General features: G+C 37.0%; 1 long non-coding RNA gene across 1 annotated transcript; it reads right to left on the bottom strand.

Annotated features, from left to right (window-relative positions):
- Positions 1–15,289: 15,289 nt before the first annotated feature.
- LOC116575414 lies at positions 15,290–62,010 on the bottom strand. The gene is made up of 5 exons (XR_004279762.1): positions 61,895–62,010; positions 36,195–36,435; positions 19,905–20,003; positions 18,775–18,812; positions 15,290–15,532 (listed from the first exon to the last, which is right to left on the bottom strand). It is a non-coding gene; the product is annotated as an uncharacterized LOC116575414 (long non-coding RNA).
- Between the last annotated feature and the right edge of the window lie 10,079 nt (positions 62,011–72,089).

Below are 72,089 nucleotides of genomic sequence, written 5' to 3'. Positions count from 1 at the left end.
CAGGCAGAGAGTGAGAGAGAGGAGGAAGCAGGCTCCCCGCGGAGCAGAGAGCCCGATGTGGGGCTCGATCCTACGACCCTGGGATCATGACCTGAGCCGAAGGCAGAGGCTTTAACCCACTGAGCCACCCAGGCGCCCCCCTTTTTTTTTTTTAAGATTTTATTTATTTATTTGACAGACAGAGATCACAAGTAGGCAGAGAGGCAGGCAGAGAGTGAGAGAGAGGAGGAAGCAGGCTCCCCGCGGAGCAGAGAGCCCAAAGAAATGGGTCCTTTCAAAGAGCACTGTTAAACCTAGCTATCCTGAAGATATCTTACTCAAATCTTTATATTTCACAAAAAAGCACTGAATAAAGACAAATACCCAGGGTACACCCATGGTTAAGTTCACTTTTAATAGTCCAGGTCTATATCAAAAATCAGTGTTTTAATCAGATATGGAAGTCTTTCTTTTAGCTAAAAAGACAAAATAGTCTTACAGAGACAAAACTAAATGATTTGGTTCTAGTCCAAAGACAAGTATAAATGTTTTAGTCTACTTAAACTTTTATTTAAACCCAAGAAAACAACTCATTAAATTTTGGAAAAACATACACATCTAAATAATGTAAATTAAAATTATCCTTGATCTGTAAGTTGACAGAGTTTAGAATCAAAATGATAAACACACCAATGAAAACAGGCAAAGGCCATGAAAAGAAAATTCACAGAAGATACAAAATTGCCCATAAGTCAGATGAGAAAATGTTCAAACTGCAGGTATTCAAATACAGAGAAATCAAAGACAGTATGGATAACTATTTGAATTACCAGATCCATATGGCTTTTTACTTTTTAACACTTAATTGGGCTAACCCAGCAAGGTGTGTTCAGATAACCAGAACTTAAACCACTGGTGCATATGCAGATTTGTAAAAACTTTTGGAAGGAAATTTGCAATTTTTATAAAAAATTTTAAGTTTTATATCTGTTTTGTAAAACAACTTTCACACTAAGTAATTTATCCTTGTAATAAAACTTTATCTTTTTACTAAAAGGATAAATTTAATTAAGCTTTAAGTTTTAATTGCAAGAATGCCTTAAAGTATGGAAAGTATTTTAAAGAGCTTAAAACTGGATTAAATATCTTATTATGTATCTAATATACAGATAATAAAATAGAGTAATAGAAGAATATGTAATATTACATAAAGATATTGTGATGTAAAATAAAAAATCAAGTTATCAGTCATCATCTCATTCAATTTTTAATATAATGAAAATCCCAGTCTACTACTTCTCTCTAACACACACACACACACACAAATACACACACCCCTGACAATACTTAATCTAAATATTAATAATGATAGCAGTATTAATAGTGAGTTTCATGATTTTACAATTCTACTTTTTCTCATTCATATTTTTAAAATTTTGTATATTATCCACATATATAAAAGAATAATATTTCAAAACATTAAAAAGATGCTTCCTGAAAAAGTTTTCTTGGTACAAATTACCCATCCCCACTATTCAAACTATATCAATAACTTTATATAGATTAACCTCAGAGGAGAGCAAAAGCACCCCAAAAAAAAAGCAAGGAGTTAACATTCTGAATACATTTTTTAAAGTTGATGGTAGAAACAATAAAGCAAAGCTTTCAAGATCTAGGCTTTGCTCAGAAAGAAAAAGAAAAAAAAATCCAGAAAAAAGTTTGTTTATTCCCAAAGACTAGAACCTAGAGGATTTTGTGGTTAGATTTTATTTATTTATTTATTTATTTAAATTTTTTATTTTTTATAAACATATATTTTTATCCCCCAGGGTACAGGTCTTAGATTTTAAATGGCCCCAATTCATCTTTCCTGCTCTGACTGAGTCTTTGCAGGTTCTCCCATCAAGAGGCCAGCCTTGTGCTAAGAAAATGTAGTAAAAGTGGAAATGTATGAATTCTAAGCCTATGCCTCAAGAGGCATGAGCAGTTGTCTCTGTCAAACTCCTGCTTCTTCCATGACAACAAGCCAGATCAGCCTCCACAAGGAGATTACACAGAGCAGAATAAAGTCATCACAGACAACTAGCTAGCCACTGATCCACCAGTTGGTCACATTTGCGTGAATAAGCTCAGCCAAAATCAGCTAAACCAAAGCTGCAAAAAAATTATCTAAGCCAAGCCCTGACTGACAGAACCCACAATAGACCCTTAATAAAACAATAAACGTGTTTTGTTTTGTTGTTACTGATGTTTGTGCTTGTTTGTTATGTAGATAATCAATAAGAATTTAGAGCATTAGATGTGTAACATAAATGAGAGAGTAAGAAAAAGCACAAGGCATGCTACCATATGAATTTTCACAGCACTGGCATGACTACATGGTACTAGAAAAGTCACAGAAGATATAATTAGAATTTAAATGAGGATAGATACCAAAGGATCGCCAAGACCAAAGAAACTAGGTGAAGAACTCCAGATAGATTTAAGACAGAAAGCAAGAACTGCAGATACTTGTATCTTGTTCTTTAGAAAGTGTCCAGCCAAACTAAAAACATCTTAAAGAAGCTTCTCATTCAACATGGTGCTTGAGTGATAGAGGTCTGCCACAGAGCAGATTCACAGTGTCCTACTAACCCAGGTTAGTGCAGTAGACCATCCAAAATTTTGTTACTGTCCACTGAGAATACTGATATGGCCAGGATCCTAAGCTAGAACCCAAAGCAGCCTATGGCAAGACCTCATAATCAAAGCTATGTCAGTTAGGTCTGAGAAGGTTATGCTGAGTAACAAACAATCTCAAAAAGCTCTGCAGCTGAAAACACTGATTTAATTCTTATGAATCTTGTACACTGTATTTGGGAGAAGGGGTGGAAATAGGGAACGAGCTCACTGTAAGTTATTCAGAGAACTAGAATGAATTTGTCTCCAAGGTATTATGACCTTGTGCATTTGTGAGTCAGTGATTTCTGAGTCAATAAAAGGAACATGGATGAACATGTGCCAACCATCAAATGTTTGCACTCAGAAGGGACACTCTCCATTTTTCCTTTTGTTTGTCTGAATTTGAGGCAGAAGGGGAAGAAATCTGGTGAAATATGGTCTAAAAGAAAAAAAACTAGAATATCTAAAAATAGATATATAATATACCAAGGAAATAATGGACAGACAGATCCAGGTTCCATAGGACCAGAAGCTTATAATATAAAGGCCGTCCTTAAAACAAAAAGCAGCATTTTTCCTTATGTTCCAAATATAAGTGAGACCATGTGATAAATGTGTTTCTCTGATTGATTTCACTTAGCATAATACCCTCCAGTTCTATCCATGTCTATGTAAATGGTAGCTATTCATCCTTTCTGATGGCTGAGTAATATTCCACTGTATACATGTACTACATCCTCTTTATTCATTTATCTGTGGAAGGACATCTTGGCTCCTTCCACAGTTTGGCTATTGTGGACCTTGCTGCTATGAACACTGGGATGCAGGTGTCCCTTCTTTTCACTCTATCTTTGGGGTAAATACCCAGTAGTTCAATTGCAGGGTCATAAGGTAGCTCTATTTTTAACGTTCTGAGGAATCTCCATACTTTTTTCCAGAGTGGTTGTACCAGCTTGCATTCCCACCAACAGTATAAGAGGGTTTTACTCATATGTGGAACAAAAAGAACAATGCAGAGGACAGTAAGGGAAGTGAGGGAAAACTGAATGTGAAGAAATCAGAGGGAGACAAACCATATGAAACTCTTAACTCCAGGAAAAAAAAAATGAGGGTTTTGGAAAGGGAGGAGGGTAGGGGTATGGGGTAACTGGGTGATGGTAATTAAGGATGGCATGTGATATGATCAGCACTGGGTGTTATACTGAACTAAAGAATCACTGAACATTATAATGAAAACTAATGATGTACCATACCTTGGTTAACTGAATTTAAGTAAAAAATAAAAATAAAACAAAAAGCAGACAAAATGTTTTAATTAGTTACTCACTTTCTGAACCTTTATAATGTTTTCCCCTTTCATTTTTGTCACATATGCTTATTTGATAACAATTTAGTATTTTTTTTAATTTAGTATTTTCTATAGAGAAAATAATTTAGTCTTCTCACATAACTAATTAAAAATTTGTTATAGCTTAGAATAATTTCATTCAGGTTGACCACTTGTTATTCATGTGAAAATACATTATTTTTTGGACTGTTGTTAAGTATAAGAAAACTTGTAACAAGTTATTCAATAATGTAATGCCACTTGGCATGAGGGGAAGTATAACAAAGAGGAAGTGGAATGAGATAACAGTTCTACTCAATTACAGATAAAGTATCCTAATTTTTCAGATTTTATTTTATTTTTCAAAAGATTTATTTATTTATTTATTTGACAGACGGAGATGACAAGTAGGCAGAGAACCAGGTGGGCCAGGGGGTGGGGAAGCACGCTCCCCACTGAGCAGAGAGCCTGATGTGGGGCTTAATCCCAGGACCCTGGAATCATGACCCAAGCCGAAGGCAGAGGCTTTAACCCACAGAGCCACCTAGGCGCCCCAATTTTTCAGATTTTAAAGACCATATGAGCATATTGCTGGGTGTTCTGTCTTGGAAGGAGGCAACTGTACAATTGAGGGGTCCTGTGGCAGAAAGAAATCCAAGATTACCACTCCCTTTTGCACACACTATAATCAATTCTCTCTTTTGTAAGACAGGTAGAACCTGCAAATATAATGGAATATCTCTCCCATGATTAGTTTGCAAATCAATTAACTTTGAGTTTATTCAAAGGGAAATTAACCAGGTGGGCCTGATCTAATCACTTCATTAAGTGGTGGACTGGGCCCCTCTAGAAGGCCTAGGGATTCAAAGCAGGAGAGGGTCTTTGTGGAGGAAAGCCCTTGGCAAGGATCTGAGATTGGCCTCCTGGACCTGACAGAGGTCCCTGTAGGCAGTAGCAAGGAAACAAGGTGATCAGTCATAGAACTGCAAGGAAATGAATTCTGCCAATAACCTGAAGAAACACGGAGAAGATCCCTCCCTAGCAGGCTCTACCAAGAATGCATCTCACTGACACCCTGATTTTAGTCTTGGGAAACTGTCAGAGAACCCAGCTAAAACATGGATTCCTGACCCAAGAAACTGGGAGATAATACATCTTTGTGTTAAGCCATTAAGTTTGCAGCTATTTGTTACACAACAATAAACTAATACAGGCCCCAAACCTTAAGGTTCATTACTGTCACAGTCAATACTTCTCTAACAGTGAGGAAATGTGGTCATGCAGGAACTCAGAAGTCAAAGAGAACCAGCTATTGGCAACCCAACGTGATGCCTGTCACAGAGGTTATGACATCAATCATGATCACCAGTAGCAGATCAGTGGAGGCAAATGTGCAACATTCAAGACCGTAAGGATCAGCCGCAACCTCAGACTCGAACAGACTCAATGCCCTTAACTACCTCAAGGAGAGGGTAAAACAGAAGAAGCGTTGAAAGGGTAGAGGTAATCCTGAATTGCCAAATTTTAATCCCCAGTTGATTACTCTTAACCGGAAGTGAGTAAAATTCTTCAATATCAAGTCTAAGGTCTCCATCATTAGTGAAATGAGAGCTGCCAACCTAAGTTAAATTCAAGTCTGAAATTTAAATGAAGTCATATTTTTATACATGCAAGCTGGTGCCTCAATTTTTAATCCATTGTTTTATCAGACAGTAATTTAGAAAAGTTGATAAAATGCTATGTTTATTACTTTACTGAAATATACCATTATAGACAGAAAATATTATATTAAATTTTTAGGTCATCAAAATAGGAAAAATAAAACTGTGATATAGAAACAAGGGCTTTCTTGGTTCAGAGTCCGCAGTACACTGAACTGTGAAGCAACAGAGGAGCAGAAGATATGAGATGAGAATCATACTTAGAACTTAGTCATGGGATTCCTCTGTGGGCCATTATCTCAAGTAGCCGCCTTTTTGTATAGCTCACAGCCTCTGGTTCTCTTTATAATGCTTGCATTCTGAATTTTTTTAAAAATTCATTTTCTATTATGTTATGTAAGTCACCATATGCATTCTGAGCTTTTAAAGAAGTGATTTCCAGGACACCTGGGTGGCTCGGTCTGTTAAGCGTCTGCCTTCAGCTTAGGTCATGATCCCAGGGTCCTGGGATCAAGTTCCGCATTGGGCTCCATGCTCAGTGGGGAGTCTTCTTCTCCCTCTCCCTCTGCCCCTCCCCTGGCTTGTGCTCTCTCAAATAAATAAAATCTAAAAAAAGGTGCTTTCTAACTTTTATCATAGCTTGGTACACAAAAAAAAAATCATTTGTATGGGACAATGAGGGAACACGGAAAAGTATGAGATTTAGCAAAACATTTCTTATAAGTTCTTTATGTTTTATAATTATCAATGAAATCACAGAGTAAGGGAGTATATTAAATATTAAATTTATACAATTCTAAAAAACTCTTTTCATAAATTTTCATAAGAAACTTGAATTTCTATCTACAAACATTTCCCAGGAACAACACAAAATGAAGATCTTTTCAAATGCTTGGTAGTCACCATCAATGCTAAACATCTGTATAAATAGGCGATAAAAATTCTAAATCATTTTTCACAACTCTTCAACTTTACTATGGTTAAGATTACATTTAAGATATTTAATATTCTTACCTTAAAATTTTGATCGATGCAATTATAGTATTTTCTGTTAGCATGTGAATACATTTTCAGTCAAGCTGAACCTTTCATATTAAATATTTCAAAACAATGATGAAGCCATAAGCACCACAAAGTGCATGCAATTTTAAAGCAGTTACTATTCAGCTTTCATGGACACTTGTAAAGGGTGCATAAGCCATAAAAGAAACATTAAATACTGAGAAGATGGAGAGTCCAGTGCCTGTCAGGAAGCCCTGTCTTCCTATTCTACCCTCCCACAGCTCCACAGGCCCCTGTCCCCTCCAGCATTGACACTCTTTGCACTGAGGCAGCTGACCAGACTATGATGTTCCTCCTGGACAGGCACTGCCCATTGGTGTGGAACAGTGAGGCTGGTGGTCTTGGGGCAGTTACTGATACAAGCTCCTTGGAAACACCAAAAGACGCTGCCCCAGGCAGACAGCCTACATGAGTCACAGGTAAGGCTATTGGTCTACCGCAGCCAGCCCCGGGGCTCTGGCAGTGAGGACTCCACAATCCCATAAATATGTGACTGAGAATCTCTAAAGTGATTCATTGTTATAATTTGTAAAAATAGTCACTATAAAAATATTCATAATACCATGAAAAGCCAATTATGCATCTTGTTCCTAGAAGCATCTGACAATTGAGGTAATTATTTAATTAGTATGTGCACAAGCCTTTCTCTACCTAAAATGTATGTCAGACTCAAAGGAAGGGAGAAATGTGAAATACGCCAAGAAGTTCACTTGGAATGCATACGTCATTGATACTCCTTCTAAAATCGAAAGCAGTACCTCCCCTGCCCCCCAGTTTGGTTCTACTTAAGTAGTCAGTATTTATAAAACTCTAAGCCAGGAAGAGTGAAGTGTGATAAAAGGAAAAGAGAAATATATGTTTCTACCCTTCAACTCTCAACCAATTAATGAAAGAAAACAATAGAGTACAGGATAGAAATGTGAGCAGCCTTGAGTCATGCTGCCATCACCTTTCACCTTTTCTCCATACCTACTGCCAGGAGTGAGTCAGAATCAAGACAGATTCCACCTACCTGGAAGGAACTGAGGACAATTTGAATGAGTTTTGCAAAACCATAGCTCTTGGGACACCTGCGCTCCACCTGAACACAAATTCAAGGCATGGTATTAAGATAAAGAAAAACTGGGGACAGCACAGTAACTTTTTTCCCAGCCTATAACATGTTGAGAATGAAGCAGGTATGTAGTGATACCTACAGAGATGAATCAATTTTTCTAACAGAAAAAAAAAAAACCCCTCGAAATCAGAGCATGAAAACATTAAATATACAACATAGGTGTCGCTAATATTGCTAATGCTTGCACTGGAAAGGAAAAAAAAGCCAATAAATATTGTGCAAGTGAAAGTAGTTTATGTGTATATCATAAGACTATATTCTATCTTCAATCCATGAATTGCCTACTTTATTCAAAATAGAAATGAGGGTCAGTTTAATAAATAAGTATCTAATGTAGCATATGAAATGATTGCTTTCATTTTAACAGGTGATTCTGATTAACTGCTTATTCTTCCTTTTCTTCTGCCTCCATCTACCCAGTTTTTGTTCTGTTCCATCAATTTTTTCTGTCTGTGTGTATGTGTGTGTATATACATACAGATAACTTCAAGATAAAATACAGCTCATGGAGCTGTCACAGTTTCCAGCTTCTTAAATTGATATATGCTTTTCAGACTTCCATAAGATGGCTGGCACTGTGAGGAAGATTCTGAAGGAATCTTAAAAGGAGTGGGCCCTGATTGGGCCATTAGATGTATGATCTCTTCAGCAGTACACTTCTGTTATCTTTTGATTTATTTTTCTACTAGACAGTGTCATATAGATTTATAAATCAGTGTTAATACCTCCCTTAGGAATCCTTGGTGTCATTATGAGCATTTGATAGGAAACACATTGTTTTAAAGACAGACTATTTCCACTCACTTTAAACCAACCATTCACAAGACTATAGTTGTTGCATTTCATATTAATATTTTTACAAACTTAAAAAGTGGCAACCAAATGAGTACTGAAGTTCCTTAGTACTCAAGTACTGGCAACCAAATGAGTACTGAAGCTTGAGTACTCAAGCGCCTACAGCTTGAGCACAATTTTCCCCAGCAAAGCAAGGGTCAAGACACAAGTACCAGTTTTGTAATTAAAATTATTTTTTTTTCATAATTTTTCACCTGGAAATTATTTGATCATGAATATTATTTTCTTTTGGTTGATTTCATTAGAGTGTATCCTCTTCAATGTTAAGCATGTTTTGAGAATATAAATAAATAAGGTCTTTTTCTTGAAGAATGAGAGCTTTATATTTAAAATCAGTGTTTCTCTTCAAGCTTCCTTTTATAATGTTACAAAGAACTATTCAGTGCTGTGGGCTACGGAAAAGCTGGTTTTCTTATCTACAGACAGAATGTATCTACTGGTCCCTGTGTTTTTGCCTTTGGATTTAAAAAAAGTAATAGACTTATATTCCACAAATAAGTGAAGCCGTATGATAATTGACTTTCTCTGCCTGACTTATTTGTGGAACATAAGGAATAGCTTGGAAGACATTAGAAGAAGGAAGGGAAAAATGAAGGGGGTTATCAGAGGGGGAGACAACCCATGAGAGACTATGGACTCTGGGAAACAAACTGAGAGTTTCAGAGGGGAGGTGGGTGGGGAGAATGGGTGAGCCCGGTGATGAGTATTGAGGAGGGCATGTGTTGCAGGGAGCACTGGGTGTTATACGCAAACAATGAATCATGGAACACTACATCAAAAACAAATGAAGTACTGTATGGTGACTAACATAATAAAAATAGTAACAACAGACTTAGTTTTCTTAGTAGCTCTAGATTTGCAGAAAACGAGAGAAAGTAAAAGAGTTCCCATATAACTGCTTACTCTCCTTCCACCCCTGAGTTTTCCCTGTTAACATCTTGCATTGGTATGGTCCATTTGTTACAACTGTTAGCCAATATGGATACGCTGTTATTAACTAAAGCTCATAGTTTACCATTCAGTCTTTGTGTTTTTTATTTTATGGGTTTTGACAAATTTGTAACTATATGCTTCCACCACTGTGGGATCATACAGTACAGTTTCACTGCCCTGGATTCCACTTATTCATCCATCACCACCCCGTCTACCCCTCACCCTATCCCTTGCCAAACCCTGGCAACCACTGATCTTTTTACTGTTTCCATACTTTTGACATTTCCAGAATATCATATGGTTTCAGATTGGCTTCTTTCAGTCAGTAATATACATTAAGGTGCTTCTATGTCTTTTCAAGGCTTGATAAATTTTTAGTTCTGAATAATATCCAATTTTTGAATGTATCACAGTTTATCCATTCATCTACTGAAGAAAACCAGGGTTGCTTCCAAATTTGGGCAATTATGAATGAAGTCGCTAAACATTCACGGGCAGGTTTTTGTGTGGGCATGATTTTCAACTCCTCTGAGTGAATACCAGAAGATCATAACTGCTGGATCACATGGTAAGAGTATATTTATTTTTGTAAGAAACAGCCAAACTATCTTCCAAAGTGATTGTACCGTACTATGCTCCCACCGGAAATGAATGAGAGTTGCTTTTGCTTCACATTCTGACCAGTATTTAGCATTATCAGTGTTCTGAATTTTGTCCATTCTAATAGGCTTGTAATGGTATCTTGTTTTAATCTGCAATTTCCTCATGACGTATGATCTTGAGTATCTTTTTATACCCTTATTTGTCACCTGTATATCTTCTTTGGTGAGACACCTAGTTAGAACTTTTGTTCTATTTTTTAATTGGGTTATTTTCTTATTGTTGAATCTCAAGAGTTCTTTGTATATTTTAGGTATCTGTCCTTTACTAAATATGTTTTGCAAATATTTACTCCTAGTCTGTGGATTCTCTTTTCATTCATTTTTGCAGAGCAGTCCTTTATTTGAATGAAGTTTAACTTCTTAATTTTTCTTTCATGGATCATATTTTTTGCGTTGAATCTAAAAAGTTATGACCAAACCGAAGGTCACCTATTTTTTTGCCTATGTTATCTTGGGGGAGTTTTACAGTTTTTCTCTTTATTTGGTATATTATCCATTTTGAGTTACTTTTTACAAAAGATGTGAAGTCTGTGCCTCCATTCATCTTTTTTTTTAATGCGCATGTCCAGTTGTCCCAGAATCATTTGTTTAAAAGGCTATCTTTTCTTTGTCTTTGCCCTCTTCTTAAAGATCATTTGATTGTATTTGTGTCAATGTCTGAGCTCTCTATTCTGTCCATTTATCTATTAGTCTATTTTTTTATGAATACCACACTGTCTGTATTATGTAGTTTTTTTAAAAAGATTTTTATTTACTTATTTGACAGAGAGAGAGATCACAAGTAGGCAGAGAGAGAGAGAGAGGAAGCAGGCTCCCCGCCAAGCAGAGAGCCCAACGCGGGGCTCAATCCCAGGACCCTGAGAGCATGACCTGAGTTGAAGGCAGAGGCTTAACCCACTGAGCCACCCAGGCACCCCTGGATTATGTACCTTTATAATAAGTCTTTAAGTCATGGAATATACATACCCAACTTAGCTTTTCTCCTTTAATACTACACTGGCTATTTTAATTCTTTTGCCTTTCTGCCAAAGTGTTAGAATCAGTTTATTGATATCCAAAAGTTACATGCTGAGATTTTGATTGGGATTACATTGAGTCTATAGATCAGGCAGAGAAGAACTGATTTTGAGACAATACTGAGTCTTCCTATCGGTGCCCATGGAATATATCTCCATTTATTTAAATACGAATTTATCAGTTTTATCAGTTTCTTCATATAGTTCTTTTGGATATTTTGATAAATTTATACCTAAATATTTCATTTTTTGCTATTAATGTAAATGGAATTCTGATATTAATTTCAAATTCCAATTTTCCATTACTGGTATATGGGAAAACAATTGCATTAGCTAAGGCTTCAGTACAATACTAAATAGGACAACTGAGAGTGCAAATCCTTGCCATGTTACTGATCTTAGCAAGAAAACACCTAGTTTCTTGCCCTTAGATTTTTAACTGTCCTGCTGAAATCCTGGAGCCATTTACCTTTATAAGGCCATGGTACATTAACATCTAAAACAATATTGCAACAAAAACAAAGTAAAAGCCTTGACAATTGGTGGGCTATGGTTTTTGGTTATTCAGTATTTCCTTACATGTGTTCTGTATGATTTTGATAACTCTTGATGGAAAAAAATAACTGTGACCAAGTAAATTTCAATGACATTAGGTAACAGAAAAGGAAAACGAATATGTTCTCTATCACCCACTTTGGGAAACATCAGCATCTGATGAGTTACACATGCTGCTGCTGATCTTTATCATAATAAAGAAAGATGTATTGATAGTCTATTGGGTGGCAAGTTCTGTAACCAATGCTGCCTCTTTGCCTCCTTCTCCCCCTGCCCCTACACACGACAGAGCCACCAGAAAGGATCTAGTTGTAACCGGGGGTAGGAGTAGTGCACGATGTCAATGCCAGCACCAGGTCACATGAAAGAATGTCTGCTACCAGAAGCAGCTGTGTCCCTGTATCTGCAAGGGTAACTGTGTATACCCTTGTGCAGCAAAAATTCTAATATATATATAATGACTGAAATCTCTACTATCCCAGATTTTTATGTTTCCTTTCATAAACAAAGTTATCAAGTGGGGGCATGGCTGCTGTTTTCTGAGGCTTTGGAGTGCTTTTGAAATATGACCTTCAACTATTCTCAGTTCACTTAGTAGTTAATCACCCACAGGAAAACAGTTTCCAACCTACACATTTTAAATGCAACAAACTGGCTTTACTGCCACATGACTGAGAATGACAGCTATTTTGATGGTGGATAGTGAGATGTTGTCTGAGTCAGTTCCCGCTGCTCTAACAAATGATCACAGACTGGGTGGCTTAAACAACAAACATTTATTTCTCATACTTCAGGGGACTGGAAATCCAAGATCAAGGTGCCAGCATATGCAGTGTCTACTGAGGGCTTTCCCCCTTGTTTGCAAATGGCTTTGTATCTGCAAAGTATCTTTGTATTGTTACATGGCAGAGAGCAGAGAGAGAGAGCAAGGGTACTCTCTTATAAGGGCACTAATCCCATCAAGAGGGCTCTACCTCCTGCAAGTGCCTCCATGGTGTGGTGCCTCTGAATCTCCCCAAAGCAAGTTGTCCTGGGTCTCAGTTACAGTGGAAAGCTTCTTGTGCCATAGCTCAAGCTGTCCCTTCTGTCCTCTGCTTGGACTTCTGGGGTCCAACCCTGATCTACAGTTCAGTCTTGGACTCATTTTAAATTTCCTTATAATACAATGCTTTATAATCCATTGAAATAGGTCAATTTAACTCTGAAAGTTACATTAGGTTTTGTACGTACCACCTGTTATAGTATAAATCAGAGGTCTGAACACCACCTGTGTTTTTTTTTTTTCTAAATAGCCAATGAGCTATGAACAGTTTATATTTTTAAATGACCACATTTTACATAGAAAAAAAAAAAGAGCCCACATAGACTGTGCTGGGCTTATCATCCCATGGGAAACTATCTTTCCCTATTTCAGACTCAGTGTGTATTTCCTTGTTCTGCTTCAGCATGTGTGTCCTGTGGCACCTAGCCCACACCACTACACTATCTGTCCCCGGCAGGGAGAAGATGGGGCCTTCTGTAGTTGTACCGAAGCTTGTATACAGGTCATATGGGGCTGGTGGGAGGGAACTGCTGGCCACAGGGGACCCATACCACTATTAAAGTTTATCTTGCTCTGTCTCTGTTTTCTGAAGAGTAAAGCATTGTTCCATCTAGGGCTTGACACTATTTTATTTTCTTTGGTTATTCCAATATCCAGATGCTTCAGACAGAATTGTTCGGACTTGTACTTCAGGATTGTTGCATTTCTGACCCTATATGACTGGTGTCCTTGTAAAAAGGAGACATTTGGTCACAGGTCTGTGTATGCACATCTAAGTAAACACACACACACACAGAATGCTATGTGAACAAAAGAGATCAGGGTGATAAGTCTACAAGCCAAGGAATGCCAAATGTTGCCAGCAAACCATTAGAAGCTACAAGAGAGACATTAAACACATTCTCTGTCATAGCCCTCAGAAGGGACCAATCTTGCTGACACTTTGATTCTTGGACTTCCCAGCCTCCAGAACTGTGAGGCAATAAATTTCTGTTGTTTAAATCCCCAAGTCTATCATGCTTTTATAGCAGCCTTAGCAAACTAATTCACTGTGTTCAATTAAAATGTCTTCCCCATCCCCCGCCCCAGACCAGAGAATACGTCTCTTTTAGAGAATATTTCTGCTTCCTTTTCTTTCTATATTCAAGCTTTATCCAAAAGTCTTTTTGGAGCTTGGAGCACATAATAGAAGGGAGCGTTAAGCACACATATTGTGTTTTTTTTATAAAACCAGTATGAGATCTGATGCAATGAAATTTCTTAGGAAAAGGATTTTGGTTCTGATTCTAATACTTCCTCAAGGTTGTCACTGGATTAGAATTTCAATCCATATATTTTCAGTGTTAGTGTTAGATGATGTTAGATTATAGAATAATTACCATTTTAATAACCTATTTTATTGGCTTTTTAAATCTTATTCCAGCAGCAAAATGAATGCTGGGTGGGGTCAAGTTAAGCATCTGTGTTATGTTGACTCCTCCCTACACTGTGGCTTCAGTATCATTGAGACCTGACGTTAATAGCCTTTCAGCTCTATCAAACTGGAAACTTCACCTTTTTAAAATGCAGTTGCCATGGCAACAACAGAGTTCTGGGATTTTTGTTTTCTGAAGGTATCAAAAGACTCAATGCCAATATAAGAGCACACAGCATGACATATTAGCATGTGCAATTCTGTGCTGTTTTTGAATTGAAGATGGGATGAAAAGAAAATGGCACCTAAATGTTTTCATAAACCTGCCAAAGAACTCTTGTTTAATCCTGTGTCGTAGTTGATTCACTTATTTATACCCACCCTGTGTTCTGAAAAAGTGATTTAGACGGCTTGAGTCCTTGAAATTGATAGCAGACAACTGGACACTCATATATATATATATATATATATGTATATATATATATATACATATATATATATATATACACATACATACATGTTTCTACTGCTTATAATCACATCCTCTGAAAAGGTGTCTTTGTTCTGAACCTGTTCTTAATGGATTCTGCTTTGTTAGGTCATAGCTATATTGCTTCTTTACTCTTATCTCAATGTCATATCCAATGATAAAACCCACTTTAAAAAAATCTCTTTGTAATCTTTTTAATTAAGTCTTTCATCTTTCTACTCCTCTCTGGTAAAAGAGAACAGAAACCTCCCCACTGTTTCACTTATTCCTCTCCCCACTGTTATATATTTAAGCACAAGGTTCTCTACATGGAGCTGGGCAAGGAGTGAAGTGGGGGGGTTGTCAAGATTTAGAAGTGAAATTCCAGGGAACTGAATTTTTATCTCAGCCTCAAACTGACCTTGAATTAGTTTTAAAAAAAAAAAGAGATAATACATTGTAATAAGAATAGCTACTTTGAATTGATATTCATAATGAAAAAAGCTTGCCCCAGATCTTCACTCAAAATAGGGTTTGTTTTTTTTATGATTGACCTAAAGGTGTGTTCCAAAAAATGTTAGCAGTACACAGTATGTTAGCATGTACACAATATGAATGACTCTTATTAGAGCCCTTCTGGAGGACAGATGGTAATAGAGGGACTCATAGTGTCTCTGAGCCAAACAAATTAGGGTTCAAGTCATAGCTCTGCCATTTGCTCTAGTGTTTCCACAGCAACTGCATTTTCATGTTGGATAGCATGATTAATTATGTCTGTTCTAAATAATAACAAAAACCATGGTGTTAGGAAGGGTCATGTGAAAAAAAAAAACACTAAATATAACTGAAGTAAGTTATTTAATCTCTCTGTTAACCTCTGGTCCCTACAGCTAAGAACCTTGCCTAGCACATAATAGGTACTCAATAAGTAGCCATTAGTGATGGATTCACTCAAAACCTTACCTTAGTTTTCTATCAAAAGGTGCTAATAAAGCTTTTCTAAGAATTCTTTAATACAAGACAGCCCAGAATACTGTTGATATACAATGAATGACACCATTTCTTTTCTAACTAGGTGATAGGTTACTTGAAGACAGCAACCTAATTATTTGTATTTATATATTCAGGCCCTAGCACAACATCTGGACATGACAGGCACTTAGCATTTGTTGAATGAGGACCTAAAGTAATCTATACCAGGTACAAGCACATAACCCAAGTTCGGCCCCAGTGTCTTTTCACAGCTTTTCATTATAACCAGAATAATGGGAAAGGACCCTGTCCTCACATTTTGATATAACATTCTAGTGATAAAAGCCTGGTCTTGCTTACAGCCATGGTTTCAGACTCAAATAGGCAACTAGGGCTTTAGAAGATGAAGCTATGAGACAGAGAGAAGTAATATGAGAAAATAATGTAATCACGGGGGGAAAATATAGAGGCCCTGCATCCAGTCATGCATGAGGCTGACTCTACCCTTGCCCTTTCTGTGGGTGGGTAATGTAAGTGTAGTAAGTCAGGTGAAAGTTAATAAATTACAACTTCATGTGCTTTGGGAGAAGATATTTAATTAGGAAAACTGGAAGGTACTTTATAAGAGGAGGTATGTGACCCCTTTCTCTCTTATTTTCCAGTGGAAATATATATAGAAGACATAGTGCTGGACACTGAAGATCTATTTTCCAGGAGAATAATGTTGACTTTTTTTCCCCCTAATATTTTATTTAATTATTTGAGAGACAGAGAGAGAAGCAAGCAGGGGAAAGAGTGGAGGGAGAAGGACAAGCAGACGCCACACTGAGCAAGAGTCCAGGATGGAGCTCAATCTCCCAACCCCAAGATTATGACCTGAGCTGAAATCAAGAGTCAGACATTTAACCAACTGAGCCACCCAGGCACCCCAGAAGAATGCTGAGTACTTGCAAGCATAGAAACAGTCTTGTATAGAGAATAAATATTAAAGGCTAAAGTGCTTAGCACTCGGAGCCCAAGGCCAGCTTTCCATAATCTGAGAAGGCCAGCTGCTAACACCTAGCAACTTTATAGGAAATGGGGATTTAGGCTATAGAAAAAAGAATCCAGCTCACCCACCACCCAGTGGAAAACTGAATTTGAGCACAGCCTCACCTGTTTACAGCCAGGCAACCTGAGCTTCCAGGATTGTAAACTGGACAACCCTGCTTATTTCTTCACAATAATCTAATAACCACCCCCACCCCATTTTCACATGAGTTAATGATGGCTGCATGTCACCTACACCTAAAGTTTTGACTAATATGGGCTTAAGTGATACCTACAACTGTGCTAGATAGTGAGCATAATGAAGTACAGTTTGCGACCGTGTTGCTCATTGGTACATCTCAAGTACTGAGACAAATGCTTGGTGTTTCCTCGGCATTAACATATAAATGTTGAATGCAGGATGGTAAAAGTTTACATAAAATCTCATTTCATCTTCACAGTAAGTTATAATCCTCATTTCTACTCAGAAAACTGAGGCTTAGAAAAGTTAAGACACATAGCATACGTAAGTGGTAGGGTTAGAGTAAAACCCGGGTCTGACGCTAAGATTTATACTCTCTTGATTACTGTTCATCTCCTCCCTGTGTGAAAAGTGATTTGTAAATCACTAAGAGGTATCAGAATCCAGTTTCCAAGAATTTAGGGTTGACTTATTTATGTTATGGTAACCTCTAGCTCTGTCGGATGCTATGAACAAAAAGGGTTACATTTTATGCCTCCTGGCATCTGCCTTCTGCAGAGAGAAGTATACAATTTCTGCAAAACCAAGAAACATTTTTTTCTCCTCGATGGACAAAAGCTTAAGAGGAGAGGAGAAGAGTACCAGTTGGGAAATGTTTGTTGTGACTTTCATATTTCCATGACTATTTTCCAAAAAACGAATCACAAAGAGCAAAGCAGAGGATGAGGGTGTGTTTCTAATTCCGCCGTATGGGTCCTTCCCTCTTGCCCATTCTTTCCTGGAACCAGGCAGGCTAAAGGGTACATATTCACACATGTGTCCCTTGTCTGAGAGGGATTTATTTCCTGAGGCAGATATGTAGGTACCAATAGATCCTATGTTTCTGTCAGTGAAAGACACCCTTCCTGCTTTAAGTCAAAGTGTGGGGAGCTCCTGAAGACCTCCCTCAGTCAGTCAGCAGATGGACACTTCAAGGCTGCAGCTGGTCAGCATTCTCAAGGCCACAGATATCTCTCTGGGGAACAGGCACAGCATCCAGTGGATGTTTTTAATTGCTATCAAAGCCACCTCGACAGATCAAGTGGAATTAAAGTGTACTGTTGCAATTTCAAATAAGAAAAGCTCAAAACACATGACTTGTTGGACCAGAGACAAGATTATGCTCCCTAGCAGTTAGAAGGATTAAAGATTTTCTCCTCTGCTTTCTTCATTCCTCCTCTGAAAGAGTGTGGAGGAAGCTCCTTTGTGGACAGCAACATCACTTTTCAGTGCTTTTCCATTCCCTTCTAGTTCAAGTATCTCTGGGAAAGAAGGAAGTCTCATGGCCTTTATGGTATTGCCAGGACAAGCAGGAAATAGTGGAGATGGGGGAGCAAGAAAGCCAGAAAAAATTCACACAAATATATCCTTAATTTAACATAAAAGCGAAGTTCTGATAGTTGCTTTAGGTAACATTCTTAATATATATATTAAAAAAGGTAAAATTATGTCATATATATTGACTTTCACCACTTATCATTATTTAAGATTTCAACATTCACTTTTAGATTTATCATATTTCAAGTCAAAATGATCATATTATCCCATACAAACACTGCTATACTCTATTGGATAATATACACTAAAAAATAATCATACAAGCAGACACTTTCAGTTCTAAAAACTTTCTGATACCACATTTCATGTTGAATTTGTGAAAGCATGTATTTCCAGTCAGCCAAGTAGAAGTATATTTAATATCAGGATAACAAATAATATAATAATAAATCAAGTTCTTTGCATTCTTAGTCTTTGAGTTTTGTTTCAAAAATTACTTACCTGAAGTTTCCTTAATGGTTTTCTTCATATTAGTAGTTCTGAACAAGAGAAGTTGAATTTCTCAAGAGCAATTAATTCTCCCCAAGGTCCCAGGCTATGAATCTGCAGGCAATGGTTTCTCCCTTATTTGAAGACTCAGACATAATTTTTCCATCCCATTTATTTATGACTTTTTAATTGATTAAGATTGTTAGAGCCTAACAAATAATTAAATATAGAATATATAGAATATAGAATATGCATATGACTGATAAGTAATTGGGGTGCAAAATATTTAGTATCAGATAACAAAATGCATTTGTAATAGACACTGAAATTGACGAAGGGAGGGATTTATTTCTTGAGGCAGATATGTAGGTAGACATATGCATGCTATACATTTTAGCCAACTACATGAATGACTTCAAATAAGTCATTTAACTTCTTTCAGCCTCAGTTTTCCCATATATAAAAAAGGACAGTCATACTTATTCATGGAGTGGTTGTACAGACTACAGAGTATAATTCAGTTGTGCTGTTCACTTGGGGGCAAAAGAAAAAATGAGGTCAGTGTGGAAGTTCATGCATTGAGTTATCTATACATTATACACAGAAGATGAGGAGAGAGTGCAAAAGTTCATGTTTAGTACTTAAACAGAGAAAAGCGCTAAAATCTAGAGTTTATAAAAGGGGTAACTAAAAAGTTACATGAAAATCATAAGACATGATAATTCCACTACTGGGTAGAAAGAAAACAAAAACACTAATTTCAAAAGATACATGTAACCCTATGTTTATTTTTTTAAGGTTTTATTTATTTATTTGAGAGAGAGAGAGAGCAAAAGCAGAGGGAGTGGCAGAGAAAGATGGAGAATCAGGCTCCCCAGTGAGCAGGGAGCCTGATGCGGGGCTCAATCCCAGGACCCTGAGATCATGACCTGAGCCAAAGGCAGATACTTAACCAACTGAGCCACCCACATGCCCTGCAACCCTACGTTTATTACAGCATTATTTACAGTAGCCAAGATATGGAAGCAACCTAAGTGCCCATTGAATGGCAGATGGATAAAGATGTGTGTACACAAACACCCAAAGACACAAGTGTACACACAGAGAAATATATGCAGCCATAAAGAAGGATGAAATCTTACCATTTTGTGACAACATCTTGGATGAAGAAGGTATTATATCAGTCAAATAATTCATATTGGGAAAGACAAATGCCATAGGTTTTCACTCACTTGAAGAATCTAAAAAACAATACAACACACAAACAAAAAGTAGAATCAGACCCATTAATACAGAGAACAAACTGATGGTTGCTAGAGGGAAGGGAAATAAGGGGTGTGAGAAAATGAGTGAAGTGGAGTGAAAGATGTAATAAACATCCAGTTATAAAATGGCTAAGGCACAGGAATAAAAGGTAGGGCCTGGGGAATATAGTCAATGATATTGTAATAGTGTTGTATGGCGACAGATGGTAGCTACACTATGGTGAGCATAACGTAATGCATAGAGATGTTGAATCACCATGCTGTACAGGAGAACCAATGTAACATTGTCTGTCAACTATACTTAAATAAAAGCAATTTTTTAAAAAGCATAATGAAATAAATACACGAATTCAAGAAAAACAAATGAAATTCATAAATTTAAGACATGGTTCTTCTTAGAAAAGAGCAAAACTAAAAACTTTAGAAAATAATATCAAGGGAGAAATGAAAGTACAAATAAACAAAACCAGAATACCTAACTATCACATTCTCTGATTTTTTTTAAAGTTTAGCAAACTTCAAGTTTTTTTTTTAAATTCTAAGACCAATGAATACATTTTAAGGTCTAGAAGTGTAATTTTATTGAAATTACAAGCATTTCTGGTATTAGAATAGAATTATGGATAAGATATACTCTGATAAATTCTCAAACATTCTTTTTTATATGGATTTTTAAAATTTATTTGACAGAGATGGGGGGGGGAGCGGCAGGGAGAGAGAGAAACAAGCTCCTGCTAAGCAGAGTCTGATGGGCTCGAACCCAGGATTCTGGGATCATGACCTTAGCCAAAGGCGGACACTTAACTGACTAACTCACCCAGGCACCCTGATTCTCAAACATTCTAAATCCCAAGAGTTTTATCAGTAAATTATTTCAAATTGTAAGGAACATGCTACATAAATGCTTGGAGAAAAGAGTTAAATATATTCTGCACCAAAAGTTTTAAAAAAGCAAAAAACGGTCAACTTTATATATGTTATTGATACAAATTCCTAAATATAATATTAATGAATATAATTTAATAGCAGTTTTGAAAGAATAATGCACCATTTGGAATAGTTTAATTTATCTCAAGAAGGGGAAGTTGGCTCAATAGTGGGAAATCTTTTCCTATGATATACCTTTACTACAAGGAAATTAATCATAAAAATCTCTCTAAAAGGTATTAAATTCCCAAATTACTTATCTTCTATTGAACTTTCTCATAACTATCCATAAAATCATATTGTATCAATCTGACATAGAGTGTCTGTTTCACATCAAGAGCCAATATATTTACTGATGAAACATCACTTCCTTTAAAGTACAGAATGATCCAAGGGCACCTACAATTACCATTATTCACTAGTGTTTTAGTCATTCTGGAAATACTAGAAGACAGGAAACACACACACACAAAAACACATACATGAAAGGAATAGATGAGATATTATTTGCAAAAGATTAAAGAAAAAGGATAGGATGGAATATCTAAGAATTCAAAGGAATTAACTAAAAATCCAGTAGGTTTATAGAAGAGGTCAGTTAAGTGGCCGTATTAAATATTAACTTTAGAAAAACATGACATCCTTATATAATAGCAACAACTAGGTAGGAAGAATAATGTTAGAAGAAATCCTGGCAAATCACAGTGGGCTGAGTGGTAATAGCCCTTGTTAGAGCTATTGTGCTGATGTGTGATCTTTACTTAAACAGATGAACAGTCTCTCACACTTGCCATATAACAGTTGATCTGATACTTGTGTTCTTGTCAGTTCCCATCATTACAGAAATTTAACAGTTCATATTCACCTGGAAAAGTCCGCAGTACACATTCTATATATTGTTCCAAGTCTATATTAACACGTGCTTTCTATTACAATACAGTCTGAAGAGACCCTCATTGTCTAGATATTCCATGAAACACCATGCTGATCCTCTACACTGATGGTGCTGTACTAATTATATCAGGTGATCAAGAAGTAGAAAATACCCTGGATATAAAGCTGAAACACATATGTGCAGGGAGTGGGATATAAACTCTACAAAGTTTCCAGAGCCTACCACAGCAACAAAATTTTTAGGAGTTGAGAGTTCAAGGACATCCAGAATATCCTTTCTAAGATAAAATATATTGTATCTGGCATGTTGTCCCATCTACCACCAAGAAGAATAGTATCTAGAAGGACTCCCTGAATTCCTGAGATAGTTCAACCTGCCTTAGAAATATTGCCCTGTCTTAATTACCAGGAGACTCTGAAGGATGTCAAGTTTGAATGGGGTCCAGAGGAGGCAAGGACTCTATAGCATACTCAGGATTGGTACAGATTTCCCTGATTCTTGGGCAATATGACTAGCAGATCCAACACTACTGAAAGTATCCATAGTAAATAACAACAATTCATGGCATGTCTGCCAAGCCTCAAAAAAGAGTCAAAGTTAAGGGGCACCTTGGTGGCTCAGTGGGTTAAGCCTCTGCCTTCAGCCCAGGTTATGATTTCAGGGTCCTGGGATCGAGCCCCACATTGGGTTCTCTGCTCAGCAGGGAGCCTGCTTCTGCCTCTCTCTCTCTCTGCCTGCCTCTCTGCCTACTTGTGATCTCTGTGTGTGTGTGTCAAATAAATAAATAAAATCTTAAAAAAAAAAAGAGTCAAAGTTAAGACTCTAGGTTTCTGGAGCAAGAATACGAAAGAACAGAAAACTACTTGTCATTTGAAAAGTAGATCCAATAGTGTAGCTAAACCCAAACAGAGACTAATGGTCCATGGGCATCAAGTGATTATGCAACCAGAGCTTCCTATTAATAACTATGTATTGTTAAGTCCCCCAAGGCTCAATGCCAGGTGAGCAAAGTAGCAACTTATCATGATAATGGTACATTTTGGATAAAGCCCAAGATGCTCTCAATGGCTCAAATAACCTCTACAAATTTGTGGCCTAGACCCCTTACCATCTATCTCTTGCAGTCAGTACTTCTCTATCAGCTTCATGTGTATGTGTGTGTGCACGTGTGTATATATATACATATCCATACATATATATGTATGCATGTGTGCATATGTGTGTGTGTGTGTATGTATGTGTGTGTGTGTGTGTGTGTGTGTATATATATATCTCCAATCACTTCTCGGCCTTTTGGCTAAGATCAAGTGTATATATCTATCCATCCTTTGGGATTTTTTTCTATAGTCAGCTGATGAGGCAGTGCAATTTTGGACACAGTTCACATTTGGATTAAATATCTGTATAGGTATAAGCTGAAAACAGAATGGGGCACACAACAGGCCCACTCAAAGTCTGTCCATGGTGAGAGGCAACTTCCCCAGGAGGCAGAGTTTTGAGCAGTATACTTCATCTCTTTTGTATGGAGAAAGAAGGGTCGCCTCTGAAGTAGGAATGGATGCTTTAGTTCTGGGGTCTACAAAGCAAAGCCTTTGGGCCAAATCCAGCCTGATGTCTGTTTTATAAATAAAGTTATATTGGAATACAACCACACTCATTTACTTACATATTGCCTATAACTGCTTTCGGGCTACTGTGGTAGAAGTTGAGTAGTTGCAGGAGGAACTACTATGGCCTGTAAAAACTCATTATCTGGTTATTTATAGAACAAGTCTTCTCACCCCTGATACTGTTCATTGGGAAGGGATCAAAAGAACAATATGGAAGGTCAGAGACATGACTATCTGGGGAAAATGTGTGTGAATGTAGACATGAGAGTGGGTGTAAAATATGCAGAACTTCCATATCAATGCCTGCCAGTCAACAGCCACTAGTGAAGAGAAAATAAGCAACCAAATAGAAAAGATGTCTCATTCAATGGAAGTCAGCTAACCTCTGTTTTCAGATATATCATATCTTGAGATGGAAGTCATACAAAGGCCAAAAGCATGGAAAGAGAATGAGAGAGAGAGAGAAATCTTAGATATGGGTTTATGTTAGCATTGCTACCCCAGGGTTTACAGAGGACCTGATATGCCCAATTGATCAACAGGAGGTGCCTAAATAATGAGTGCATCATACTAGGGACCTCTCTTCTACCTAAAGAGGTGCAAACATGAGTACTTATCAGAGGACTCACTGATTCTACCAAACTGATAATTCATATAGTCATCCTGACAGAACATTATAACAGACTCTTGGGGGTTCAACTATGGTTTCAGTTTGGGAACAGCATCCTTAAGTTATAGTCACTGCCCTCCAAGAAGTAGTATATATCTTAAACCAATGATCTTTACATAGTACTGTATGATTAATAACTAAAATACACAAGTTTCTCCACTCACCATCACTCTCAAGGACTCATGTAGGAAATTTCTACTTTCTATTCCTGCAACTTTAGCCTTCATGGGGACAGAGATCCTGAAACACTGGAAATGGAAGGGAGGTGGGAATGGTAGCCAATGCTTCCATCATGGACACATTGAGCTAAAATAAAGCTATGACTAACATTTGGTCATTCTGAACTTTTCATGCCTAAAAACAAACAGTCAAATAAAGGAGCTCTTATAACTGGCTCTGATTTTCACAAAGAACAGAATTCTGCTAAATTATAGGAGCAAGGGCTGTATCTGGAGCTCTAAGGCATATTGGGTTCCTCTTGGTATTCCCATTTCTACAACATATAAGGAATACTACGAATTAATAAGAAAACATAACAAAAAATGTGCAAAAAGTTTGAACAGACTATTAACAAAAGAGGATATCCACTTGGCCAACATAAATCATGAAAAATCATGATTTCCTCTGTTAGTCATCAAAGAAGTGCAAATTACACCACAATGTGATGCCAATATACACCCACCAGAGTGACTAAAAGGAAACAAAACAAAATAAATCAAAACAGAAAAAAAATGTTGACAGGATGTCAAAACCAAAACTCTCATATGCTGCTGGTGGGGGTGTAAATTGGTATACTACTGGGGAAAAATGTTTGGCAGTATCTAAATGTGTGCATGTATGTATTCACTAAAAGATGTGTACTGGAGTGTTCATAAAAGCATTGTATGAAATAGCCCAAATCCCCATTAACAAAAGAATAAATAATTATTGCATATTTACACAGCTGACTGTAGCAGTAAGAATGAAAAACTACAATTACTTGCAAAAATATAAAACCAAACAAACAATGCTGAAAGAAAGATGTCAAGCACAAGAATACATACAATATGATTCCATGTACATAAAATATAAGAATAGGTAAAAACAATCTAGGATGTTGAAGTCACAATAATGTTTCTCCTTGCAGGGGAAGAGGGTTGTAGATATTACAAATAAACAGAACTTCTGGGGTTCTGTGAATATCCTGTTTTTGTTTTTTTTTTTTACATGATTGCTGGTTATGGTTGTGTTCACTTTGTGAAAATTCATTGATCTGCATACTATTTTCACTTTCATCCTGTATACATTTCTTATTTTAATTTTAATTTTTTAAAATTTCTTTTAAGTGGTCCTATATACATTTCAATGAAAAGTTCAAAGAAAGAAAAATTGTAACCTCATTTGTTGTTAAAGTCAAGGACATCTGGGTTACATGTTTAAAACACTAGGACTATCTATAGCTAAAACATTAAATTATTAATAGTAGCTGGGATGGTGCTAGGAATGATTTTTCTTCTTCCTATTTGTGTGCATTTAATGAGCACATATGGCTTCAAAATAAAAATATTTTAAGCTGAAACTGCTTTTTCATTATATTAAATTAAACCTGTTTATCATTTTTTAGTCATGAGAAAATGATTAAAAGAAATGTGGGTAGACTAGCATTATGACATTTTTTAGTACCTCTAACATGCCTCTAATCTTCAGAGCCATGTTGTTGGTGTTGTTAGTACCAGGCAAACAGTGAGTGAAAAAGGCCTGGCTGTTTCCTCTTGGCTCACTGCTCATGTTGGAGTATCTGTGAGAGCTGAAATCAAGATGTCTTGACTACACGATTAACATCCCTCCTCCCTACTTCCACCATATTAAGAATGTTCATCTTTTTTTTTTAAGATTTCATTCATTTATTTGACAGACAGAGACCACAGGTAGGCAGAGAGGCAGGCAGAGAGAGAGCAAGAGAAGCAGGCTCCCTGCTGAGCAGAGAGCCCAATGTGCGGGGCTTAATCCCAGGCCCCTGGTATCACAACCTGAGCCGAAGGCAGAGGCTTTAACCCACTGAGCCACCCAGGCGCCCCAAGAATGTTCATCTTTAGTACAGTTCCAGTCATACACAATATGTTTTAATCCTTCACATCTGCTTGTTCTCCTCTCCCACTAGTCATTTCCACAGCATTTTCTAAAGTCTAAAAAGAACAGTTATATCCTTAGGAAATATCTATTGATGAAAATGATATGTTGTAAACATTAAATACCTTGTCTGGATTTCACAAGGCAAGAGGTATAGACAACACCCATCAACAAATTTCTCTTTTTTATTTTCCACAGTACCTAATATTCCAATTGATGTGGAATCTGTAAATTGGGTACAACTCTCAATTTACAGCACCAGTATGCTTAATGCTCCACCTGTTTTCACTGATTGTCAATTCAATAAATAAAATAATCATACTAAAATAATTAATAGTATAATTATATAATCTGAAAATAGAGCCACCCTAAGCAGTTGAAGATAAAGTTAATGAATGTGCATTAATTCAGATGGCATTTGTGATCAATATCTGTATTCATCAAAGTCTAATAAAAACAAATTATTTTTTTATTAAATATTTTATTTATTTGACAGACGGAGATCACAAGTAGGTGGACAGGCAGGCAGAGAGAGAGGAGGAAGCAGGCTCCCCGCTGAGCAGAGAGCCCATTGTGGGGCTTGATCCCAGGACCCTGAGATCATGACCCGAGCTGAAGGCAGAGGCTTTAATCCACTGAGCCACCCATGCGCTCCCAGAAATTCTTTTAAGTATTTAAAAGAGAGAATTTGTTACAGAAAAATTGATGCATGGATGATGGAAGAAACTATGGGGTCATTAACCCAGAAATAAGCCATAGCAGGAAGCCACTGCCCCTCCAGTACTAGAGGATGTGGTTTAGCCTAAACCCAGAAACCAGAGTCACATAGTGTAAGTCAGAATCAATGGCTTGTCCCTCAGGAGCTAGAGCCATGAGAAAGACAGTGCTGTTGGCAGAAATGCTACCTGAGGAAGAGACAGTGGATCATAGAATAAGCATATCAAAGACAAACATAATTCCTAAATTCACCGTAGGAGAAAGTAGAATGCAGACACTGCCCTGGGTTTATCCTACACTGAATTTTCACCCTTCCCCGATCATCAAAAAACAAAACAAAATCCTGAAAGAGGGTGGGCCATTAGATTCAGGGCTAAGTTCAGTCCTTGAATTGCCATTTACTAATAAAATAACCAAAAATCTTTATTCCTGGTATAGGAGAGATTATCAATAAAAAAAAATAACCTGAATCAATGAATCACTTAATTTGCACTATTCCAAGAGTGGCAAAGAAATCATAATTGGTAGCATCATGTAATTTTGACCATTTTATCCTATTTGAAGTAGCATTTAAGACAGACAGAAACCATGTATAACTATATGTATATATAATGTACCTATCTATCTATCTATCCATCCATGTCAATCCTGTCTAAAATTTATAGGGTGAGATGTTTTAACAGCGCTCTCTCTGGTCCTCTGATGAACTTCTTTTAGAGATAATTTTCCAAATCTTCTTATATTCTTTCATGCCAATCATTTAACCATGAATTGCTTAAACTTACAAATAGGAGTAGAGAGAATAATGTTATAAATGCACTAGTAACCATCACCTTAAATTATTCATATTAATTTTTTTTTTACTTTTTAAAAAACCTTTTATTTTAGAATAGATTTAAATTTACAGAGAGACTGTGAAATTAGAATGGAGAGTTTCCATGCTCCCCATAGTCAGTTTTCCCTTTTAACATCTGTCATTAGTAAAGTATATTTGTCACAATATAGAACTGATGTTGATACCTTATCAACTGAAGTCCACATTTTATTCCAATTTATTAGCTTTTACCTAATGTACTTTTACTGTTCTAGGATTCCATCCCAGATACCATATTACATTTTGTTGCTCTGTCTCTTTAGGCTGTTCTTAGCTCTGATAGTTTGTCACTTTTCTTGCTTTTGATGACTTTAACAATTTTGAGTACTAGTCAGGTATTTTGTAAAATGTCCTTCATTTGAGATTTTTCTGATAATTTTCTCAGGATTGGATTAGGGTTTAGGATTTGAGAAAGGAAGATCAAGAGGTAAAATGCCATTTCCATCACATCATGTTAAAGTACATACTATTGACATGACTCATCACTGTTGATACTGACTTTGATCACCACACAAAGGTAGTCTTTGTCAGATTTCTCCACTACAATGTTACTCTCTTCTTTTTGCTGCTTCTATGCTCTATTGTGTCAAAGAAAGTTATTATGCACAGTTCACACTTATGGAATGGCAAGATATGCTCTTTCTCCTTGAGGGTGGAAAACCTATATAAAATTTGGAATTCTACTGCATGGAAGATTTGTCTCTTCTCCATTTTTTTACATCATTATGTTCTTATGGATGTTTATTTTAAGTTATAATTCAATACTACTTTGTTTGCTCAAACATTTCTAGCTTTAGATAGAAAGAGCTTTTACAGTTGGATCTGTGTCCATTTGACATATCTTTGTCCTTTATCTTGTGGGGTTTTTTTTAATTCTTTTTTTTAATTAACATTATTATTAGCCCTAGGGGTACAGGTCTGTGGATCACCAGGTTTACACATTTCACAGCACTCACCATAGCACATACCTTCCCCAATGTCCATAGGGTTTTTTTTTTTTTAACACTTACTCAATTTCTAGCTCTGCAAGATGCTCCAGGATGATTTTGTATATATTTTTTAAAGATTTTATTTATTTATTTATCAGAGAGAGAGAGAGCAGAAGCAGAAAGAGCAGCAGGCAGAGGGAGAAGCAGTCTCCTCATGAGCAAAGAGCCTGACTCAGGACTCGATCCCAGGATCCTGGGATCATGACTTGAGCCCAAGGCAGCTGCTTAACTGACTGAGCCATCCAGGCGTCCCAATCTTGTATATTTTTTGCAACATTCCTATAATCAGCATTTCTCCACAGAGTCCTGGTTCTTTTTATTGGAGAATGGTAATAGAAACTTAAGATCTGGGTACTAAGTATACTTTTTGGTACTGGAAAGTCACTTGCTTTTAAGACCTTTCAGTTGACAGAGAAAATATATGTGTTTATATTAGCCCATGTATATATACATATCTACAAATATGTCTCTCTACATATATATCCATTTGTATCTATAGTAATCTATATATTTGCCTTGATTTGCCTCTATATAATCTATAGATTATATAGAATCTATATATTCTATAGTAATGACCTCATCATACTGATGTACCCAACTCCAATCCATGTATTTGCTTATTCAATTCTATACATAGTGATTTCAGAATTGTTACCCTATACCACCGAGTGGGGTTGAAAATGGGATTGGTTGAGAGCTTTTTTAAAAATATAAGAACTGTATACCTAGATTTCCCTCCCCACTTTAAGAAGGTGGGTGACCTGAGCCAACTTATGCATTAGGCACAGCCAACTTATGCATTAGGCACAAGCCCATGATACTTTTGGGGACCTATGAAAATATTTTAATTTTTTTACATTCAGAGCTAAAAAGTTTCATCCAGCCTGAGTTATATGTCTTTATATAAACACAGTAATAAAGTATAATTTTTCTTTTTTTTAATTTATTTTTTATTTATTTTCAGCATAACAGTTTTCATTATTTTTTCACCACACCCAGTGCTCCATGCAATAGAGCAATCTATACTTTTAATGCCATTCCGATCAAAATTCCACCAGTATTCTTCAAAGAGCTGGAGCAAATAATCCAAAAATTTGTATGGAATCAGAAGAGACCCCGAATCGCTAAGGAAATGTTGAAAAACAAAAATAAAGCTGGGGGCATCACATTACCTGATTTCAAGCTTTATTACAAAGCTGTGATCACCAAGACAGCATGGTACTGGCATAAAAACAGACACATAGACCAGTGGAACAGAGTAGAGAGCCCAGATATGGACCCTCAACTCTATGGTCAATTAATCTTTGACAAAACAGGAAAAAATATACAGTGGAAAAAAGACAGTCTCTTCAATAAATGGTGCTGGGAAAACTGGACAGCTATATGTAGAAGAATGAAACTCGACCATTCTCTTACACTGTATACAAAGATAAACTCAAAATGGATAAAAGACCTCAACGTGAGACAGGAATCCATCAGAATCCTAGAGGAGAACATAGGCAGTAATCTCTTCGATATGAGCCACAGCAACTTCTTTCAAGATATGTCTCCAAAGGCAAAGGAAACAAAAGCGAAAATGAACTTTTGGGACTTCATCAAAATCAAAAGCTTCTGCACAGCAAAGGAAACAGTCAAAAAAACAAAGAGGAAACCCACGGAATGAGAGAAGATATTTGCAAATGACAGTACAGACAAAGGCTGATATCCAGGATCTATAACGAACTCCTCAAACTCAACACACACAAAACAGACAATCATATCTTTTATTTTTTTTATGGAGGAAGATGTTCATGAAGGCAAAAGAGAGTCATAATGTAGTCCTAGAATGACAGCCGCTCTCCCACTATGAAAAGGATAGGAAAGTTTATTTGACTTGTGGAAAAGTTGAAACTGAATTGGAGATTCAGTCATTTCATTTACCGAAGACAGGCTTATGATGCTGATAAAGGGGATAGCAAACGAAAAATCTTGTTACTAAAATGTCCAGCTCCTGGGTCTTTCACTACTTGTAATGAGTAGTCACAAACAGGCTTAATCAATTCCTATGTTAGGGTAAAGAATACAGGATTATTTTTGAGAGAACTGACAGACTCTAAAGAAAAAATTCACAACTACCCAATGAAAAAGTCATTTTGTCAAGCTATAGCCATAAAGTAATGCCCACCAGCCCACAAATCCTAGCTCTGCAGAACAGATAGCTTCTAAATCATAAAAGCTTTCACATTAATTATAAGTAGGACAAAAAAGCATTATCATGTGCCATAAGGTCTCGAATTTGAAAAAAAATGGAAAAAATGTTGAAGCAAAGATAATGCTAATGCAAGGGGCAAAAAATTTCTCTCAAAGAAAGAAAGAAAGAAAACTGATTTTAGCATTCTCAAAGAAATAAAAATAATACAACCAAAAACATAAAAAATATGTGTACATAATTTTAAAAAATATATATTTAGGCAATAAGAAAGATCCCTGGAAATTAAAAATATGATAGAAAAACATAAAATATAATAAAATATATAGAAGATAATAGAGTAAATAATAGATAATAGATAATACAGTAAATCTTCTAGAAAACAGACTAAAAATAAAGACAGTGAAGATAAAATATGAGACAATAAATGAATTAAAATAGGAAATACCATGTTTATGATGAATAGGAGACCCAAAAGATGAGACTAGAGAAATCTAAAGGAACAAACACATAAAAAACACAAAATAAATAAACTTCTAGAACTTAAAGACATGTTTTCAGACTCAACAGACCTAAGAAATACTTTAAATGCAAGAATAAAAACATCTATGTATGTAAAGGCAAACTTACATTTCATTTTTACTAATGAAATTTTAGGACTTAAAATAAAAGCTTCCAGAAAAAAAAATCAGAGTACCAAAAATCAGACTTCTCATCTGCAATACTGGAAGCTATATCAGAGATCAATGTCTTCTCAGTTTAAAAGCTATAATTTTACGTCCAGTATGTAAACTATTTCCAATTTATAATTCTTATTCAGACAGCATATCAATCATGAGATTTGGATAAAGATATCAACAGACAGGGAAAGTGTTTTAAAATTGTTCCTGTACACCATTTTTCAAGGCACTACTGGACAACAGAGTGTTTCAAAACACAAATGTAACCAAGAAGGAGGAAGATACAGATACAGTAAGGCAGGAAGGAGGTAAAAGGAATTTCCAAAAAGGGAAATATGAATCTGATAGCCATGGTGCAGGCCTCGCAAGCAGTTACTACAAACTGGAAGGGGCCAATAGGGGTATCTTCAAAAGAAGATTGTGAAACTGATGAATCAGCTTGTATGTGTTGAACTGCTGAGGAAGTTTTCATAGCTCTGGCAGAGATCTTGATAATGAATTAGTTTAGGTATCAGATTAATTCGGCAAATAGCCCAAAAAAGTAATTATTAACACCATGGAAAATAAAAGATGGGATAAGAAAGGAACTCTAGTATACTACATGGCTTAATTGTGATGAAAGTATTCGCATGTAACAGTGAAAATATTTTTTGCTGTCTTAAAATGTGGTATATTATTCCCTGCAGAGGCAGTGAATGTTTGTGTACATGATATAAGAAAACTAAATCCTCATCCTCCTAAGTCTCTTGAATATGTGTCCACTTCCTCTGATTTCTGTAACTAGTCTTTCACCTCTTTCTTGAACTTCTCTAAAAAATTACTAACTGCTTGTTCTATACCCAATCTTTCCATAGTTTGTTCTGCAGTCTACAGCAAGAGCACACTTTTCTACACACAAGTTTAGTCATATCACATTGTACCCTTAAAGGCTTCCTGAGGCCCTTAGGACAAAAACCCTAGTCTTTGTTATGGCTCTCCATGTACTACATAATTTAGATCCTTCCTACTCTCATTACTTTCTATCCCTTTTCCCTGAACTCTCTTTTCTTCACCAGCCTTTCAAAGATATCATAGAACCTTTCCTGCATGGTGATGTATCACATTCTATTCCTTCTTTTCCGAAGGCTTCTCTCCCACTTATGTCCCCAGTATTACCCACACTGAGTTGGTCCATTGTCCAACACTTCATGACTCAAGTGTCATTTTCTCAAAGATGTTTTCTGATCTTCCATACTAGAAACTACCATTATCCTAAGTAATAACCCTTTACCAATTCTTTCCAAAGCAATCTACTTAAATTTCACAGGGACAATTTTCTATTCGCATTCATATTACGTTTCTTCAAGCTACTGTTATTGAATTACATAATTAAAGTATCAAGTAAACTTGTAAAAACAAGTATAGGAACAAACTCAACTGATGTAATAAGGGCACAACTGAATGGGTGAGAACAAAAAGTGAGTGTACTAGTGAGTAGCCTGCTAGTGTTTAGCAGGCCTGGTACCTCAGCCATTATATTTTATAGAGTAATGGAAAGTGGCAGGAAATGAGGGGTGTCAGTTAAATACAGGGTTCATTCTTAAAAATTCTGTGAGGCAGGGACATGTCTGCATTGGCTTATTGATATAAAGCTATGGTCTAGCATAGTCCGCACACAAAACACAGTAGGTATTCAGCAAAGATTTTGCAAATAAATGAATGCAAAAATACATGAACACATTTGTAAACGGTCTGTTGGCTGTTGATCACATATCCTTCACATCTGCTTCACTGATATTGCCTGGAACATTTGTACTGACCTTCTTGTTCTTTGCCTTGCAAATAATTTCTACAGCACTCTGTAATTGTATTGGTAATTGTGTTGTTCAAAAAGCTCTAATCCACAAATTAAGTGTGCTTTAGAGCATGATTAAACTTTGAAAAGCAAAATTACTGAGGAAAATCCATTATTGCTATCTAAACAGTTGAACCACTTTCCAAAATATTCATAACACAAATTGTTCTTCTAAAAGGCAAAAATGAAAATTGTTCATGGTTTACAGAAAGGCTAAGTTAAATAAAAAAAAAATTTTACCAAAGCTTAATGGGGCAAAGATAATATATTCTCTGTATAACTGGGAATTTTTTTAAAAATTACTTACTTATTTGATAGAGAGAGGGCACAAGCAGGGGGAGTGGCAGAGATGGAGGGAGAAGCAGGCCCCCAGCTGATACATGGGCATTTTAAGCTTACTTTAAACATTAAATTATTTAAACTGAGAAAAAATGTGTATGGAACTTTATTTAGTAAATTCATTTTGAATAATAATGAATTAAAACTATAATTCAGAGAATTAAATTTGAGTTGATAATCACAGGTAATGCTTTAATTATACTTAGTGAGAATAAAAGGGAAAAAAACAGGCACACCTTATCAAACACAAACATAATAGGGCATACTTGATCTTTTCACTTGTTCTCTGTTTTATAATTGTTTATATTTTCTTTATTACTTTTTCAAATTACAAAGGTATTACATGTTTTCAGTGACAAGTATAACCACAGGGGGGCATATAAAAAAGTTAAGATTCTGAACACACTCCTGGATAGCCATGACTTTGATTCCTATATGTACAAACATATATCATCTATAGCTATTCAGATTTGTAGATAATACATAAAGTAGGATATGTAATATATGTATAGATTATGTTACTTTTGTAAGAATTGGATCATACTATATCCATTAATTTGAACTTTGCTTTAAATTTTTACTAAGATTATAGATCTTCCTTTAGTTCAGTATATATACATGTATTTAATACTTCTACTTATTTTTTTAATTTAAATTCAATTAGCCAACATACCAATATATCATTAGCTTCAGATGTAGAGTTCAATCATTCATCAGCTGTGTGTAACACCCAGTGCTTATCACATCAAGTACCTGCCTTAATCCCCATCCCCCAACCACCTCCCTTCCAGAAACTCTCGGTTTGTTTCCTATAGTTAAGAGTCTCTCATGGTTTTTAAATTAGTTAATACTAATTTAAATTCGTAAGTGCCTAATGCTGAAAAATGTGTTTGTTAGAACAAAAATATTTTTTCTTTATGTTCTCTATTAGAAATTCAAGATAATAATCCTTCACAAATATTTAATGTTAATGGATATGAGAGGCATTAACTTACAACACTTAATCATATTTACTCTTCCAAACATGAAAATGTCTATCAAATAATACTAGAACTTTTAATACCTCTAATTGTCACACCAAAAAACACTAAGAGGATCAATGTTTGGAAAAACTAGCTGATGTCTTACAAATTTCATTTCAAACTTCCCAGTCATATTATATTCATTTCCCCTGGTTGCACAAGTTTTGAAGAGTTTATTTTGTGCTAAGATACACTGAAAGAAGAAAATAAGAGAAAGGCGACAAGTAAATTATTTCATAGCACTAACCATAATAATGTCTATAAATTTATACCACCTACTCCACAAATATATTGGCCAATTATGCCATTTCTGCAGGGATCTCAGTCTAATAGAATTCATAGAAGAATTACAATGATAAGGTTCAGAAAAATAGAAGAATTATTTTTTCTTTTCTATCATAGTTTTATAGCAGATATGTTTTTAGCAAGTTTCATTTCCTTCTATGACAATTCATGGGGAGGAAAAATATCTTTTTTCCTCCCCATGCCAGAAGATACAGTACTCAGAATGCTTTTCATTCTGTCCTGAATTTCAAGCCTTCGAGTCTTAAAGAAGCCAGTGTAAAGAAAGACATCTTCTTTCCAGAACTTATCTTTTAAAGTTCTCATAAATAGAAATGAAGCAATAATAACGCTTTCAGAGAGCACTCATAGAATAGAAATCTTCTTCATCTGTACCTTAGCTAAGGAGGATGAATGCTCCAACCTTGAGACACCCTTTTATTTTGTTTCCATGTGGATGAACATCTCTTGGATAGAGCTACTACAAAAGAAATAGGCAAATAGCCCAAGTCATTGTCATTTAATGTAAGTGTCCATGTTGATTATATTATACCTTGAAATGGAAGCATCAGTAAAAGAAAATTCAGATGCAAATCAACAGAATTTCAACTAGTGATATATTCATTTAAAATATAAAAGTGAAATAGAAGAGCTATTGTTAGCTATAAGCAGCTTTATAAGGTCAAGTTTCTAAACAACTTTGTTCACAAAATTAGAGACCATCCCATCCACACTCACCTAGGAAATGAAAACAGCTGATTTTAACTCTGATTTTACTCTATTTAACTCTAACTGAAAAAAGGATTTATATAACCTATGAAGATTCGTAATCTGTAAATTCCTTGCTCAACCTTAAATATATGGTGAGGAAAGCAATTTTTTTCAGAAAGGATATTCTGCTCCAATCTTATTCCCCCACAAGGATCATCTATTTTTATATCAGTCACGAAAAAAGTTATACTGCAGTGCCAGAGTATTTCCCAAATCTAAGAGAATTAAAATATAATGGGATAATTTCTCATTCATATTACCTGTCTGTTGTGAATAGAGGCAGTTCTTTGTTCTGGATTGTTCTTACTCTAGATCCAGAGTAAAGAGCCCATTCTCTGGAATATTGCTGGTCCCAGTGACATAAAGCGCTCTGGAGAATCTTGTGCCAGACAGAAACTTTCATGCCTCATCTCCCCTTCACAATTCACTGGCCAAGACTAGTCACATGGCTCCATCCAGTTACAGGGTCAGGATGAGCAGTCCTGAGAGGTTAATGAATGCCTAAAAGAAAGAAAAACAAAAATGCTTTTGCTAAACAACACTAATGAATACTACAGTCCAACATGCTGTCTACTAAATACTCATGTCCTCTCTCTCCTTCAGAAAAGAAAGATGTATCCTCTCCCACCAGGGAATCAATTCCACAACCCCATCCAGGCTTGGCATCAAACTCAAACCCAGCATCTCTCTTGTAACAAGTGTGTCTAGCTCCTCTTGATCTGTAAACCAATGGACTAAAAAGTTATCTACAAATGTCAACCCAATATTCAATGGTGAAACAAGGACAGAATAACAACAATCACACAATTGTCGCAGATTTTTTAGTCAAATCTTATGGCTTATTTAACAATATAACTCTCTTTAAAACTTTGTAGGCTTTTTCCTTATTTAAGTCAGCTCCATATGTGCCATCATTTTTTAGTCATCCTTTCTTAGATTTACTATCTTTCTGTTATTGTATCACTTCCGCCCCTCTTTTTTCTCCTGCCTAAATTACAAAGTACTTAATCCTTTTAGATTTTGGTTGGAGAGTCACATGCTTAATCTCTTTTCTCTCAGTCATTTTGTTCAAATGAATATGCCTTCTGGATACCACAGCCTTATTTGGACCATTGCTCTAAGATTTTTTAATCCACTCAGATTTTTATGATGGAGGTGGCAGCCACATTTTAAATTTGAAACTTGCCACAGAATGAATTCTAACTGGTCTTTATTTGTCAAAAATTGTCTCAGTTTTACTTTTCATCAATTTTGGATGAGAATTAGCTGCCTCTTAAAAAACTCTGTGGTTAGAACTCTTAACTATTCTCTTTAATTACCACTTGCAAGTTCATTCTTTTCTTCTCTCTCTCATTTCTCTCTGTATCCCTCTTTATCTGATTTCTCTCTCTTCCTCTTTCTTCTAACCCCTCTCTGTCAAATATAGTAACTCCACATATGCTTTCACTTTTCTAGCTTACAACTTTATTTTTTTCACTTTTCTGGTTTACAACTTTATTCCCTAAAGTTACTACTTCACTTAATATATTATCTGCCTATCAGATGAATGTAGATTATGGTTTTTGCCATATATTTAATCACTAAGTAACATAAATTACCATCCTTCCAGCTTCAAATACCAGTTTCCTTACTTTCCATTTTATTTCTCCTAAATAATAGACAGACATTATAGTTATTTGGTTGTAATAACACCAGCTATTGGTAACAACATCTGTATTAGTAATATAGATTATGCTGTGATAACACATAATCCCATAATCCTAGTGACTTTATATGGTTAATTTTTTATTCATATTATATGCCCATCACATTATATGCCCATTCATATTACGTGTCCATCAAGAGTTAAATGGAAGCTCTGTTCTGGGTGTCATTACTCAACAACCCAGACTGACAAAGGAGCTACAATCTGAAATATCTCTGAGCTCTGAAGGGTCTTGGGCCAAGAGTTAAGTGCTCTGTCCCAGAAGTGATATATATTGCTTTTTCTCAGGAGTCATTGTAGAGAACTACCTATGCTACTACCTGTGCTAAATATCTGCATACTTCTATTCACGAGAAAGGTTGCCTAGGACTTCCAGTTGAGTTCAAACGCTGGGAGGTACCAGGAAGTAATTGGAAGGCAGGAGAATGAGTATCCTTTCCTCTGGGGTCATTGTGGACAGCCTGTGTTCTTCCAGTTTCCAGTCAGGTAGCCCTCTCCATTCAACTACACTCTTTAGATTGTGAAACCAGATAACCATTCCCTCCCCTTGTCCCTTCAGCCCTAGGAATAACAGATCTATCCCACTGCTGGCCCTATGGTTCTGCCTTGTCATTTATTGGTTTCTATAATCTCTGTCACAATCTAACAATAATATTTTTATTAAACATTTCTCAATTATTCTGTTTTGCCATTTTTTTTCTTCTAAGATCCTGACTATTCTACCACTCACTTAAGAGGAAGCCAGAAAGTACAATCCAACCTACTTTCCAGAAAGTAGAGGGCTATTATAAGGTTTTTACTAAGACCACTAATAACCACTAGAATGTTCTCTTCACCAAAACCCCAGATATATTTATTAGCTCGGTAATACTATAATGTCAAGAATCTGTCCCTACTATAGTGAGATTTGTCAAGCCATGCATAAAAGTAAGATCGGGACAGACAGAACAATTCTCAAATTCAATTCCTAAACAGATAACAAAGCTCATATTTATGTACAAATATCATTGACAATCACCTCTATATCTCAGTATTTAAAGTTAGTAAATATGAACCAATTCAAACTCTATCCCTAGTCTATCTCTAACCAAGCCCCTTCTTTATAAATTCTGCTCTAGAAGAATCCTTATTGCCTCCTTGACTCTGCAAACACTGAATTCTCCAGGTATATTTTGACTTGTCCTTTGGAAACCTATAAAATTCTCTCCTTACACAGCCAATTTAAATTTCCAAGTGAAAGAATTTAGTAAATCCAATTAGCCACCATTTTTATTCTTTGGACAAAGATTTTCTTACAATGTGTTTCCACTAGCTACTTTCCAATACATAGCCTGCTGTCTGTGAGCCTCATGACTTATCCTAGTACAATAAGCTACAACTAGCAGAGTTATATAAAATCATGCATAGAATTCAGTGGTTAAAGAATCACCTAGGCTGGATGAAATCTCCTTATAAGAAGTGCCTGTAGGTCGGGCATCCATCCTGAGGCTTGTCTTAATGTTATAACAAAATCTCAGTTATAAATTGAAAGAAATATTACCAAGAGTCAGTTATAGTTGGCGTATTACGCTTCATGAAATAAAATACCAGAACCAAGCAACTGAACAGAGCTGTTTTTTTTTTCCTTAAGAAAAAAATTTTTATGAGACAGAGAAATATAGAAACTAGAGGGCTATTTAAGAGAGGTGGTATTACCTAAACTAGTGATTCCTAAAATTTGGTGCCTGAACCAGCAACATCATCATCAACTTCTAGAGGACCTGTTAGAAATTCAAATTCTTGGCCTCTATCCTAGACTAATTGGATCAGAAACCTTAGAAATGGAACCCAGCACTCTCTGCTTGAATTCACCTTCTAGCTAATTCTGAAACATTCTGTGGTTAAGACCTCTTGTCCTACACCAGTGCTTCTCCAAACTAATGAACATGCAATTAATTGGGTATTCTGTTAAAATGCAGATTCTGATTCAGTGGGTCTGGGATAGGAATTGAGATTCTGCCTGTGTAACAAGCTCCCAGAAGATGTTGATGCTACTGGTCCATGGGCCACATTTTGGTGTCAAGGCTAAATTACCAGTCCTTCAGAATATAATCCATTTTGTCATTGTTAGCCCTTGTTCAGAATAAGTAATTTCCTGGTATTATTGGGACACCTGTGCACATATCCCTTTGCTGCAAAAAAGAATTTAAAATACCTTCTAAAAGGATTTTTTGGATTCAAAACATCATGCTGTTCTTACTGAATGTGCCTAACCCAACAGCAACTTTTCTGTATTCTCCAGTATACTATTCATTTTTTAGTGACTTGCTTTCCCTTAAGGAGCTACCTGTCCAATACAACCCCGTAACTTAGAATCCTAACTCTGAGGCTGATGACCACATCGTGTTGTACTCCTCCCACCAAAGCAGTTGTCTGATAACCGAGACTGCTAGAGCTTTATTCCCACTGGAGCAACCTTATGTCACCGCTGCCAGCAGGCAATTACAATCCCAGACTTTTAACTTCCTTCCTTTCCTAACCTCTCAGTTTTAGTAAAAAATGCTTAGGCAGAAAGGTGAGGTAGCTTAAACTCCTCTTCTAAAATAACTATTTCAGATAATTTTCCTCTCTGCTTCTTCCCTCTTATTGACTGGACTTTGTTCTCTCCGTAGGTGGTCAGAATGCTCCCCAAATATGCTTAGCTATACCTGGTCTCATAATTACCCTTTCTTCTCCAAAATTTCTGTTAGAAACCCAGTTCCTTCAAAATCTTTCAGTTTTCTGCCTTCAAATAGAGCTATTATGTAATATATTCTCATTAAGGCAATAGTAATTTATAATAATTTATTTTACTACCCCACCTGGAGATATTTACATTTTAATGAAAGACACCTGTAAAAGAAAATCCAACAGTTCATAAACTTTGGTGATTGTAAGAATCACCTGGGAAGTTTGTAAAAAATGCAGACTCTCAGGTATTGACTAAATCTGTTGAAATCTCTGACGTGAAGCATAGTGCTTCCATGTGAGAATTCCTTCCTGATGTTTCTCAGGAAATGTGAATGTGTTTCCCAATGCAGAGAAAAAAATCATTTAAAAAATCAGGAACACAGCAAAAGGCATTATAATTTTTTGCAAGATTTTTTAAAAAGGATTTTATGTATTTATTTGACACACAGAGAGAGATCACAGGTAGACAGAGAGGCAGGCAGAGAGAGGGGGGGAGGTAGGCTCCCCACTAAGCAGAGAGTCCAATGCGGGACTCGATCCCAGGACCCCAGAACCATGACCTGAGCCGAAGACAGACGGTTATCGCCTGAGCCACCCAGGCACCCAATATTTTGCAAGATTTAAAGCTTAACAATAGACATAAAGTCTACCCTGGTTTAAAGAAATCCACTGACTCAAGTCAAACAAAAGGAGAAAACACTGATGTTCAGAGCAAGAAGTCAAGGTCAACAATTCCAGGAACCGGTGATGTAGGAAAGATGTTAGTGTTTGAAGCCGATGGCCAAGAAGGAATTCTTGAGACATCTTTGGTGCAAAAAGCTGTTTTTTTAAAGCACTGGGACAGGACCTATGGGCAAAAAGAGCTGCTCTGGGGTCATGAGGAGTGGCCCATTAAATACTTTCAAGTTGGGAAGGGGTTAGGGATAATGTAAGCCTCCCAGATATTTTGGAAACAAGGTTTCCAGGATCCTGAGGGGCTAGCTATTGTTAGAAAAAGGTCATTTATGACTGTTTAGTAAAAACTCAGTCATGAGACTCTTCAGATGTGTATTGGTGGATCACATGCCTGGAGGATTATTGCCAACATATATCTTGGGTGCCAGAGATAAAGGTAGTTTCCAAAGCAATTTTTATATGTCAAAGTAGACTTACAGGATCCTGGGGGTGGGGCTAAGATTGCCTTTTGCCTTAGCATAGTATTAACATTGAGGCAGCTGTTTCTAGAGGAACATCACTCTGCCTGTTTCAAGGACTTGTCAATGGGCTGTAAGGAATAAGGAAATTTAATAATTTTTCTTCTGCCTTTGTTTCCCACATCAACCAGGACTAGAGAAGATAGAAGGGAACCAGCTAGTAGTTAGGTACCCAACAGTCAGTATTGCTTTGAGCTGCTGCCATATTTAGAGTGTGCATGCATGGTCCTGTCTAGTGCTAACAGTAAGTCATTCTTACAATTAATATAAATATTAATAAGTGTTCGTGTGTAATATGCTTTGTACAAATTTTATGAAGGGTATCTCAAGATAGAAGTTTTAGAAGCAAAGTTAGTCTTTTCTGAACATAATTCCCTGTACTGCTATAAATCTTGCTTAGGACATCCAGTCATTTTGTCATTTGAATACTACTCAATAATATTCCCTGGCATTTCTGGTATTTGAATATATGTTATAGGTGAATATAGATTAATGGAAGTAATACAAATATCAACCAGAAACAAACAAATACAATCAGAGCAAGCAAAGTATTTTCTAGTATAAGAAGAAAATAGTTTATATAAAGCATATGTATCCTCATGTCCAACTTGAAGAAGCTTTTGAATGCCTTCCTAACAATTTAACGAAAATCAAAAAACATTCTCTACATTCAGAATATCTGTCGAGAAAAATAAAATGACTAACATGCCAATAAATGCTTTGCAGGTTTTAAAATTTCATTTTAAAGCAATTTTAAAATATTTAATATTTGTGGTATTATCTTTCCATTTTTAATGATTTTCATATATTTATTTCATATTAACTTTCCCATATTGTAACAATATATTAATTAACAAGGAAAAATAACCATGTATTTATTAGAAAACCACTGAATTTTTTGAATAACCATATGGCAGATAATGATTCATTATATATTATTATTGTCACTCATTATTACTTAAAAGCACATGAATAAAAATGTTACCAAAAATACAGATAATTTATAATTAAGGGAAAGCAATTTCTCCACTCCCAAATTCCAAATCCTAGCAATTGGCAAACCCAGGTGGGGCACAGAAAATTGTATCTTTCACAAGCATCCCAGGTCACCCTAATATGTGCATCCTAATCTAAGTGGGCAACATGGCAGAATACTACCTAAAGCTGATGGAAACAACCAGAGTCTCGGGGACTTAAGGGAAGCAGCTAAAAGACTTACGGAGGCACTGGGGAGCGGGACTTCCTGGTTTCTGCTAACATCCTTCAAATAACACCATAGAGATTGTACCTAAATCTGACGGCTCACATATGACTTGAAGATAGTATTACCTATTTCTATGGTTAATGTAACAACAATACATCAAATCACCTTAGAATCATGCCTGTCACATAATAATTCCCTTCCTCTTGAGCCTACCATCTACCTTATTCTTCCAAGAACGCTGGCCTTTATAAGTATTTGTTAGCCACAGACTAAGCACCTTACTGTTACTCAACAAATCACTCTGTGCCTCCTAAGTATCAACAGAAGCCTGAGGGCTTGCAGGAGAATAGCAGTGGTATCCCCACAGGCAGCCATTGAGGTATGTGTTGAAGGAGACCAGAATGTCTGGGTTGCTCTGCACGTTAGAACTCAGCTCACACCTTTGTGTAAACGTGGATACTACATTCCTTATACCAGATGCCAGAACGTTTCCAGATTTCCAAAGTGATGGCTATACAAATTTGTGCTTTGAGAATTATAGTCGTAAACATAGAAAAGCATGCCCATAAACGGTAGTTTAGGACTCTTGTTTGCTTTATATTCTACATTAATTGACTTAACCGAATGATTTATGTTTATGTAAACTGTAATTTCAACAGGATGTTAAAAAGTTTCCAAGAGAATGTATTAAATAAACTAGCTTCGTTATGAAACACTGCAAAACACGAAGCATTTTAATCTCAAAAATTTTATCTCTGTAAGTCAGTATATGACTTTTCCTCTATATAATTTCTAGGAAAGTAGGCAGTAACTGTACTGTACTTGTAAGCTGTAACTTAAAAGTAACTGTAACTGTAAGCTAAGTTGCATTAATCACTATATATTCCTTATTTAGGAGTCAGTTAAAAGAAATAGATGATCTTAGAAAAAGAATTAAATATATATTTCCACATCTAATCAGTGTGTTGGCCTGGCTCTTAGAGCACTTCATATCTCACAGACATGATTCACTAATGTTTTGAATCAGGCTACATCTTTACTTCCTAATACATACATATTTTAAAATATTTGCAACATTTTATTCTTTTGGGAGAGATAAATGTCTGCAAATGATGGCTATGTTGATTTAGCATTTCCAAAGTTAAAATTCGAGCTAGCTACATGTGGATTTATTTTCGTAATTGTATATCACAGCTTCTTTCTTTTTATGGAAGACAGAATCTTTTTTAAGTTTATTTCTTCTTAATAACTGCTACCCCCAATGTGGGGCTTGAACTCACAACTCTGAGATCAAGACCTGGGTTGAGATCAAGAGACCAGGCACTTAACTGACTGAGCCACACAGATTCCCCTACAGAGGACAACTTTTACTCAGCTTTCATGTCAGTGTGCCTGAACCCTTGCCTGTGCCTTGTGCTCTGGAGATACTCAGTAAATATGTGACGCATAAAAAAATTCATCCTTAGGGTTCTGGGAAAGTGCTTATAGTTTCCTCTGCAACCATTCTAGTGTCTCTTACTACTGACCTGTGGGGAAGTTTTTCCTTGCGTATGACATAACTCACTCCCACAGTGATGAAACATTGTTTGTCCTTGCTTTGGTCACTAAACTTCTCCAGGTTATATATGACACACCCTTCACTTTATCCTCAAAGTGTCTCAAGTGAGGCCCAGAATGGAGGGATTAGATGTTCAAGTACAAATGAGTCAGCACAGGGCAGAGCTGTTGTCCAGGGCATTACTGAGTGCTGAGTTGGAATCCAACAAGAGTTGAATCAATGTGGGGTGATTTTCGTGAATATAAAGAATTACATTCATCAGTGAAGCAACTGGTTATCATACATAGGCTTTTTGGTTTTTTTACAGACTTTTTTGCTCTTTGACACTTAAAATATTAAGGTATGAGGTATATACAGTAAAATTCACTCCGGTTCATAATGTATAATTCTGCAGTTTCTGACAAACACACTACCAAGTAACCACTGCTACAATCAAAACATAAAACAGCTCCTTCACTCCAAAAAACTCCCTTGTGACCCTTAGTAGTCAACCCCTCCACCAGCTCCTAGTCCCTTGCAACAACTGTTTTATCTCCTTATAGTTCTGCCTTTTCAAGAATATTATAAAAATGATTTGATTCCAGATTTTGATTTGATTTTATCTGATTCCGGATTCTTTCACTTAGTAGAATGCATATAAGAGTTATCCATGTTGTGTGTAGTTCATACATTACTGAGTAGTAATTTTATTTCTTTGTATGGATGTACCAGATTTGTTTATGCATTCTCCAGCTGAAGGATATTTGGGCGATTCCCAATTTGGAGCAATTATAAATAAAGCCACTATAAATATTTGTGCACAGATTTTTGTGAGAGCGCAGAATTTCATTATGCTTGTATAAATACCTAGGAATGAGATGGCTGGGTCTTATGGTAACTAACATTGTGAGTCTACCAGAGTGTTTTCTAAAATATCTGTATCATTTTACATCCCCAGAAGCAGTGTATGAAATTTCCAGTTGCACCACATCCTAACCTGCACTTGGGATGGTCAGTCTTTTAAATGTTAAACCTTCTAGTAGGTTAGCATCTCAGTGGTGTTTTTACCATTTCCCTAATGGCTAATGATACAGAGCTTTACTTTCATGTTTATTTGAGATTTGCATATCTTCTCTGAGGAAGTATCTACTTAAATCTTTTATCCCCAGTCACCTGGGTGACTCATTGGGTTAAGCACTTCTCTTTTGGTTCACATAGTGACCCTAAGGTCCCAGGATCAAATCCCACATTGGGCTCCCTGCTCATCAGGGAACTGGCTTCTCCTTCTCCTCCCTGCTCCTGCTCTCTCTCACTATCTCTGTTTCTCTCTCTCTCCCCAATAAATAAATAAAAATCTTTTAAAATAATAAAATAAAAAATAAATCTTTTATCCATTTTGTATGGGGCTTTGTCTTACTGTCCCAATAAATAAATAAAAATCTTAAAAAAAAATAAAAATAAATCTTCTATCCATTTTGTACGGGGCTTTTTTAGTCTTACTGGGTTTTGAGATTTTTTAAAAAACATATTCTGCATACATACGAGTTCTTCTATATGTGATTTGCAGATTTGTTCTCCCAGTTCATTCTCTTAACAATGTCTTTTGAAAGGGAGAAATTCTTAATTTTGATGAAATACAATTTATTGTTTTTTCATTTATGGTTCATACGTTTGGTGTCATAGCTAAGAAATCCCTGTTATATCAGTTTCAGGTGTACAAAATAGTGATTCACCAATTTCATATATTACTCAGTGCTTGTCAAAATAAATAAATGTACTCTGAATCCCCTTCACTATACCTATTTCACCCACTTCCCCTGTGTTAACCATCAGCCTGTTCTCTATAACCAAGAGTCTGTTTCTTGTTTTGTCTCTTTCTCTCTCTCTCCTTCTCCCCTCTGTTTTTACTTTGCTCATTTGTTCTGTTTCTTAAATTCTACATATGACTGAAGTCATATGGTATTTGTCTTTCTCTGACTTATTTTGCTTAGCATTATATTCTCTAGCTCCATCCATGTTGTTGCAGATGTGATTGCTACTTTTAAAAATGTAGTCACAATTGGGAAACTATAATTATTTCAGTCAAGTTGCTAATGTTTTATTTTGTTTTTAATACATAAAGATCTCATAAAATAAGCTTGGAACTGTTCTTTCCTCTTTTATTTTTTGGAGGAGTTTGAGAATGATTGATATTACAGTTCTTCTTTAAATATTTGATAGAATTCACCAGTGAAGTCACCAGGTCCTGGACTTTAGTTTGTTGGTTTTTGATTACTTATTCAATCTCCTTACTAGTAATTGGCCTGTTCAAATTTTCTATTTCTTCATGATACAATGGTGGTAAGTTGTATGTTTCTAGGAAATTATTCATTCTTCTAGATTGCTCCAATTTGTTGACTTAATTTTATGATAGCTTCTTATGATCCTTTGTATTTATGTAGTGTCAGTTACAATGTCTCCTCTTTTTTTACTTACTTGAGTCATCTTTTTATTTTTCTTGGTAAGTGCAGCTAAGAGTTTGTCTATTTTGTTTATTTAAAAAAAAAAGCTTTTAGTTTCATGGATATTTTCTAATGTCTTTTTAGTTTCTATTTCTTTGTTATTTCCTTCCTCTTCCTAACTTTGGGTTTGTTTGCTCTTAGTTGTTTGAGATATAAATGTTGTTTATTTGAGATTGTTTTTCTTAATATAGGCACTTATCACTATAAACTTTCCTCTTAAAACCGCTTTTGCTGCATCCCATAAGTTTTGTTATACTCTGTTTCAATTTTCATTTGTCTCAAGATATTTTTATATTTCTGACTTTTACCCACTTGCTGTTTAGTAACATATTCTTTAATCTCTACATATTCATGAATTTTCCAATTTCCTTTGTGTAACTGATTTCTAGTTTCACACCGCTATGCTTGGAAAATGTGCTTGATATGACTTCAATCTTTTTTAAATTTATTAAGACTTGTTTTGTGGATTAACATATGATGTACATGAAGAATGTTTCATGTGAGCTTGAGAAAAATGTGTATTGTGCTTCTTTTGAGTGGAATATTCTATATACATCTGTTAGGCCCGGATGGTCTAGCATGTAGTTTAAATCCAATGTTTTCTTACTGATTTCCATCCAAATGATTTATCCATTATTGAAAGTGGATATTGAAATACCCTCCTATTATTCTATTGGTATTTTTCCTTTCAGATCTGTTAATATTTGCTATATATATTTAGGTGTTCCTATGTTGAGTCTTATAAATATTTGTCGCCCTCGGCCCGCAAGGACGACAATGAGCCTGGTATAGTGTTAATGCTTCATTTCCGTTTATTTAATCAACTTCCTTAGCTTATATACAGCAGGGTGACCAATAAGGGGTCAAGCAATGGGGAGAGCCAATGAGAGTCCTGTTACTATGCTGATTAAATTTGATACAGCCAATAACTATGTCCTCCTTTAGGCGGGCTTCACCAGAAAGTTCATTGTATACTTGCAGCGTACTTTGCTAGCAGTGAGCCAAGCACCTTCTTGTAATCGCGGGGACTTCCCCGGCCGGAGGCAGTCCCCGACAAATATTTACAATGTTATATACTTTTGATGAATAGACCACTTTATCATAATATGATGCTTTTGTCTCTTGTTACAGTTTGGCTTAAAGTCTATTTGTCTGATATAAGTATAATGACCCTTGCTGTTTTTTGGTTTCCATTTGGATGGAATATCTTTTCTCATCTCTTCACTTTCAGTTTATGTGTTTCTTTAACACTAAAGTGAGTTTCTGGTAGGTAACATATACTTGGTTCCTTTTTTTTTTTAATCCATTTAGTCAGTTATGTCTTTTTTTTTTTACGTTTTTGTTTATTTATTAATTTTGAGAGAGATGGAGAATGTGAGGAGGGGTAGGGGTAAAGAGAGAGAGAGAATTTCAAGCAGGCTCCATGCTCAGTGTCAAGCCCAATGCAGGACTCAATCTCAGTACCCCAAGATTAAAACCTGAGTTGAAATCAAAAGTCAGAAGCTTAGCTGACTGAGTCATCCAGGCACCCCTCTGTGTCTTCTGATGAGAGAATTTAGTCCATTTCTGTTTCAAGTTATTATTGACATGTGTGAACTTCCTGTTGCCATTTTATTAATTGTTTTCTCACTGCTCTGTAATTCCTTTCTTCCTCTCTTGCTCTCTTTCTTTGTGATTTGATGAATTTCTACAGTGGTATGCTTTTTCCTGGTGGAGGGTAGGGGGAGACACAAGAGCCGTCCTCATAATAAATCACAATGTTAAATGTTACATTTACTTCAAGATTTTATTTTGTAAAGCCACTCTTTTTTTTCTTAACTTATTTTTTATTTATTTTCAGCATAACAGTACTCATTATTTTTGCACCACACCCAGTGCTCCATGCAATCCATGCCCTCTCCAATACCCACCACCTGATTCCCCCAACCTCCCACTCCCCCGCCACTTCAAACACCTCAGATTGTTTTTCAGAGTCCATAGTCTCTCATGGTTCACCTCCCCTTCCAATTTCCCCCAATTCCTTCTCCTCTCTAACTCCCCATGTCCTCCATGCTATTATTATGCTCCACAAATAAGTGAAACCATATGATAATTGACTCTCTCTGCCTTATTTATTTCACTCAGCATAATCTCTTCCAGTCCCGTCCATGTTGCTACAAAAGTTGGGTATTCATCCTTTCTTTTTTTTTTTTTAATTTTTTATTTTTTATAAACATATATTTTTATCCCCAGGGGTACAGGTCTGTGAATCACCAGGTTTACACACTTCACGGCACTCACCAAAGCACATACCCTCCCCAATGTCCATAATCCCACCCCCTTCTCCCAAACCTCCTCCCCCCAGCAACCCTCAGTTTGTTTTGTGAGATTAAGAGTCACTTATGGTTTGTCTCCCTCCCAATTCCATCTTGTTTCATTGATTCTTCTTCTACCCACTTAAGCCCCCATGTTGCATCACCACTTCCTCATATCAGGGAGATTATACGATAGTTGTCTTTCTCTGCTTGACTTATTTCGCTAAGCATGATACGCTCTAGTTCCATCCATGTTGTTGCAAATGGCAAGATTTCATTTCTTTTGATGGCTGCATAGTATTCCATTGTGTATATATACCATATCTTCTTGATCCATTCATCTGTTGATGGACATCTAGGTTCTTTCCATAGTTTGGCTATTGTGGACATTGCTGCTATAAACATTCGGGTGCACGTGCCCCTTTGGACCACTACGCTTGTGTCTTTAGGGTAAATACCCAATAGTGCAATTGCTGGGTCATAGGGCAGTTCTATTTTCAACATTTTGAGGAACCTCCATGCTGTTTTCCAGAGTGGCTGCACCAGCTTGCATTCCCACCAACAGTGTAGGAGGGTTCCCCTTTCTCCGCATCCTCGCCAGCATCTGTTATTTCCTGACTTGTTGATTTTAGCCATTCTGACTGGTGTGAGGTGATATCTCATTGTGGTTTTGATTTGTATTTCCCTGATGCCGAGTGATATGGAGCACTTTTTCATGTGTCTGTTGGCCATCTGGATGTCTTCTTTGCAGAAATGTCTGTTCATGTCCTCTGCCCATTTCTTGATTGGATTATTTGTTCTTTGGGTGTTGAGTTTGCTAAGTTCTTTATAGATTCTGGACACTAGTCCTTTATCTGATATGTCGTTTGCAAATATCTTCTCCCATTCTGTCAGTTGTCTTTTGATTTTGTTAACTGTTTCCTTTGCTGTGCAAAAGCTTTTGATCTTGATGTAATCCCAATAGTTCATTTTTACCCTTGCTTCCCTTGCCTTTGGCGTTGTTTCTAGGAAGATGTTGCTGCGGCTGAGGTCGAAGAGGTTGCTGCCTGTGTTCTCCTCAAGGATTTTGATGGATTCCTTTTGCACATTGAGGTCCTTCATCCATTTTGAGTCTATTTTCGTGTGTGGTGTAAGGAAATGGTCCAATTTCATTTTTCTGCATGTGGCTGTCCAATTTTCCCAGCACCATTTATTGAAGAGGCTGTCTTTTTTCCATTGGACAGTCTTTCCTGCTTTGTAGAAGATTAGTTGACTGTAGAGTTGAGGGTTTATTTCTGGGCTCTCTATTCTGTTCCATTGATCTATGTGTCTGTTTTTGTGCCAGTACCATGCTGTCTTGATGATGACAGCTTTGTAATAGAGCTTGAAATCCGGAATTGTGATGCCACCAACTTTGGCTTTCATTTTCAATATCCCTTGGGCTATTTGAGGTCTTTTCTGGTTCCATATAAATTTTAGAATTATTTGTTCCATTACTTTGAAAAAGATGGATGGTACTTTGATAGGAATTGCATTAAATGTGCAGATTGCTTTAGGTAGCATAGACATTTTCACAATATTTATTCTTCCAATCCAGGAGCATGGAACATTTTTCCATTTCTCTGTGTCTTCCTCAATTTCTTTCATGAGTACTTTATAGTTTTCTGAGTATAGATTCTGTGCCTCTTTGGTTAGGTTTATTCCTAGGTATCTTATGGTTTTGGGTGCAACTGTAAATGGGATTGACTCCTTAATTTCTCTTTCTTCTGTCTTGTTGTTGGTGTAGAGAAATGCAACTGATTTCTGTGCATTGATTTTATATCCTGACACTTTACTGAATTCCTGTATAAGTTCTAGCAGTTTTGGAGTGGAGTCTTTTGGGTTTTCCACATATAGTATCATATCATCTGCGGAGAGTGATAATTTGACTTCTTCTTTGCCGATTTGGATGCCTTTAATTTCCTTTTGTTGTCTGATTGCTGAGGCTAGGACTTCTAGTACTATGTTGAATAGCAGTGGTGATAATGGACATCCGTGTCGTGTTCCTGACCTTAGCGGAAAAGCTTTCAGTTTTTCTCCATTGAGAATGATATTTGCGGTGGGTTTTTCATAGATGGCTTTGATGATATTGAGGTATGTGCCCTCTATCCCTACACTTTGAAGAGTTTTGATCAGGAAGGGATGCTGTACTTTGTCAAATGCTTTTTCAGCATCTATTGAGAGTATCATATGGTTCTTGTTCTTTCTTTTATTGATGTGTTGTATCACATTGACTGATTTGCGGATGTTGAACCAAACTTGCAGCCCTGGAATAAATCCCACTTGGTCGTGGTGAATAATCCTTTTAATGTACTGTTGAATCCCATTGGCTAGTATTTTGTTGAGTATTTTCGCATCTGTGTTCATCAAGGATATTGGTCTATAGCTCTCACCTTGTCTGGTTTTGGGATCAAGGTGATGCTGACCTCATAAAATGAGTTTGGAAGTTTTCCTTCCATTTCTATTTTTTGGAACAGTTTCAGGAGAATAGGAATTAGTTTTTCTTTAAATGTTTGGTAGAATTCCCCCGGGAAGCCATCTGGCCCTGGGCTTTTGTTTGTTTGGAGATTTTTAATGACTGTTTCAATCTCCTTACTGGTTATGGGTCTGTTCAGGCTTTCTATTTCTTCCTGGTTCAGTTGTGGTAGTTTATAGGTTTCTAGGAATGCATCCATTTCTTCCAGATTGTCAAATTTATTGGCGTAGAGTTGCTCATAGTATGTTCTTATAATAGTTTGTATTTCTTTGGTGTTAGTTGTGATCTCTCCTCTTTCATTCATGATTTTATTTATTTGGGTCCTTTCTCTTTTCTTTTTGATAAGTCTGGCCAGGGGTTTATCAATTTTATTAATTCTTTCAAAGAACCAGCTCCTAGTTTCGTTGATTTGTTCTATTGTTTTTTTGGTTTCTATTTCATTGATTTCTGCTCTGATCTTTATGATTTCTCTTCTCCTGCTGGGCTTAGGGTTTCTTTCTTGTTCTTTCTCCAGCTCCTTTAGGTGTAGGGTTAGGTTGTGTACCTGAGACCTTTCTTGTTTCTTGAGAAAGGCTTGTACCGCTATATATTTTCCTCTCATGACTGCCTTTGTTGTGTCCCACAGATTTTGAACCGTTGTATTTTCATTATCATTTGTTTCCATGATTTTTTTCAATTCTTCTTTAATTTCCTGGTTGACCCATTCATTCTTTAGAAGGATGCTGTTTAGTCTCCATGTATTTGGGTTCTTTCCAAACTTCCTTTTGTGGTTGAGTTCTAGCTTTAGAGCATTGTGGTCTGAAAATATGCAGGGAATGATCCCAATCTTTTGATACCGGTTGAGTCCTGATTTAGGACCGAGGATGTGATCTATTCTGGAGAATATTCCATGTGCACTAGAGAAGAATGTGTATTCTGTTGCTTTGGGATGAAAAGTTCTGAATATATCTGTGATGTCCATCTGGTCCAGTGTGTCGTTTAAGGCCTTTATTTCCTTGCTGATCTTTTGCTTGGATGATCTGTCCATTTCAGTAAGGGGAGTGTTAAAGTCCCCTACTACTAATGTATTATTGTTGATGTGTTTCTTTGATTTTGTTATTAATTGGTTTATATAGTTGGCTGCTCTCACGTTGGAGACATAGATATTTAAAATTGTTAGATCTTCTTGTTGGACAGACCCTTTGAGTATGATATAGTGTCCTTCCTCATCTCTTATTATAGTCTTTGGCTTAAAATCTAATTGATCTGATATAAGGATTGCCACTCCTGGTTTCTTCTGATGTCCATTAGCATGGTAAATTCTTTTCCACCCCCTCACTTTAAATCTGGAGGTGTCTTCGGGCTTAAAATGAGTTTCTTGGAGGCAACATATAGATGGGTTTTGTTTTTTTATCCATTCTGATACCCTGTGTCTTTTGATTGGGACATTTAGCCCATTAACATTCAGGGTAACTATTGAGAGATATGAATTTAGTGCCATTGTATTGCCTGTAAGGTGACTGTTACTATATATGGTCTCTGTTCTTTTCTGATCTACCACTTGTAGGCTCTCTTTGCTTAGAGGACCCCTTTCAATATTTCCTGTAGAGCTGGTTTGGTGTTTGCTAATTCTTTCAGTTTTTGTTTGTCCTGGAAGCTTTTAATCTCTCCTTCTATTTTCAATGATAGCCTAGCTGGATATAGTATTCTTGGCTGCATGTTTTTCTCATTTAGTGCTCTGAAAATATCATGCCAGCTCTTTCTGGCCTGCCAGGTCTCTGTGGATAAGTCAGCTGCCAATCTAATATTTTTACCATTGTATGTTACAGACTTCTTTTCCCTGGCTGCTTTCAGGATTTTCTCTTTGTCACTGAGACTTGTAAATTTTACTATTAGGTGACGGGGTGTGGGCCTATTCTTATTGATTTTGAGGGGCGTTCTCTGAACCTCCTGAATTTTGATGCTCATTCCCTTTGCCATATTGGGGAAATTCTCCCCAATAATTCTCTCCAGTATACCTTCTGCTCCCCTCTCTCTTTCTTCTTCTTCTGGAATCCCAATTATTCTAATGTTGTTTCGTCTTCTGGTGTCACTTATCTCTCGAATTCTCCCCTCGTGGTCCAGTAGCTGTTTGTCCCTCTTTTGCTCAGCTTCTTTATTCTCTGTCATTTGGTCTTCTATATCACTAATTCTTTCTTCTGCATCATTTATTCTAGCAGTGAGAGCCTCCATTTTTGATTGCACCTCATTAATAGCTTTTTTTATTTCAACTTGGTAGATTTTAGTTCTTTTATTGCTCCAGAAAGGGCTTTTATATCTCCCGAGAGGGTTTCTCTAATATCTTCCATGCCTTTTTCGAGCCCGGCTAGAACCTTGAGAATTGTCATTCTGAACTCTAGATCTGACATATTAACAATGTCTGTGTTGATTAGGTCCCTAGCCTTCGGTACTGCCTCTTGTTCTTTTTTTTGTGGTGAATTTTTCCGTCTTGTCATTTTATCCAGATAAGAGTATATGAAGGAGCAAGTAAAATACTAAAAGGGTGGCAACAACCCCAGGAAAATATGCTTTAACCAACCAGAAGAGATCCCAAATCATGAGGGGGGAGAAAGGGAATAAAAAGAGGTTCAAAAAGGGAGAAAGAAAAAAAAGAAAAAAAGAAAAGAAAAGAAAAAAATTTAAAAAAGAAAACGAATAAAGAAAAATATAAAAAGGAAAAAATATATATATTAGATAAACTAGTTAAAAAACTAAAAAAGAAAAGTTAAAAAAAAATTTTACCAGAAGGCAAGAAAAAAAACAAAAAATGAAAAAGAAAAAAATTAAATTATCTGCAAGACTAAAAAAAATCACAGGGAAAAAGCCATGAGTTCCGTGCTTTGCTTTCTCCTCCTCTGGAATTCTGCTGCTCTCCTTGGTATTGAAACTGCACTCCTTGGTAGGTGAACTTGGTCTCGGCTGGATTTCTTGTTGATCTTCTGGGGGAGGGGCCTGGTGTAGTGATTCTCAAGTGTCTTTGCTCCAGGCGGAACTGCACCGCCCTTACCAGGGGCGGGGGTGAGTAATCCGCTCAGGTTTGCTTTCAGGAGTTTTTGTTCCCTGAGTGCTTTCCATAGAGTTCCAGAGGACGGGAATACAAATGGCGGCCTCCTGGTCTCCGGCCCGGAGGAGCCAAGAGCCCGGGGCCCCACTCCTCAGTGCGCCCTCAGAGAACTGCGCCCAGTCACTCCCGTCTGCCTGAACTCTGGCCGCACTCCGAGCTCACCGAGCCTGCGACCGGTTCAAGGTAACACTGAGCTGTGAGCTTACTGTCAGCTCTGTCTCTGTAGCCGGCTTTCCTGTTCCAATACCCGCAAGCTCTGCGACACTCAGACACCCACAATTCTTCTGTGACCCTGCGGGACCTGAGGCCACGCTGACCCCGCGTGGGCTTCGCTCCAGTTTAGCCTCTGGAGCGATGTCCCTCAGCGGAACAGACTTTTAAAAGTCCTGATTTTGTGCTCCGTTGCTCCGCCGCTTGCCGGGAGCCAGCCCCTCCCCCGGGGTCTATCTTTCCATCGCTTTGGATTCACGTCTCCGCCAGTCCTACCTTTCAGAAAGTGGTTGTTTTTCTGTTTCCAGAATTGCTGTTCTTCTTCTCTTCGATCTGCCGATGGATTTGCAGGTGTTTGCAATTTTTAGATAAGCTATCTAGCTGATCTCCTGGTAGCTGAAGTAGTCTCAGCCTGCTACTTCTCTGCCATCTTTTGGTATTCATCCTTTCTGATGGAGGCATAATACTCCATAGTGTATATGAACCACATCTTCCTTATCCATTCGTCCGCTGAAGGGCATCTTGGTCTTTCCAAAGTTTGGCGACCACGGCCATTGCTGCTATAAACATTGGGGTACAGATGGCCCTTCTTTTCACTACATGTAAAGCCACTCTTTAAAATGGGTTTATTCATCATTTAGAAGTTGAAGATCTGATTCAAGAATCCAAAGATGAAGAGAAGTATGGAGTATAATATGCTTAACTAAGTTAAAACTGCATTTTTCTTACCTATTTGCATATCAAATACTTAATTCTTGCCTAAAAGATCAAAACAATTTTAACAACTAACACAGATAATTATTTTTTAGGGGGGGAGTTCTTTAAAACATAGATACATACGAATAATTTGTAGCTTTACAAGCAACTTAAAATATTTTTATTAGTCAAAATTTCCAAATGTTACTTTGAATACAAAACCTTTCAGCAATTTACCATTCTGTTGTCAACTCTTAGTTTACAGGCATGCCTTATTTTGTTGCACTTCACTTAAATGAACATCACAGATACTGTGTTGTTTTACAAATTAAAGTTTTGCAACAACCTTCAACAAGCAAGTCTATCAGCACCATTTCTCCAAGAACATTCACTTACTCAGTGTCTCTGTGTCACATTTTGGTAATTCTTGAAGTATTTCAAACTTTTTAATTATTGTTATATTTGTTATGGTGATCCTGATCAGTGATCTTTGACATTACCAGTGTAATTGTTTTGGGGCACCACAAACAATGACCCATATAAGACAGTGAACTTGATAATGTGCGTGTTCTCAGTGCTCCACCCACCAGCCATTCTCCCATCTCTTTTCCCTTTATTGGATCCTCCCTATTCCCTGGGGATTCCCTCCCTATTCCCTATTCATATTTTATAATATGAAAATTAAGACAATGAATAACCCTACAATGGCCTCTACATGTTCAAGTAAAAGTAAGAGTCTCAAGTCTCTCACTTTAAATCAAAAACTAGAAATGATTAAACTTAGTGAGGAAGGCATGCTGAAAACTGAGGCTAAAAGCTAGGCCTATTGTGCCAAACATTTAACCAAGTTGAGAATGCAAAGGAAATATTTTTGGAAAAACATTTAAAAGTGCTATTCCAGTGAACACAGGAATGATAAAAAAACAAAACAGCCTTACTGCTGATATGGAGAAAGTCTGAGTTGTCTGGATAGATGATCAAACCAGCCACAGCAGCTCCTTACATCAAAGGGAATGAAGAGCAAGGCTCTAACTTTCTCTTTAATTCTTTGAAGGCTGAGAGAGGTGAGGGAGTTGCAGAAGAAAAGTCTGAAGCTGGCAGAGGCTGGTTCATGAGGTTTAAGAAAAGAAATCATCTACCATAACATCAAAGTGCAAGGAGAAGCAGCCAGTGCTGATGTAGAAGCTGCAGCAAGCAAGTTCTCCAGAAGACCTAACTAAGATAATTAAGGTGGCTACACTAAGCAACAGATTTCAATGGAAATGAACTGGGATTCCATTGGAAGGAGATCCCATCTAGGACCTTCATAATTAGATAGAAGAAATCAATGCCTGACTTCAAAGCACAGGCTGATTATTATTAGGGGCTAATGCAGCTGATGACTAGCTTGAACCCCAGGACTCACTGACCTTCAGAATCATGCTGAATCTACCCTGGCTATGCTCTATGAATGAAACAACAAAGCCTGCATGACAGCATGTCTGTTTCAACAAGTTTTACTGAAGATTTTAAGCCCACTGAAGTTCAGAACTACTTCTCAGAAAACAATTACTTTCAAAATATGACTGATCATTGACAACGTACCTGGTTCTCCAAGAGCTCTGATGGAGATGGACAAGGAGAGTAATGTTGCTTTCATGCCTACTAACACAGCATCCATTCTGCAGCCCATGGGTCAAGAACTCATTTTGACTTTCAAGTCTTTTATTTAAAAAATACATTTCATAAAGTATAGTTGTCTTAGGTAGTGATTCCTTTGATGGATCCGGGCAAAATAAATTGAAAACTTTCTGGAAAAGTTTCACCATTCTAGGTGACTTTATGAACATTCATATTCATATTGGTCCGAATACCAAAATCAATAGGAGTGTGGAAGAAGCTGATTCCAACCCTCACTGATGACTCTGAGGGGTTTAAGACTTAAGCAGAAGTAACTGCAGATGTGGTGGAAAAAGCAAGGGAGCTGGAATTAAATGTGACTGCATTGCTATAATCTCATGATAAAACTTTAACAGATGAGGAGCTGCTTCTTGGGATGAGCAAAGAAAGTGATTTCTTAATAGGTAATCTACTCCTGGTAAAATGCTGTGATGATTGTTGAAATGACAATAAAGGATTCAGAATGAATGAACCTACTTGATAAAGTGGCAACAGAATTTGAGAAGATTGACTCTAATTCTGAAGGAAGCTGTACTGTAGGTAAGATGTTATCACACAACATTGCTACAGAAAAATCATCTGTGAAAGGAAGAGTCAATTAATGCGGCAAACTTCATTATTGTCTTATTTTAAGAAATTGCCACAGACATCCCAACTTTCAGCAGCCACCACCTTAGTTAGTCAGCAGCCATCAACATCAAGGCAAGACCCTCTACCAGCGAAAAGATTACAACTCACAGGAAGCTTGGATGATAGCATTTTTTAGGAATAAAGTATTTTTTAATTAAATTGTGTACATTTTTTAAGACATAATGACATTAAACACTTAACAGACTACAGTATAGTCTAAGCATAACTTGTACATGCACTGGCAAACAAAACATTTATTTGTCTCACTTTACTGCAGTGGTCTCAAACCATCACCTAATATTTCTGAGGTATGTCTGTACATATAATTGCTATGTTAATTAGAGTCCTCAGGAAGGCAATTTTCCTTACCAAAATCCTACCTATATCTTCAGGCAATAAACTGTTTCACAATAAAATATTCCAGAAGCTATGTCCTTAAGATCTAATATCTATAATGTGTAAATGAATACTTTGAAAAATCCTTTACATCAACAATGACAGATTAAGCATTTACTATACGCTGAACACTGTGCTATCCCCAAAGGATATAAACAAATAAATAAACAGGATGGGTCAGTGGAGGTGTTGACATTATAGTAAGTAAATTATGAAATATCCAATTTGTATAACTTTTAAACGTCTCAAGTGAAAGCACCATCTTAGTTTTATTTTTAGAATGCTCTGTTATGGATTTGTCACAGATTAAATTGTCACCCACGGAAAAGCTTCCATAAGAGAAGTAATTCAAAAGAAGCAAGGTATGCAAGTAGGAGTTTAAAACTTTTCCTACACTCTGACTAACCAATCACACAACTCAACTAAAAACAAATCTTTTAGGAAACGAAAATATACTCTTTGGTTTATTGCATTTACAGAGAAAAAAATAGCTGTCTGATTTTCTTCCTTTTTCAAAAGGAGATGTCATATGTATACAGCTTCATCACTTGGGGAATAAGTCAGATATTATCTGTCTTGAATGAATATCCCTTAATGAATAACCTTAAGATTATAATGTTTTCCTCTCTTTTTTGAATAGTAACACTCATTCTGTGGAAACAAAGAAATAATTTTAAATGGATCAAATGAAATATACCTTTTGAAGTCCCTACTTAATTTATATACTTTCATTTCCATGGGACACAGCTGAAGTAAACACTGAAGTTACAGCACAGACTGAAAAAGAAAATCATGCACAAGCATTATCAACAAGACCCAAACTATGGAAAGAGCCCAAATGTCCATCCAACTAATGGATGGAAAAAGATGTGGAATACATACATAATGGAATATTACTCAGCCGCCAAAAATGAAATCTTGCCATTTACAATGACATAGGTGGAAATAGAGTGTATTATGCTAAGCGAAATAAGCCAATAAGAGAAAGACAATTATCATAGGATTTCACTCATATGTGGATGTTAAGAAATGAAACAGATGAACATATGGGAGGTGGGGGAGAGAGAGGGAGGCAAACAATAAGAGACTCTTAAAGGCAGAACAAATGGAGAGTAGATGGAGGGAGGTGGTGGGGGGATGGGCTAGATGGGTGATGGGGATTACAGAGGGCACTTGTCATGTTGAGCACTGGGTGTTGCGTGTAGGTGATGAATCACTGAATTCTACTCCAGAAACCATATTGCACTGAATGTTAACTAACTAGAATTTAAGTAAAAATTTGAAGAAAAAGGAAATCATGCACATGTATGAAAAAATTATCTATTGTGCTAAAATGGAGACAATGTAAGCCAATGATTTTACCCTGGGGCTCCTGCACACCTACTTGCTAAAAGAGAAAACAAAACAAACTTTCTCCATTTGTCTCTCCTATTTTTCCTCTCCTTTTCACCTTCCTCTCCATTTGTCAGAAACTCATATGAGAAAAGGAGTTATCAGGATTAGCTCTGGAGACCCAGATTTCCTTGGTTTGCACTCATTATACTCAATAGCTTTGAGTAAACAAAGATTTTTTTTCATGCCTCGGTTTAATATTCTGAATACAATCAGTTGGAGTATTTCAATATGGTTTATACATTTGGGTAAATGTGATTCATCTCTGACCCTCATATTTTACCACTTTGAAACATAAATCTCTCACTTTTGGAAATGTCTTTTTGGTCCAGCATGATTATAAAATGATGTTAATTTAAGGTAGATTTAGTTTCAAGGAATATGTTATTTGCTGCATGGGGATATTTGTTAATGCTTCATGGTTTATTCCCTTATAAACTGATACACTTTAACCTTGATTTCTTTTCTTGATTTTTTTCCAGGGGGGAGGGGGGAAGAGCAGAGGGAGAAAGAAAGAGAGAATCTTAAGCAGGCTTCACACTCAGCACAGAGCCCAATGTGGGGTTCGATTTCATGATCCTGAGATCACAACCTGTGTTGAAATCAAGAGTCGGATGCTTAACCAGTTGAGTTACCCAGGCACCCTTCTTTTCTTGTTTATTTGGTCAAAATTGTACCTCAAAATATACATGGTATGTAGCAAATTGTCATTTGTAGATAACCCAGTAACTATATATATTTATACCCTTACAAGTGCCATGAGGTATGCATTCAAAGAATTAAAAAATGTATGCTAAGACTTACAAGACCAAATATCTGACCTTAAGGAGCATTCATTTACAGTGAAGAGGATGGAATCACAAGAGTTAACCAAGAATGCCAGGCATAGCTATAGACTAAAAGTTCTAACCCAGATCAGGGAAAGGCAAAATCCCTTATTGCTCTGGTCACACAACCTGGTTTCTCTAGGATAACCTCAGTTTTTATCTCTGTCTTGATTTAGGCATTTCCTTCATGCAAAGGTGTCCAAGTTTGGATGATAAAAGACTCCCGAGGGAAACTCCATATTGGTGTGACATATCAAATGTGTGCTATTTTTGTTAGAAAAGAGGAGAGCGAAATAACATTATGAGGCACATGAAAGAATGATATAAATGTTGGTTTATCCCACAAATATTCAATTAATTTCCTTCTTCCCAGTCAGGATAGTTGGTATTTGGCATCAACATTGTCATGTGAACTGGTCTGTTGTCTGTAATTGTGAGGAGAGTTTGTTTACAAAATTTCTGAAAGATGAGACTACAATGTCCTAATACCCCATAATTTGGTTCTGGTTTAAGCTGGCAGTTTAGGAAGATCCTGAACTCCCCTCCTCCCAGGGAAACCCTGAGTCTACAGTTGCACATGGAACGACTTCCTCTTAAAAACACATGAAAGGGGACCCCTGGGTGGCGTCCCACCCAGGGACGTTGGTTAAGCCGTTGTCTTCGGCTCGGGTCATGATCTCAGGGTCCTGGAATCGAGTCCCGCATTGGGTTCCTTGCTCATTGGGGAGCCTGCTTCCCTCTCTGCCTCTGCCTGCCGCTCTGCCTGCTTGTGTTCTCTCTCTCTCTGACAAAAAGATAAATAAATAAAATCTTAAAAACAACAACAACAAACACACACACACATGAACGCTGGGGGCGCCTGGGTCTATCAGTAGATGAAGCACCTGCTCTGTGCCGGGGTCAGGATTCCGAGGTCCCGGGCTCAGCCCCCTCCACACCCTGCTCAGCGAGGGTCTGCTTCTCCCTCTCCCTCTGCCACTCTCCCTGCTTATGCTCTCCTCTCTCTCTCTCTCTCTCTCTCTCTCTCAAATAAATTTAAAAAAAAATCTTAAAAAACAAAACAAAACAAAACCCCTGAGCACTGGCTGAGGGACAACTGCACGTGGAGCAAACTAGAAGAACACAAGGTTGCAGCAGTGAGGAGAGGCTGGGACACAGCCTCACCATAACCGCCGCCACCACCACCATCACGACCTTCGACCGGGAGGGTACGCAAAACCCAAAAAAGGGTTCAAACCCCACATCAGGCTCTCCGACTTTAAAGGCATGCATGGGAGAAACCCCCAAAACACCTAATTTTGAAAACCGATGGGGCTCGCACCCCGAGACCCCAAGACTCGCGACCCAAGAAAGGGCTCTTAAACGGCTTGCACCCTTGAACTCGTCCTACTTCGAGCCCAGTCAGAGGCAACGAAAGTGAAGGAGGCTCACCTGCTTCTCTGTTAACGCGTCGGTCTGAGTACCAGGCGTCGAATGTAACTCACACGTCGAGAAGCCTGCCGGAACACCCTGAGAGAGCCGGACCGCCTCAGAGAGCGCCACCTTCACGTGCCTCCTTTACGTCGCTCCGGACGCCGGGACTCTCTACGGAACGGAGCCTTTCCGTTCATCCGCGGCGCGGATCTCTGTGCTGCCGCCTAGCGGACGGCTCTAGATCACCGGCCTCTGGAGGCCAGGGGAGCTTACACTTCTGGTCTCCAGGGATTCTAGAAATCAGTATCACCCAAGAAGGAGCTCATACCCTTGTCTGGCATCCCAGTTTTTGCAATTGCTGTTAGAGGACACTTCTACACAAGGCCTGGCTCTGGCTGCTGTGGCTTACCCTTGTGGTGCCCACAGAACTATGACCAATGGAGAAAGTTTCCTAAACAGTTACCACCTCCAGAGCATAGCAAGAAACAACAGACTCAGGAGCTCAGTTTTTCTGCGAAGAAGACCTATTTTCTAACCATCAAGACTGTGGCCTCAGCAGTAGGCTGTTTTTTAAACACACATTAGGCCTGCTTATAATCCTTTCCAGAGACGTCAGAGGGCTGGTGATGTCTTTGAGCTCACCTTCTGCCACACTGCAGGCTGCTAATGTCTCCTGGAGAGGACATTTACATGCCCATGTTCCCCTGATGTTTATGTCTGGTACCCCAATTTTTGCAGCTGCTGCCCGGGGGATGCTCTTTGATTGCATGACCCTAGTGACCAATGGAACATTCATTTCTGGGTCCTGTGGAACCTTGGCAATTCAAGAGATGATTCTTCTCGGGCTACTACCACCAAGGTGCCACATAGAGATGCCCCAGAGTCTCTGTGTGAAAGAATCCTCATTGCTTGTTCTGGAGCTTTGGCTTGTGGCACAAACTTCAGGCTTGGCACACATTCAGTGGTCTCTAAAGCTGCCATACAGATAGCCAACAGATACATGATAAGATGCTCTTCATCTGTAATCATTAGGGAAATGCAAATCAAAACAGAATGAGATGTCACCTCATATCTGTTAGAAAGGCTACTATCAAAGGACAGAAAATAACAAGTGTTGGCGAGGCTGTGGAGAAAAGGGAACCCGTGTGCGGTTGCTATGGAAAACAGTATGGAGGTTCCTCAAAACATTAAAAATAGAGCTACCATATGATCCAGCAATTCCACTTCTGGGTATGTTTCTGGAGGAAAATAAAAACATGGATTTGAAAAGATATATGCACCTTTGTGTTTATTGTAGCATTATTCATAATAGCCAAGGTATGGAAACAACCAAAGTATCCAATAGTGGACAAATGGTTAAATAAATTGTGATGATATATTTATATATTATTCAGCCATAAAAAAGAACAAAATCTTGCCATTTGCAACAACATGGATAGACTTCTCAGACATTATGCTAAGTGAGATAAATCAAAAGAAATGCAAATATCATATAAGCTCAATTATATGTGGAATCAAAAGTATATGTTAAGAAAAAGAAAGAAAGAAAGAAAGAAAATCATGAATACAAAGAACAGATTGGTAGTTGCCAGAGGAAGGGATGGGAGAGGTGGGAGAGAAATGGGCAAATTATTTTGGTTTTGTTTTAAGTAAATAAAATGCATAAAAAATAAACCCGTTACTGATCTTCCTGGCACCTCATTTTTTTTTTCTTTTTAAGATTTTTATTTATTTATTTATTTGATAGATAGGGAGAGATCACAAGTAGGCAGAAGGCAGGCAGAGAGAGAGGGGGAAGCAGGCTCCCCGCTGAGCAGAGAGCCTAATGTGGGGCTCGATCCCAGGACTCTGAGATCATGACCTGAGCTGAAGGCAGAGGCTTAAACCACTGAACTGGCATCTCATTTTTAAAGGTAGCTTGACACACGGTTAGAGACAAACGGTTTGGAACAAAAAGCCCCACATTCAAATCTAGTTTCTGCCCTTTCTTGGCTCTGTGAACATGAAAAAATTTAGCGTGCCTTTATTTTTAAATTGAGATAGTGCTTATAAGATTTCAGAATAAGGAGTACACTTGCTGCGATGAGCATTGGGTGTTGTAAGGAAGTGTTGAATCACAAGATTGTATGCTTTTGAAACCAATATTCCACTGTGTGTTAACTAACTGGAATTTACATAAAATCTTTAAAAAATAAAATTAAAAATGAGATTGAATATGTGAAAGCACACTATAGATTCCTTGGCTAACTGGAAGTGATCGGTCAAAATTTGTTGGCTCTAAAAATGCACAGCATGCTCAGACTCTTGAAATATAAACAGATCTATGAACCTGTCAGTAAAATCTCTGCAGAAAAAATCAGCCCAACACTTGCAGCCACTCTGCCAAAGCCAGGTAAATGCAGGGTAAATACACTCATTCCCAGGCTCAAAAGAAGAAACTTGCCAAGTATCAGAAGAGGAGCCAAGCAAGTAGGCCTTGTTTGACTTGCATACGCCTCTAGTTCTGTGTCAGTACCCCTCAGAAAGCGTGAAAGTCATTATCACTAAAAAAGTACAAGTAAAATAAAGACAAAATGGGAATAATTCCAAAATTGGTCCCAAATAAATGGCAGCATTAAAATATTCTCTTTTTCAGGAAGCTTTGAACTGCCTTGATGACTCAGTCTTCTATCTCCAAAGTCCCTTCTTGGCATCAGCTCCATGGTAGCATGAAACGATAAAGTTAATCCTCATAAGTCACCATGAACTTAGTCATCATATGGCCTCCACATCTGCCTTCTAGTTAATGGACTTGCAATGAATAAATAATGAATAAATAATCTGGTTCCAAAAGCTCTGCATGTTTATTCCCCCAAAGACTCACCCTATTGATTCTTTTTATGTTCTGATTCACAACTTCCCTTGTGGATTTTGGAGAAATTCAGTCATATTTGAAAAGAGGACGAGGTTATATTCAGTTAAAGACACAGCTTCTACTTACTATCTGGTTTGAGAACTGGAAGCAAATTTAAAAATAAAGAATCATGCTTTCTCCCTTACATGATAACTGAGATCTATGCATATCTCACAGTTCCAGAGAGGATATTGACAGGAAGCCTTCCAAATAAACATATAGACCCCCCGGAATTTTGCACCTCATGATGTTAGGACTGTAGAGTAATTCTTTCAAGTCACAAATTAAGAAGTAGAAGACGTGGACTCAGGCTTTAGCTCTGTCTTTAAACGGTTCTATAACTTTGGACAATTTCTGTAAGTCTGATGCTTGGTTCACCATTCCGTACAAAGAACGGAGTTATAGTTTCCCTAAGGCTCCTTATCAATCCCAGAAGTCTATAATTCTTCCATTCTAAATAGATCAGGAATCCATACATGTTTAAGAAACGCCAACTAAATTCAAGAGACATTTTAACTCTTTCTTATATACTCATTTTATATTATAGTCTGCTCAGTATATGATAGTCAGTTGGGATGTGGAACAATTTTAATGAGAAAAAGTAGCCAATGAGTATTCTGCACCTGCTCCGTGTTAACATGTATTCTTATAATTCCTCCATACCAAATTTATCTCAAAATATTCAGTCTTTGTTTTTAAATTAACCCTATAATACTAAAAAGTTCTTGACAACTAGTTGAAGCCTAAGTCCTAGTAATAAAATATCCTTTTTGACATACTTCTTTCCATTTATTTCTCTGAAAATATCAGATATTTTCTTTTTTTGCAAATGAAGTATTAATTTGTTTTTCAGAGACCTTCTGTTTCGTGAAAAATAACTAAAACTGAAAGCTAAGATTTTAAAAAATGTAATGTCGTGCATGGGCTGACTAGAAAGTAGGAATCATGGAGAAGTAGTCTTTCACCCTGTGGCCTGCAGTGTACCCTTCTTAACTTTTTCACAGAGTACTGAAATAATCAGATGGAAGAAAAAGCCTAAGGCCAGCCCAAGATCAGAAGTTTAACCAGACATCTCACTAAAAAGCTAAAATGTGTCAGTTTCAGGGTGAGGAGAAAGACACCCATCCCCCACCAACCTCACTCCTTAGTAAGGAAATTTGCATATCTCAAACTCTGGTGAGGGACAAAGTGGGTGTGGGGGCAGTTGGGAGAGAATTCCTTTTGAAATCAGCGGTGCCTTTTCCAAGGTCTACTGCATACGTTCACAATACCTGAGTTTTCACAAAGGGAAAAAAAAAAAAAAAAAAGCAGGGAATTGGTTTTAAGTGGTCTGGCTCCCAGGCATGTCCTCGCAGAAACAAACACAAACCTTTCTGGCTTCACAGCTAGTGCAAACTGATTTGGCACAAATGAGCAAGATTTTCTCCTTCTTCAGAAATTTTATCGCAGCCTTCAGAGAGCTCTGTTTTATACTAGCTTTATAAGAACGTGGTGATCGCAATGGGAGAAGCACCTCTTGGGTTTACGCAGAAGCATAACCTGACCAACCAGGAGCATCAAACTTCCAAGAAGGCTGTCAAAGAATGCCGAGGGATGAAATCCCAAAGACACAAAAGAGATAGAAAGATACCCACACACAAAATACACCAAATCCCAAAACCACTGTGAACGAGATGCAGAAGAAATATGGGAACAAAACCAGAAGGCAAGAACTTAAAGATTCTTTGCTTGACTAAATTTTAGTCAGACTCTTGAACCTCTCCTAGGCTCATCTGTGCACTTCCTTACAAAATCCAGGTTTACCAAGAACTCTGCAAGTGAGTTTAGCCAAAACTCCCCTCAATATCTGATCAGATTCCTCATCCCTCATCTGATGTCTGATCACCTTGTCTGTCTTCAGCAAGAATCTCCTTACCTCTGAATTTCCTCTTAGTTTTCCATATATTGCCCCCCACCCTGCTCATTGTTTATAAACTCTGTTACTCAAGGTAAATCCATATGTAGATGAATATTTAATTTATAATAAAATTGACATGGAAATTCAGTGAAGGAATAACAAAGATTTCAGTGAATGCTGCTAGGACAATTGCTTATTCATTTAGGAAAAATATTGAGTACATAGAAAAAGCAAATTCATATTATTCAACTCATATGTAGAAGACAGTTATGACAATTTTTGAAGAAAATTTGAGAGACCATCTTGATGGTAAGACCCAAGAGGAACCAAGATTGAGAAATACAACTACAATAAAATTAAACACAATTTACTAAGACATTCCCAAAATTGAAAATCCAGATATATATTAGAATATATTCACTATTGGCCAGAGATTAGAAAATAGAAAATACTGGGAACTTAATAAATTACTTTTTGAAAAGGTAAACACCCCAGTATTTAAAAAAAAAAAAAAAAGTAGGCAAAAGAATTGAGTAGGAATTTACAAAAGTGGAAGCAGGAATGATCTATAAACATTTGATAATATATTTAATCTCATTAGAATCATGGAAATGCAAATTAAAGCTGCAATATGAGAAGTTGTCATTCCCACCTACTGTAGAACAGTAAGAACTTTCATACAGATTTGATAGGTACATTAATTATTGCAGTGACTTTGAAAAACAGAAGCATACTATCTATTAAGTTTACATGCACATGTTCCCAGGATCCAGCATTTTCACTCCTCCATAAATATACCCTCAAGAAAGCTTGCATATGAACACCAAAAGCCATGAGCAAGAAGGACTAGAGAAGCACCACTTGGTTTTGGTTTTTGTTTTTGTTTTGTAAAGATTTCATTTTAGTTATTTGTCAGAGAGAGAGAGAGAGAGAGAGCACAAGCAGGGGAGCAGCAGAGTTGGAGGGAGAAGCAGCCTCCCTGGCAAGGAGCCCGATGCCGGACTCTATCCCAGGAGCCTGGGATCACGACTAGAGCCAAAAGCAGACACTTAACCGAATGAGCCACTCAGGCATCCCAGAAGCATCACTTGTATTAGCAAGAAACTGGAAATAAAACAAATGTCTAATAGAAAAAATAAATAAATTACGGAAATTCTTTCAAAGTACTGCTTTAGAAGTGAAAATGAATGAAACAAGACTCCGCAAAAAGACACTAGGAAATGAGGAATATATTTTGAATTTCAAAAGTGAGCTAGAGAAGAACATATATGGTCAGATTCCTATTTTACAAACTTTAAAAATATGCACATAGTTGGTAAAATTATAAAGAAAATCAAGAGAAAGATAAGGCCCAAATTTGGAATATTTGTTATTTTTGAAAAGGAAGAGAGAATACAACAAGTGTAAGATAGAGAAGGCGCTTCAAAGATAATGGCAATTTTCTACTTCATATGCCAGTGGTGGTTTCACAGGTGTTTGTTATGTTGGATTTTTTTCTGTCAATACATAGAATATAAACTCTTTTTTCAATATACTCAAAATTGGGCAAAAACCAAAGAGATTAACATTTGAATCTGTTTTGTTCACAACTCACTCTCCAATAAGCATGCTATGAGAACACCTATGAAAGACAAAAAATAAATTTGATTCCCCAAACCCAGGCATTCCACTTATTAGTTTATGTGTGTTTTATAGGTTTCACATATTGGTTAGGAAGAAAAAAATTAAATTATTACAAAAAGATTTCGAGTTTCTCTTCCTACTCTGTTGTGAGTGGTGATAGATAAGGTGTTGTTCTTTCCTATGACTAGAGGAAACAGCAGTATTATATTGTGCTTTAAACTTCACTAGGTGTCAGTGGGTTTTATTTTAATTAGAGGATTTACAGAAAAAAGGAATAGGCTTTATTTTAATTAGGGGATTTATAGAAAAAAAAAGAATCAAAAGGTATTATGAATGGTGAAGTATAATAAACGTCTTGGATTCTCTGAGGTTTATGGGCAGTCTATGGTGCTTCGATAATTGATTCTTTTTCTTTTTGCTACTTTTTATAAAACATATTCATTTCTCTACCCAACAAGAAAAACAAAAGCTAGTTACACAGAGTATACCCAAAAAAGAAAAAAAAAAGTTTCACCCTAGCTGTGAGACCGTAGGCAAAATCATTATTCACCATAGGTTTCAATTTCCTTATTTGTAAAATCAGAATGGTGGACATCAGCTCTAAAATCCTTCCTCTGTGAGGTTAATCGTGGGAGATGGAAAATCTTGCACAGAGACATCGTTGTCTATAGTTACAAATGTGCAAGGTGTATTCTAGGAGAGGCGATGTAAAGCAGCAAATTAGTTGCAGTAGTGTTTGCTGCATTGCGGCTGGTTAGAGTGAACAGTAGGATACCTTTTCACAGATAGGACTGGGAACACGAAGGAGCACCGGGTTTCTTGTTCCCATGGAAATATAACCTCAATTAAAATTCTATTCTCATCTCTGAGAAACTGTGCACTAGAGTCCGAGAATTAAGAATGATACTGAGAAACCTGCTGAGCTTTGTAATGGCCCATGCTCTTTTTCTGCCCTGATTTAATTTGGCTCTAGTTAATCAGAGATGCTCATCCTAATTCCTTTTGGAGTAATTCCAAGTTATGTATTTGGAAACCCCACCCAGGGCCACTGAATCAGAATTTCCCAGGGTGTGACCCCAACACATGGATTGTTTTAGATGGTCCATGGGCGGAAACACTGACTTAATGAATTTCAGCTTCCAGACATGATCTGCACTGGATAAAAAGGAGAGAGTAAGATCAAGCCCTTTTGTTGTTAAAGAAAAGGCTAATACCCTCAAAGAACAGCCCACAACTCACAGTTGTTATTTGTTGGAAATGTTTTTATACCAACTGCAAAATAACAACATCTATAATAGAAAATGGAACTTTAGGTTGGGGTAAAGGACAACTTGCCCAACTATGAAGCAGATATAACAAATACCAGACTTCAATGTAGACTATGTTTTAAAATAATGTTTTAAGGAAAACGATAATTAGCAAAATACAAACTCAAAGTAGGGTGCTCTCTATAGAAGAAAAGAACTAAGATCTGTTGAATGCCTATGTAGGTTCAGGAACTGTGCAAGGAACTTTTAATATATTCTTTCTAATCATTGTAACAAGTTAATTCCCCCATTTAAAAAATAAAGAAATAGAAGCCAACAGAAAATAAGATCCTTTCCCAAGATCTTGAAACTAACAAAATTAGTATGCTTAAAACTAGGTCTTACAATTGCAAATTTTGTTGGATATAATACCAATGCTATCATTCACTATTCCTTGGAGTTATTTGGACAGACGGAAAAAAAGAAATTTTCATGGTGCTACTTTCTCTCCTGCAGATACAGATACTTTTAGTAGTACGAAAACTGTACTAAAGAAATGCTTTTGTTCTGTAGCCATTCCAAGAATGAAAAGAAAGTTCTGGTAAACAAAGTGCATGGAGAACCTCCCTACTTCTCCTGTGCTGTATGTGGAGCTGATTCTAAGCCAGTCTGGCTTTCCCAAAAGCGCCCTTTAGATGTGGGAATGGGTGGGACTTGCCCACAAACAAGGGCAGGTAACGGTGAGAAGTAACGACGGAACTCTGAGTAGAAGGTAGAGATGTTAGGATCAGGATCAGAAGAGTGGACAGTAGGAAGTCTTTTATTGGAAAGAATCAGTCCAGGAGAGTCATAGATGGAGATATGTTACCATACCGGAGGCCATTTGGAGAGAAGGACAGAGTAAATTCTCATTCTTCTCTATGTGGTCTGTTCAACCATTGCACCAAAAAGGAAGAAAACATTATTTATGTGTGATAAGAAAATAAAATACATGATTACATAAAATTAAAGAAAATTAAATACATAATTACATAAAACCCACTTATACATGTATTCAAGCTCCTTAATCAAGACAGATTAGAGTCATCACCAGCATCCCTTGGTTTATAAGTTAAATGCCTCTATGCCAATGTGTCTTTCTTCTGAAGAGTTAAAAATATTTGGTGTGGGGCGCGTGGGTGGCTCAGTGGGTTAAGCCGCTGCCTTCGGCTCAGGTCATGATCTCAGCGTCCTGGGATCGAGTCCCGCATCGAGCTCTCTGCTCAGCAGGGTGCCTGCTTCCTTCTCTCTCTCTCTTTCTCTGCCTGCCTCTCTGCCTACTTGTGATCTCTCTCTGTCAAATAAATAAATAAAATCTTTAATAAAAAAAATATTTGCTGTTGATTTATGCCTATTCTCATAATAAACCATAGTTCAGCCTGACTGACTCATTATTATTATTCCATGAATTACTTTGAAGTTCCTAATATATATGGGTCAATCAGTAGTAGATCATGGTCTTTTAGAAATGAAAGAGATTGGCATAAACAGCTTCAATTTACAGACCAGAAAACTCAACTGAGAGAGAATGAGGGACTTCGCGATGGTCCCCGTAGATTTTAGTAGCAGAACTGTGCTTAAGACTGTTGAGTCTTACTCTAGGGGTCTTTCTACTTTTTTTCAGAGGTTTTCAATACATGTTCCATAGAGCTTAGAGATAAACCACGGCGGACAAAACCCTTCCCACCTTTGGTCTGGCTGCTACCTCCGCTGAAGGTTGAATTTATTAACAGTAGGCAATGTTTGCAGGTTCCCAAGGTGGCATCCGCCTTCAGTGGACATGTCAGCTGGTGGTGTAAAGCAGATTAAATCAGGCTTCTTAGATGAGGACTGGGCAGCAATCTGTCCCTTCCAGCCTAAACATTGTAACCGATCTGATTTTGATTAACATTCTCTTCTTGTAATCTGTGCTGTAACCTGTCCAAACTTAGCACTATGCTTTATGCTACTTAATGTAATAACACTGAAAGAAGTAAAGCAATGGAAAGATGCCAGTGGGATTTCCTGATCATATCTTACATCCCCATTATCCAAAAGCACTATGTTTAGCTAACAAGGAAAAGAATGATTGAAATCGAACCACAGGGGTGCCTGGGTGGCTCAGTAGGTTAAAGCCTCTGCCTTCAGCTCAGGTCATGATCCCAGGGTCCAGGGATGGAGCCCCACATCAGGCTCTCTGCTCAGCAGGGAGCCTGCTTCCCTACCTCTCTCTGCCTGCCTCTCCACCTGCTTGTGATCTCTGTCTATCAAATAAATAAATAAAATCTTAAAAAAAATCCAACTTCAGCATACTGGAAGTCAACCTTCTGCAGGATGTATTCCCTTCTAGTAGCCAGGATCTATCATATGTTCATAATTACTTTTGATGATGCTTAATAGTTTCCTATCTCTAAGATTCTAAGTTCTACTGTTATAGAAATTTTATTTTGTCTTGTTCTCTATTGTGGTAAAAAATACATAGCATAAAACTCAGCATTTTTAAGTGTACAGTTCTGTCGAATTAATATATTCACA

Source organism: Mustela erminea, chromosome 16 (assembly GCF_009829155.1).
Source record: "Mustela erminea isolate mMusErm1 chromosome 16, mMusErm1.Pri, whole genome shotgun sequence".
Classification (NCBI taxonomy): Eukaryota; Metazoa; Chordata; class Mammalia; order Carnivora; family Mustelidae; genus Mustela; species Mustela erminea.
The sequence above is the reverse complement of the archived record's forward strand: the minus strand, read 5'-3'. Positions and strand labels throughout refer to the sequence as shown.